General features: G+C 30.1%; 9 protein-coding genes across 14 annotated transcripts in view; 4 read left to right on the top strand and 5 right to left on the bottom strand.

Moving 5' to 3' along the window:
• LOC119611137 (transient receptor potential-gamma protein) overlaps positions 1-8,784 on the bottom strand; it is a 27,564-nt gene extending 18,780 nt beyond the window's left edge. For both annotated transcript variants that reach the window (XM_037966616.1, XM_037966617.1), the window contains exon 1: positions 8,755-8,784. The gene's annotated coding sequence lies outside the window, so the exon portion shown is untranslated. The remainder of the gene's footprint in view (positions 1-8,754) is intronic.
• A 9,685-nt stretch (positions 8,785-18,469) lies between these two features.
• Positions 18,470-18,851, bottom strand: LOC119611138. The gene has a single exon (XM_037966618.1). It carries the CDS (start codon positions 18,849-18,851, stop codon positions 18,495-18,497), a length of 357 nt encoding a protein of 118 aa, XP_037822546.1. The 3' UTR covers positions 18,470-18,494.
• A 5,133-nt stretch (positions 18,852-23,984) lies between these two features.
• LOC119611132 lies at positions 23,985-24,529 on the top strand. Its single transcript, XM_037966611.1, has one exon. The coding sequence runs from the start codon at positions 24,197-24,199 to the stop codon at positions 24,527-24,529; it is 333 nt and encodes a 110-aa protein (XP_037822539.1). The 5' UTR covers positions 23,985-24,196.
• An 84-nt stretch (positions 24,530-24,613) lies between these two features.
• On the bottom strand, positions 24,614-27,471 carry LOC119611136 (WW domain-binding protein 11). The gene is given in 8 exon segments (XM_037966615.1): positions 24,614-24,880; positions 24,946-25,642; positions 25,645-25,777; positions 26,528-26,812; positions 26,877-26,933; positions 26,935-26,975; positions 27,041-27,166; positions 27,252-27,471. Coding segments are annotated over 8 exon segments (1,593 nt in total). The 5' UTR covers positions 27,316-27,471; the 3' UTR covers positions 24,614-24,690.
• Positions 27,472-27,823: 352 nt separating this feature from the next.
• LOC119611130 (M-phase phosphoprotein 6) lies at positions 27,824-28,611 on the top strand. Its single transcript, XM_037966609.1, has one exon. It carries the CDS (start codon positions 27,932-27,934, stop codon positions 28,469-28,471), a length of 540 nt encoding a protein of 179 aa, XP_037822537.1. The 5' UTR covers positions 27,824-27,931; the 3' UTR covers positions 28,472-28,611.
• On the bottom strand, positions 28,565-30,637 carry LOC119611129 (ubiquinone biosynthesis O-methyltransferase, mitochondrial). Of its 3 annotated transcripts, none has more exons than XM_037966607.1 (5): positions 30,479-30,637; positions 30,183-30,416; positions 29,687-30,062; positions 29,441-29,600; positions 28,565-28,776 (listed from the first exon to the last, which is right to left on the bottom strand). In XM_037966607.1, exons 1-5 carry the CDS (start codon positions 30,526-30,528, stop codon positions 28,658-28,660), a joined length of 939 nt encoding a protein of 312 aa, XP_037822535.1. In that variant the 5' UTR covers positions 30,529-30,637; the 3' UTR covers positions 28,565-28,657. The 3 variants fall into 3 exon arrangements, with proteins under 3 accessions (XP_037822535.1, XP_037822534.1, XP_037822536.1); XM_037966606.1 differs by lacking the exon at positions 28,565-28,776 and adding an exon at positions 29,069-29,281; XM_037966608.1 differs by lacking the exon at positions 28,565-28,776 and adding an exon at positions 29,069-29,281 and having other exon boundaries at positions 30,183-30,413; positions 30,479-30,625.
• Positions 30,638-30,694: 57 nt separating this feature from the next.
• Positions 30,695-33,444, top strand: LOC119611128 (nucleolar complex protein 2 homolog). The gene is made up of 2 exons (XM_037966605.1): positions 30,695-31,932; positions 31,996-33,444. Exons 1-2 carry the CDS (start codon positions 30,802-30,804, stop codon positions 33,253-33,255), a joined length of 2,391 nt encoding a protein of 796 aa, XP_037822533.1. The 5' UTR covers positions 30,695-30,801; the 3' UTR covers positions 33,256-33,444.
• Positions 33,445-33,698: 254 nt separating this feature from the next.
• Positions 33,699-34,391, bottom strand: LOC119611131 (NADH dehydrogenase [ubiquinone] 1 alpha subcomplex assembly factor 2). The gene has a single exon (XM_037966610.1). The coding sequence runs from the start codon at positions 34,268-34,270 to the stop codon at positions 33,818-33,820; it is 453 nt and encodes a 150-aa protein (XP_037822538.1). The 5' UTR covers positions 34,271-34,391; the 3' UTR covers positions 33,699-33,817.
• Positions 34,392-35,456: 1,065 nt separating this feature from the next.
• LOC119611134 (phosphatidylinositol 3-kinase regulatory subunit gamma) lies at positions 35,457-54,868 on the top strand. 3 transcript variants are annotated; one of them, XR_005232042.1, is made up of 4 exons: positions 35,457-36,356; positions 36,455-37,394; positions 52,945-53,753; positions 53,806-54,868. XR_005232042.1 is itself a non-coding variant. In XM_037966613.1 (4 exons), coding segments are annotated over exons 2-4 (1,665 nt in total). In that variant the 5' UTR covers positions 35,457-36,000; positions 36,063-36,355; the 3' UTR covers positions 53,669-54,868. The 3 variants fall into 3 exon arrangements, 1 of the variants encoding a protein (XP_037822541.1); XM_037966613.1 differs by having other exon boundaries at positions 35,457-36,000; positions 36,063-36,356; positions 52,945-54,868; XR_005232041.1 differs by having other exon boundaries at positions 35,458-36,356; positions 53,826-54,868.
• The last annotated feature ends 5,132 nt before the right edge of the window (positions 54,869-60,000 follow it).

Here is a 60,000-nt window from a genome sequence, read left to right on the forward strand (position 1 = left end):
AGCGAGAGGCAGCGGGAGCGAGGAGGGAGGAGCTGACGAGCGAGCGAGCAGCTGAGCGATCTAGAGGGAGTCTAGGGCGAGCGAGCGAGCGAGCGAGCGAGCGAGCAGGGCAGGAGCCGACTGGCGACGAGCGAGCGAGCGAGCGAGCGAGCGAGCACAGCTAGCGAGGAGCAGCGAGCGAGCGAGCGGCGAGCGACGCGAGCGAGCGAGCAGCAGAGCGAGCGAGGGCTAGCGAGCGACGAGCGACCAGCGAGCGAGCGAGCAGCTAGCGAGCGACCGAGCGAGCGAGCGAGCGATGCGGAGAGCGACGAGCGATCGAGCACGAGCGAGCAGCGTAGCGAGGAGCATCTAGCGACTATCGACCTACTATCTTTCTATCTATCGATCTATTATCTATCTCATCTATCTATCTATCTACTAGCTATCGAGCTATCTTCTATCTATCGATCTATCTATCTATCTATCTATCTACTATCTATCTATCTATTATCTATTCTATCTATCTATCTATCTATCTATCTATCTATCTATCTATCTATCATCTATCTATCTATCTATCTATCTATCTATCTATCTATCTTTATCATCTAGCTAAGCCACTAAATATGTTGGAATCCCAAAAGTCTGCTGAATGTCGTGTTTGCTGCGTCATTTTAGTTCGATGATTTCCATAAAACTAATTTTTATTAAAAATTTCAATAACAACAATTTCAAAACTTTCAGATTTTAAATCCTTTTAAACAGCTTGCAATATTTCTGTTAACACTTTATAGGCTTCAATTCCCATTATTTTTGTTTTTAATTCCAATTTTCATCATCTCTCCTCGCAATTTGATTATCACTATTGAAAAAGGTTTCATATTTGAAAATTGGTTGGTGTGGTTACTGTAAAAGTTGTTGTGTAGGGGAGTATATATGAAGTCGTTTATATATATGATAAAAAGTCTGGCAGTACTGTTGACTGTTTCCGAAAACTCTGTTAGCTAAACCGAAAGTCGGACTCCTTGACCTTCCAAGTGGATTCTTTTACCTCTAAAATGCTACGGACAAACATTGTACATTATTATGCATCTAGTCAATATTTGGAAATTTCGGATTCCATTTCGGAAAAATGGAATCTATTAATTTTTTATTGTTGATTACCCTTCGAAGTGGGTGAGAATAGTAATCATCCACGAAATGCCGGGCATTTTTATTCTTTATGAGTTTATGTAAATTATCATTTTTAGGTTTTTGTGAACATTTTTGGGTTGGATTATCTGTTTTGAAATTCAAGGATATTATTTGTTTAAAATGTTTGTTTACATGTGTGTCTAGGTAAAGTCGAAGGACTTTCATAATAATATAATAATTAATTTAAAAATATGAAACTTAATAAGTTATAATATACATAAATAAGCACACTATGTTAGTAATGTTTACTAATTACCCTTAAATATGATAACTGTATGTTTTTAGAAACAAACTTAAATATAGAAAAATCATGATACAATATTGCGCATTTTCGAAACTAACAAAACTTATCAAATACTATATTCACAGAAATACATACTTTTGAGGGACTACGAACAATATTCCAATGTATTACAAACAAATCAATGCACTGTCCATCTTTTTAGATGGTATAAAAACACAAACATATTTCAAAAAACCAAAGCAATTACATTTCCGGTGAATGCAATTGCTATTTTGTAAAAACCACTATGAATCAAAAATCATAAAAATTTTAAAACATAAGTCTATTTACATTACTCTATTTATTTTGACCTAGTACGACGACAAGCTAGCAAACAGTCAGTCTCTGCCTTTCGAGTCTATCAGCCAGTTGACCTTTGTTGAAGGTTTCATCCGGTTATATACCCTCAGATTCTCACAACACATCAAAACAACATCTTTTGTAAAAACATCCATCCATCAACCTCATGACATACATTTTCAACACAAATACTAGATGCCACCATAGTCAACCACTTCCACAATGACAATGAACATATTTTTGTATCTTTTTTGGGGTGAATGAAGTACTATAGTGCAGCGCCTGTTTCTTTAATTCACACGTTGAGATCTTGAGCATTTGTTGTTTGTTTGTGTTCTATCAAGGTTATTAAGGTAAATACTTATAGTGGGAATTTATTCAAGCAGGTTTATTTTTTTAAATAAGTTATACAATATTTGTTTTTAAATCTCTGCTCAAAATTCAAAATACTTCAAACAATGTCAAATAACTTGTTAGAAAAGTTTGTTTTTGTTATTTTTAATTCAAAACATTTCTGAAGTCCAGGGGCATCCTTTCAAATTTATTCTTTTTAATTATAGCAAAAAGTGTTTTTTGTAGCTTTAAAAAAAAAAAAACAGAACTCAGTTTATTCTAATTTTTTCAGTATAATATTGGTTTTAAATTCTCCCATGACTTTCGGATTTATTGTCCTAACAACAATAGTTTTAAGCATTCTATTGTTTTATGCATAAAAACACAGCTGGCATCTACAAATGCACCCAACAAGCACTGGAGGTTAGATAGCTAGATAGATAGATAGATAGATAGATAGATAGATAGATAGATAGATAGATAGATAGATAGATAGATAGATAGATAGATAGATAGATAGATAGATAGATAGATAGATAGATAGATAGATAGATAGATAGATAGATAGATAGATAAGATAGATAGATAGATAGATAGATAGATAGATAGATAGATAGATAGATAGATAGATAGATAGATAGATAGATAGATAGATAGATAGATAGATAGATAGATAGATAGATAGATAGATAGATAGATAGATAGATAGATAGATAGATAGATAGATAGATAGATAGATAGATAGATAGATAGATAGATAGATAGATAGATAGATAGATAGATAGATAGATAGATAGATAGATAGATAGATAGATAGATAGATAGATAGATAGATAGATAGATAGATAGATAGATAGATAGATAGATAGATAGATAGTAGATAGATAGATAGATAGATAGATAGATAGATAGATAGATAGATAGATAGATAGATAGATAGATAGATAGATAGATAGATAGATAGATAGATAGATAGAGGGAGATAGTTAAATTTAAGAAAAGATTTGAGTTTTTTTTAAACGTGTGTATTTCTGTTTGTTGGGTTATATCTATCTGCATATGTATGTAAGACAAACACTCACTATAATCTTCTTAAGCATTTTTACTGCGAGTATTTATTTACAAAAAATGATTTTCATTTCTTTTTTTTTTTTGTGTTTTACTTAGAGTATCTTTTTTAAGCTTCTTGATATTTTTTTGCCCACTTTTTGGTAAACGATCTTAGTTAGATTTTGGGTAAGGAAACATGATAAAAGGAATAATAAATTGTGATACACTTGGTTGGATTCTTTTTTATTGGATATTGAATGTGTTATGAGATTGAATTTTAAATTTTAATGCTTAATTTAATTAAGACAATAAGCAATTGATTTCTGTGTTCAATAAAATTCTAATAGAAATTGACAATGAATTGGTATTGTAGTCTAGTCTATAGTCTAGTCTATAGTCTATAGTCTAGTCTATAGTCTAGTCTATAGTCTAGTCTATAGTCTAGTCTAGTCTAGTCTAGTCTAGTCTATAGTCTAGTCTATAGTCTAGTCTATAGTCTAGTCTATAGTCTAGTCTAGTCTATAGTCTAGTCTATAGTCTAGTCTATAGTCTAGTCTATAGTCTAGTCTATAGTCTAGTCTATAGTCTAGTCTATAGTCTAGTCTATAGTCTAGTCTATAGTCTAGTCTAGTAGTCTAGTCTATAGTCTAGTCTATAGTCTCGTCTATAGTCTAGTCTATAGTCTAGTCTATAGTCTAGTCTATAAGTCTAGTCTTTATAGTCTAGTCTATAGTCTAGTCTATAGTCTAGTCTATAGTCTAGTCTATAGTCTAGTCTATAGTCTAGTCTATAGTCTAGTCTATAGTCTAGTCTATAGTCTAGTCTATAGGTCTAGTCTATAGTCTAGTCTATAGTCTAGTCTATAGTCTAGTCTATAGTCTATAGTCTAGTCTATAGTCTAGTCTATAGTCTAGTCTATAGTCTAGTCTATAGTCTAGTCTATAGTCTAGTCTATAGTCTAGTCTATAGTCTAGTCTATAGTCCAGTCTATAGTCTAGTCTATAGTCTAGTCTATAGTCTAGTCTATAGTCTAGTCTATAGTCCAGTCTATAGTCTAGTCTATAGTCTAGTCTATAGTCTAGTCTATAGTCTAGTCTATAGTCTAGTCTATAGTCCAGTCTATAGTCTAGTCTATAGTCTAGTCTATAGTCTAGTCTATAGTCTAGTCTATAGTCTAGTCTATAGTCTAGTCTATAGTCTAGTCTATAGTCTGGTCTATAGTCTAGTCTATAGTCTAGTCTATAGTCTAGTCTATAGTCTAGTCTATAGTCTAGTCTATAGTCTAGTCTATAGTCTAGTCTATAGTCTAGTCTATAGTCTAGTCTATAGTTTAGTCTATAGTCTAGTCTATAGTCTAGTCTATAGTCTAGTCTATAGTCTAGTCTATAGTCTAGTCTATAGTCTAGTCTATAGTCTAGTCTATAGTCTAGTCTATAGTCTAGTCTATAGTCTAGTCTATAGTCTAGTCTATAGTCTAGTCTATAGTCTAGTCTATAGTCTAGTCTATAGTCTAGTCTATAGTCTAGTCTATAGTCTAGTCTATAGTCTAGTCTATAGTCTAGTCTATAGTCTAGTCTATAGTCTAGTCTATAGTCTAGTCTATAGTCTAGTCTATAGTCTAGTCTATAGTCTAGTCTATAGTCTAGTCTATAGTCTAGTCTATAGTCTAGTCTATAGTCTAGTCTATAGTCTAGTCTATAGTCTAGTCTATAGTCTAGTCTATAGTCTAGTCTATAGTCTAGTCTATAGTCTAGTCTATAGTCTAGTCTATAGTCTAGTCTATAGTCTAGTCTATAGTCTAGTCTATAGTCTAGTCTATAGTCTAGTCTATAGTCTAGTCTATAGTCTAGTCTATAGTCTAGTCTATAGTCTAGTCTATAGTCTAGTCTATAGTCTAGTCTATAGTCTAGTCTATAGTCTAGTCTATAGTCTAGTCTATAGTCTAGTATCTAGTCTAGTCTATAGTCTAGTCTATAGTCTAGTCTATAGTCTAGTCTATAGTAGTCTATAGTTAGTCTATAGTCTAGTCTATAGTTAGTCTATAGTCTAGTCTATAGTCTAGTCTATAGTCTAGTCTATAGTCTAGTCTATAGTCTAGTCTATAGTCTAGTCTATAGTCTAGTCTGGTCTTTAATATAGTCTGTAGTCAAGTTATAGTCTAGTCTATAATCTAGTGTATACTTCATCCTATATTCTAGTCTATAGTCTAGTCTAGTCTTAGTCTAGTCTGTAGTCAAGTTTATAGTCAAGTCTTTTAGTCTAGTTATAGTCTAGGGTATAGTTTAGTCTATAGTCTATTGTATAGTTTAGTCTATGGTCTAAGTTATAACCTAGTGTAGTTTCTAGGTTATTACTCTTTTTTGTCATTTTGTTAAAAAAACAAATAAAGCACTTAAAAATTTTTCATTGCAGAACACTTGGCGTATGATTAATATATATTTCTTTATAAATAATCATACGTCTTCGTTGCCCACAACAAGTATAAACTTTTGAATGTATGTATGTACATTAATTTGTACATTCATTGTGATTTTTGCAATTTCATTAACACTGCATACAATTCACACATAAAATGTTACGGAAAAAAGCAGAAAGGAAAACACAAATATGAAAGGAAGCAAAAAGAAAGAAAACAAAACACTTACAGGAACTTGCATTTAAAATCATTTATATTTTCTTAAACAGTTTAAGGTTTAACAATATCCATTTATGTACAATTGTTTGCTTTTTATTATTGTTTTCTATTTTTTTTTTTGTCTCTTGTTTAAGGCCTTTCTTGACATAATGCAATAAGAACAAATAAACGAGAATTGTAACAATAAAAACTTGTTAACCTAGTTTTTCTTTATAAATATATTTTCTTTTTTTATTCTTAAGAAATTGATATTATTGTTGTATTTGTGTCTACATAAATGTGGTTGTGTTAATAAAAGTATGCTCTTTATATGAAAGATATTAATTGTGCTTTACCTTAGACATATAAGGATATTGAAGGGCAAAGCTTACATGCCACGCCCCTTTCTATGCCTTTTTATCGAAAACAACGGTTATGAGAATTTGTGTAACAAAACAAGACAAAAAACGGTATAATTTGGTAAATTATGTTAATTAGTTTTGAACGTTAATGCTGCTTGCAAACTAACCAGAGTTCCGATTTTTTATTGACTAATTTCATGGTTTATATAATCATGCTAGCACCCTTAATTCCCACATAAGCCTCCTTTAATTCAGGTTTCATTCTCACTCATCATTGCATGTTTTTCATTCGTATTTAATACATGAAGCAAAAACAACAATTATAAAATAGAAACGTCACAAGGTAACTTGACAACAACAAATGCAGCAAAAAACACTACACTACGGTAGTAATTTATTTATACATATTGTTGTACAAAAACAAATTACAACAAAAACATATTAAAAACAAGAAGAAATAAATGCATTCAGGCGCGAGTGCAGTGCCCTCATCATAATTACAAGGACATTGTCGTCGCCATTATTATCCTGGTGTAGTGTTTATAGTGAGTACTTGTTTGTGTCAGTGTTTGCATTGTTGTGGAATTTTTTATCACATTACTTGCATGTGTATGTTTTTTTTTTTTTTTTTTTTCATTTGATACTCAGTTTTAAACTTTTGATTGATGTTTTCATGTGATAAGTTGACCTAGACAGATTGCACTTTTGAAAAATATGAGATATTTTGTTATGATATGTTTGTTAAGTCGAAGTATAAGACATTTACATAAAGATATTAATCGTTTATTTTAGGTTTATTACGCTCATTTTTAGCAAACTAAATTCCTACAATAAACCGTCTACAACTTTATTAAGCATTTACGAATATGTGAGTTAATCTGTTCCAAAATTGGTTCTAGTACAGTTCTAGTTTAGTTCTAGTTCAGTTCTAGTTCAGTTCTTGTTCAGTTCTAGTTCAGTTCTAGTTCAGTTCTAGTTCAGTTCTAGTTCAGTTCTAGTTCAGTTCTAGTTCAGTTAGTTCAGTTCTTGTTCAGTTCTAGTTCAGTTCTAGTTCAGTTCTAGTTCAGTTCTAGTTCAGTTCTAGTTCAGTTCTAGTTCAGTTCTAGTTCAGTTCTAGTTCAGTTCTAGTTCAGTTCTAGTTCAGTTCTAGTTCAGTTCTAGTTCAGTTCTAGTTCAGTTCTAGTTCAGTTCTAGTTCAGTTCTAGTTCAGTTCTAGTTCAGTTCTAGTTCAGTTCTAGTTCAGTTCTAGTTCAGTTCTAGTTCAGTTCTAGTTCAGTTCTAGTTCAGTTCTAGTTCAGTTCTAGTTCAGTTCTAGTTCAGTTCTAGTTCAGTTCTAGTTCAGTTCTAGTTCAGTTCTAGTTCAGTTCTAGTTCAGTTCTAGTTCAGTTCTAGTTCAGTTCTAGTTCAGTTCTAGTTCAGTTCTAGTTCAGTTCTAGTTCAGTTCTAGTTCAGTTCTAGTTCAGTTCTAGTTCAGTTCTAGTTCAGTTCTAGTTCAGTTCTAGTTCAGTTCTAGTTCAGTTCTAGTTCAGTTCTAGTTCAGTTCTAGTTCAGTTCTAGTTCAGTTCTAGTTCAGTTCTAGTTCAGTTCTAGTTCAGTTCTAGTTCAGTTCTAGTTCAGTTCTAGTTCAGTTCTAGTTCAGTTCTAGTTCAGTTCTAGTTCAGTTCTAGTTCAGTTCTAGTTCAGTTCTAGTTCAGTTCTAGTTCAGTTCTAGTTCAGTTCTAGTTCAGTTCTAGTTCAGTTCTAGTTCAGTTCTAGTTCAGTTCTAGTTCAGTTCTAGTTCAGTTCTAGTTCAGTTCTAGTTCAGTTCTAGTTCAGTTCTAGTTCAGTTCTAGTTCAGTTCTAGTTCAGTTCTAGTTCAGTTCTAGTTCAGTTCTAGTTCAGTTCTAGTTCAGTTCTAGTTCAGTTCTAGTTCAGTTCTAGTTCAGTTCTAGTTCAGTTCTAGTTCAGTTCTAGTTCAGTTCTAGTTCAGTTCTAGTTCAGTTCTAGTTCAGTTCTAGTTCAGTTCTAGTTCAGTTCTAGTTCAGTTCTAGTTCAGTTCTAGTTCAGTTCTAGTTCAGTTCTAGTTCAGTTCTAGTTCAGTTCTAGTTCAGTTCTAGTTCAGTTCTAGTTCAGTTCTAGTTCAGTTCTAGTTCAGTTCTAGTTCAGTTCTAGTTCAGTTCTAGTTCAGTTCTAGTTCAGTTCTAGTTCATTTCTAGTTCAGTTCTAGTTCAGTTCTAGTTCAGTTCTAGTTCAGTTCTAGTTCAGTTCTAGTTCAGTTCTAGTTCAGTTCTAGTTCAGTTCTAGTTCAGTTCTAGTTCAGTTCTAGTTCAGTTCTAGTTCAGTTCTAGTTCAGTTCTAGTTCAGTTCTAGTTCAGTTCTAGTTCAGTTCTAGTTCAGTTCTAGTTCAGTTCTAGTTCAGTTCTAGTTCAGTTCTAGTTCAGTTCTAGTTCAGTTCTTCAGTTCTAGTTCAGTTCTAGTTTCAGTTCTAGTTAAGTTCTAGTCAGTTCTAGTTCAGTACAGTTCAGTGCTAGTTAAGTTTCTAATTCAGTTCTTCTCAGTTCTAGCTCAGTATTCATTCAGTTCTAGTCAGTTCTAATTCGTGATATTCATATCAGTTGTTCTAATTAAGATCTAATTGTTATTAATAATAAATATATTACCTTGAGTTTTGATTCCTATTAAGAGCAGCAATAGAACGTGTTGTTGTCTTAGAACCTCAGAATGTTTACACATTATTTTTGAAGTTTTATTTTTATAATTCAATTTTATTATAGAATTTATAAAACAAAACACTAATTTTTATTATACAAATAATTCAAAAAACCACACACTTTTAATTTTTTTTATTTATAAAATATATATTTTTTGTTTTATTTTTAAATATGCAAATATTTATTTAGAGAATATACTACATACATGCATATATACATATGTATGTATACACGTTTATAGGTATTTAGTATTATAACTTTTATTAAATGTTTACCGGATCTTTATTAATAAATATATGAAACCATGTCCATAATGATTAGTATTATGAATTTTTAAACAAAAAAGATAAAACACAAAATGAATATTTAACATATGCATGATATATTATAAATTGCGCGCAATAAATAATTATTTGATTTATAAACAACAACAAAAATTTTTGATAGAATTGTATGAAATTTTAAAATTTAAAAGAAAAATATAAATAAAACTATAACATAAGAAAAGGTGAAATAATTTTTAAACGCTTGTTAATTTATGTCGATTTAAACGTCAGACAAATTAAATTAGTATTTAGATAATTAAAAATTTAATTATATTAGTAATTAAAAATTCGAAATTTGTTTTAATACGAAAACTTTATCATTCAGTAAGATGCATAATAGAAGGAAAATTTTTTGAATACTGAATTTTTATTAATTTTGCCATTAGCTCCGTAATTTATGAAACGATTTTTTAATGTCAAAATTCCCGAAAGCATGTATAATAAAAAACTATAATGATTTGGATTCCAAAATTGTTTGAGGTCTTCAGAAAAAAGATTTTAGTACACATACGAACATACAGAATATAGGATCGGATAGAAAGAAGTATTGAAGGTTTGGATTCCAAAGATTTGGATTCTTCTTTCGAAATCAATTATACCGAAAAAAACGGATTCCTGACTTGAATTTTCCAGAAATATTTATAATTTTTAACACTAAAATATGCTATATCCGAAATCCTGAATTTTTCCTCAATATGAGGACTTGGTCTATTTATATGAACGGTTTAATTTAAAATTTCCCAAAGATTTAACTCGAGTTTAACTCAAAATCTCAAACTTTTCAGAAAATGTATAAACGTTAAAATTTTTTTTACTACACAATTAACATAATAAACCTTAAGTTAAAAAAAAAAAAAAAATTATAAAAAAACGGCAAATAGAACACACACGCGACTTTTTAGTTCAGTGTAACGTTAATTTTTAAAGTGTTAATTATTCAACATATATTTAGTTAGTAGTGGTTTTTGTTTGTGTTGTAGTATATGCATATAATTTTCTATATAGTATAATTTTTTTAAACCGTTGGGGTGTTTGACCTATAACTGTATTTAATGGCAATTTTCACGTTCACACACGAACACAAACTTAATAATACATATACATACAAACATACATATGTATGTATGTACATTTAAGAAATGCGGTCAAATTGCAGTTTTCAAGTATACTTAAATTCTTTTTTTTCTAACACTTGAACACTTTTTTTAATTTTTCTATTCTCTAAAAACTTTTAAAATTTCTTTTTATTACAATAAATAGTATAATTTTCTTTATTATATAAAATCAAATTTAAAAAAAACCTTGAACAGTTGTAATTTTATTAATTTTCAATTTCTTATTGTATTTTTTTTAATTTGTCTTAATATTTTATACACATGGTAAGAGTGTGTTGTGTGTTTAGCAATAGTTTTTTCCCGGTTTTAAATTTTTATTCCGTTATTTTCGTGCGTCTTCCTGAACAGAGTAATTGCACTAAACTAAACGTTGTGCGCTGCTGCTCCATCAAATTATTCCTTGGGCCAACATAAATTTAAAATGAAATACCGTTATTTACTCCCTCTCTTTATTTACACACACATACACAAATTTTCGGTTTCAGACAAAGGCTAAAAAACTGCAATGTATATAGGGGTCATCCAAAAACGAGAAGATTTTTGTTCGAAATCTAACTTTCAGGACTCATTCATTATAACGCAATAGAATGAACTACAACTGAACTACACTGAACTAGAACTGACTAGAATGAACTAAACTGAACTAGAACTGAACTAGAACGAACTAGAACTGAACTAGAACTGAACTAGAACTGAACTAGAACTGAACTAGAACTGAACTAGAACTGAACTAGAACTGAACTAGAACTGAACTAGAACTGAACTAGAACTGAACTAGAACTGAAACTAGAACTGAACTAGAACTGAACGAGAACTGAACTAGAAACTGAACTACTGAAATAGAACTGAATAGAACTGAACTAGAACTGAACTAGAACTGAACTAGAACTGAACTAGAACTGAACTAGAACGAAACTGAGAACTAGAACTATGCTGAAACTGAACTGAACTGCTGAACTAGCTGAACTAGAACTGAACTATGCTGAACTAGAACTGAACTAGAACTGAACTAGAACTGAACTAGAACTGAACTAGAACTGAACTAGAACTGAACTAGAACTGAACTAGAACTGAACTAGAACTGAACTAGAACTGAACTAGAATGAACTAGAACTGACTAGAACGGAACTAGAACTGAACTAGAACTGAACTAGAACTGAACTAGAACTGAACTAGAACTGAACTAGAACTGAACTAGAACTGAACTGAACTGAACTAGAACTGAACTAGAACTGAACTAGAACTGAACTAGAACTGAACTAGAACTGAACTAGAACTGAACTAGAACTGAACTAGAACTGAACTAGAACTGAACTAGAACTGAACTAGAACTGAACTAGAACTGAACTAGAACTGAACTAGAAACTGAACTAGAACTGAACTAGAAACTGAACTAGAACTGAACTAGAACTGAACTAGAACTGAACTAGAACTGAACTAGAAACTGAAAGAACTAGAACTGAACTAGAACTGAACTAGAACTGAACTAGAACTGAACTAGAACTGAACTAGAACTGAACTAGAACTGACAGAACTGAACTAGAACTGAACTAACTGAACTAGAACTGAACTAGAACTGAACTGAAATGAACTGAACTGAACTAGAACTGAACTAGACTGAACTAGAACTGAACTAGAACTGAACTAGAACTGAACTAGAAACTGAACTAGAACTGAACTAGAACTGAACTAGAACTGAACTAGAACTGAACTAGACTGAACTAGAACTGAACTAGAACTGAACTAGAACTGAACTAAACTGAACTGGAACTGAACTAGAACTGAACTAGAACTGAACTAGAACTGAACTAGAACTGAACTAGAACTGAACTAGAACTGAACTAGAACTGAACTAGAACTGAACTAGGAACTGAACTAGAACTGAACTAGAACTGAACTAGAACTGAACTAGAACTGAACTAGAACTGAACTAGAACTGAACTAGAACTGAACTAGAACTGAACTAGAACTGAACTAGAACTGAACTAGAACTGAACTAGAACTGAACTAGAACTGAACTAGAACTGAACTAGAACTGAACTAGAACTGAACTAGAACTGAACTAGAACTGAACTCGAACTGAACTAGAACTGAACTAGAACTGAACTAGAACTGAACTAGAACTGAACTAGAACTGAACTAAAACTGAACTAGAACTGAACTAGAAATGAACTAGAACTAAACTAGAGCTGAACTAGAACTGAACTAGAACTGAACTAGAACTGAACTAGAACTGAACTAGAACTGAACTAGAACTGAACTAGAACTGAACTAGACTGAACTAGAACGAACTAGAACTGAACTAGAACTGAACCTGAGAACTGAACTAGAACTGAACTAGAACTGAACTAGAACTGAACTAGAACTGAACTAGAACTAACTGAACTACTAGAACTGAACTAGAACTGAACTAGAACTGAACTAGAAACTGAACTGATAGAACTGAACTAGAACTGAACTAGAACTGAACTAGAACTGAACTAGAACGGACTAGAACTGAACTAGAACTGAACTAGAAACTAGACACTAGAACTGAACTAGAAGAACTAGAACTAGAACCGAACTAGAGCGAACTAGAACTGAACTAGAACTGAACTAGAAATGAACTAGAACTGAAACTAGAACTGAACTAGAACTGAACTAGAACTGAACTAGAACTGAACTAGAACTAAACTAGAACTGAACTAGAACTGAACTAGAACTGAACTAGAACTGAACTAGAACTGAACTAGAACTGAACTACTGTAATAGAACTGAACTAGAACTGAACTAGAACTAAACTAGAACTAAACTAGAACTGAACTAGAACTGAACTAGAAGCTGAACTAGAACTGAACTAGAACTGAACTAGAAATGAACTAGAACTGAACTAGAACTGAACTAGAACTGAACTAGAAATGAACTAGAACTGAACTAGAACTGAACTAGAACTGAACTAGAACTGAACTAGAACTGAACTAGAACTAAACTAGAACTGAACTAGAACTGAACTAGAACTGTAATAGAACTGAACTAGAACTGAAACTAGAACTGAACTGAACTAGAACTAGAACTAAACTAGAACTAAACTAGAACTGAACTAGAACTGAACTAGAACTGAACTAGAACTGAACTAGAACTGAACTAGAACTGAACTAAACTAGAATTGAACTCGAAAGTATCCATCAAAATTAAAAAATTTCTTCAAATATGGGGTTTACCCCTAATCTTCAATACATATTTATATTGAGTGCATTTTTTACACTATAAAACTAGCGAGAAAATCCTTCGTCTTCATTCAAAAGAGAGTTAACAAAATACCTTAAATGAGAGAGAAAGTTTAGTGTAATTTATAGTAGTTGTATTTCGAATAATATATGCATTTTCCTATCTGAATCACGTGTATTTTATTAATGAAAATCTTTTTTACTCGATGTTGTTGTTGGTTTTTGCTATTACTTTATAAAGTGTAAAATGTTTTTTTTTTTTGTTTACGTTTTATCGGATTGTATTTTTTCGGATAAATCATTGTAGTAAAATTAAAATTATTGTGAGTGATTTTGTTGTAACAGAATTTTACTCAAAACATTTTTGGAGTGAATTTTTTATAGAGTAGAGAAAAGGTTAATGACCTTAAATGTTTAGAAGTGTATGTTTGGGTATGTGTTGAAAGGGTACAACTTGCATTTATATGTAAAAGTGCAAGTGTTAAGGGATTTTTGTAGTGCATATTATGTAAATAATATTTTTATTCGGAATTATATTGGATTTGAAGTTTTCAATCATTAATTATTTTACTTTAAAATTAAGTGTTTTTTTGTAAATGGGAAAATATTTATATTTACTTTAACTAAATAAATCAGAAATGAATGATTAAAATTAGATTTTTGAAATGAAAAAGTTTATGTGATTTTAAAATATCACAGTATTATAATATTGCAGAACATACTTGTTTTAAATACATATTTCCTAAGAAAATTTGAATACCCGCCAATCGTATTTGCTCATAATGCGGTAAGAAAGGCCAAACCAGTGTCCCTTCTTAAACTATTTCGAAATTAATATATTTGTACAAGTATCCCAATAAAATTGGGAAATTCCGATTTTAAATTTATTTATTTTGCATTACCAAACTAATATTTGCACAATATACGTACGTGAGACAAGTGCTACAACAGGTAAAATTTTCAATACCTAAAAGGAAAATCCAATTTTAGGCACAGGTGAATCTACCTGTTATACCTGTCAGTGAGCAAAGAAATTCCGTATATAAGAAGGGAAATTTACAAACTCAACATCAGTTTACATTGGTAATCTTTGTAGTCACTACTTAAAAATTTCCAAATTTTAAAAGCGGTTTCATCTCAATTTTTAACTAAACCCAACTACCACAACATGGCCACTGTACAACAATTTTTAGACAATTCTTTTAAACAATAAATCTCAATCGAATTTGGAACAAGCTGCCAACGCTCCCTCCAATATTATACCCTATATGCTGTTTGTGTATCGCGAAGAATTGCGCCGTCTTAACAAGAATGCTCATTCAATGAAACTTTCGAAAAGTAAATTACATTTAACTCAAGAATTGGTCTCCTATTCGGTAGATCGTATTACGGAATACGATATGCAAGAGCTGATGAATATTAACCGCCAAATTTCGTTACACGTAAATTGAAGAGTCACATGGATCATATGAAACAATGCAAAAATACCGCTCAATGCAGGCTCAGGTGGTAAATAGAAGCTAAGAATTGGATGGACGATTATGATCGTGAAAGATTTTTGTGTAAACGTAGCAGGATGTTTAACATCATTAAGTAATTTTAGTATTGTTATTTTGTATTAAGATGATGTAGTATATTAGCATAGAAATAAATAAATTTTAGTGATAAAATATTAAAAATTTCGTGATTTTTTTCTTGTATGGACATATCATGACAGCATTGTCTGATCGAAACTATGTATAAGTGGATCTGATGATCTTGAAATACATAAGTCCTTAAATAGCAAAATTCCTTTTTGTAGCACAATTCCGCTTGCTTTAACGTTATATGAGCGATCATTAAGTAGAGGTTTCCAATGGAATTTATTGACCCTAAAATGAGCTAGAACTTAACTTGACTAGAGCTACATAGAACTCAATAAAAACTAAAATTTTCGTTATTTTTTTCTTTTATGGACGTATCATGACAGCTTTGTCTGATCGAAACTATGTATAAGTGGATCTGATGATCTTGAAATACATATGTTCTTAAATAGCAAAATTCCTTTTTGTAGCACAATTCCGCTTGCTTTAACGTTATATGAGCGATCATTAAATAGAGGTTTCAAATGAAATTTATTGACCCTAAAGTGAGCTAGAACTGAACTTGACTAGAGCTACATAGCACTCAATAAAAACTAAACTAGAACAGAACAATAACTGAACCGGAACTGGTCTAGAACTAAACTATACAATAACTGAACTAGAACTCTACTAGAAATGAACTAGAACTAAACTGGAACAGAACTTGAACTAAACTAAAACTGGTCTAGAATGAACTAGAACTGAACAAAAACTGAACTAGAACTGCTTTAGAACTAAACTTGAACTGAACTAAAGCTGAACTGGAACTGTTCTAGAACTGAACTAGAACTGAACTAGAACTGAACTAGAACTGAACTAGAACTGAACTAGACTGACTAGAACTGAACTAGAACTGAACTAGAACTGAACTAGAACTGAACTAGAACTGAACTAGAACTGAACTAGAACTGAACTAGAACTGAACTAGAAGAAACTGAACTAGAACTGAACTAGAACTGAACTAGAACTGAACTAGAACTAACTAGAACTGAACTAGAATGAACTAGAACTGAACTAGAACTGAACTAGAACTGAACTAGAACTGAACTAGAACTGAACTATAACTGAACTAGAACTGAACTAGAACTGAACTAGAACTGAACTAGAACTGAACTAGAACTGAACTAGAACTGAACTAGAACTGAACTAGAACTGACTAGAACTGAACTAGAACTGAACTAGAACTGAACTAGAACTGAACTAGAACTGAACTAGAACTGAACTAAAGCTGAACTGGAAAGTTCTAGATCTGAACTAGAACTGAACTAGAACTGAACTAGAACTGAACTGAAAAACTAGAACTGAACTAGAACTGAACTAGAAACTGAACTAGAACTGAACTAGAACTGAACTAGAACTGAACTAGAACTGAACTAGAACTGACTAGAACTGAACTAGAACTGAACTAGAACTGAACTGAACTGAACTAGAACTGAACTAGAACTGAACTAGAACTGAACTAGAACTGAACTAGAACTGAACTAGAACTGAACTAGAACTGAACTAGAACTGAACTAGAACTGAACTAGAACTGAACTAGAACTGAACTAGAACTGAACTAGAACTGAACTAGAACTGAACTAGAACTGAACTAGAACTGAACTAGAACTGAACTAGAACTGAACTAGAACTGAACTAGAACTGAACTAGAACTGAACTAGAACTGAACTAGAACTGAACTAGAACTGAACTAGAACTGAACTAGAACTGAACTAGAACGAACTAGAACTGAACTATAACTGAACTAGAACTGAACTAGAACTGACTAGAACTGAACTAGAACTGAACTAGAACTGAACTAGAACTGAACTAGAACTGAACTAGAACTGAACTAGACTGAACTAGAACTGAACTAGAACTGAACTAGAACTGAACTAGAACTGAACTAGAACTGAACTAGAACTGAACTAGAACTGAACTAGAACTGAACTGACTAGAACTGAACTAGAACTGAACTAGAAGCTGAACTAGAACTGAACTAGAACTGAACTAGAACTGAACTAGAACTGAACTAGAACTGAACTAGACGAACTGAACTAGAACTGAACTAGAACTGAACTAGAACTGAACTAGAACTGAACTAGAACTGAACTAGAACGAACTAGAACTGAACTAGAACTGACTAGAACTGAACTAGAACTGAACTAAACTGACTAGAACTGAACTAGAACTGAACTAGAACTGAACTAGACTGAACTATAACTGACTAGAACTGAACTAGAACTGAACTAGAACTGAACTAGAACTGAACTAGAACTGAACTAGAACTGAACTAGAACTGAACTAGAACTGAACTAGAACTGAACTAGAACTGAACTAGAACTGAACTAGAACTGAACTAGAACTGAACTAGAACTGACTAGAACTGAACTAGAACTGAACTACTGAACTAGAACTGAACTAGAACTGAACTAGAACTGAACTAGAACTGAACTAGAACTGAACTAGAACTGAACTAGAACTGAACTAGAACTGAACTAGAAGAACTGAACTAGAACTGAACTAGAACTGAACTAGAACTGAACTAGAACTGAACCAGAACTGAACTAGAACTGAACTAGAACTGAACCAGAACTGAACTAGAACTGAACTAGAACTTTACTCAAATAACTAGGGATAGCCTATGTGATATGTTAAATAACCAGGAAAGAAGAGCTTCCTCAAAAGCAGATTTGTAAGGCATACTGCTACCACATCTCTTGAAAGATTACATGATTTTTTATAAAGGATTCCTCGCTTAGAGGCTCTGCATATGGAATCCAAATACTTATTCACACCTTCGAAATTAACCTGATTTCTTCGAATAGCTATACCAGCTATAGTTTAAGGTTGTATTGCTGGGAGTATTTAGAAAAGATTTGAATAATGTTGTATATCAAAATATTTAAAAACGTTTATAGACTCGTTTGAACAACGCTCATTGGTCCTATATACTTCGAACAAAGTGGAAACTACTGCGATCAACTATTTAAACTTTACGAGGATCGTAGCTTCTTAAGTAGCTGGGTATAACCAGATAACTAGATGTTTTACCATGTGCTTGTTCTAAAAGGAAGGTTACAAAGAAAAAGTTAGATAGCCCCAAGTCCAAAAGAGTTAATATGTAAGGAAACTTTTCGCTTAAATTTTTTGTATACTCTCTAGATTATTTGGAACGGTAAAGTGAAGGGAGCACTAAAGTGACGTCTGAAGAAAGACGGGTTATACTAGCAAATTTGTTTTAAGTTAATGAATTTCCCAATAAAAAAAAGGTTTACATATCTTGTTAATTTTACTTATTCTTACATTTATTTATCTATAATATCATCTTAATAAACTAGTTAACAACACTAAAAATACTTATTAATGATGTTAAACATCCAGAGCTAAAATTAAAATATTTCATATTCCTTTATAAAGTTCATCCAATCCAGTTAAAACTCAAATTCTAGCCAACACCTGAGCCTGCAATGATCGATATCTTTGCATTTGTTTCATATGATCCATGCGATTCTTCAGTTGACGTGTAAAATTGATTTCACGATTAATGTTCATCAACTCCTGCATATCGTATTCCGTTATACGATCCACCGAATACGATACCAATTCCTGGGTCAAATGTAATTTACTTTTCGAAAGTTTTAAAGAGTGTGAATGCTTGTTGAGACGACGCAATTCTTCACGATACACAAACAGCATATAGGGTATAATGTTGGTGGAGGAGTTGGCTGTTTGTTCCATATTAGTTTGGGATTGATTGTTGAAGGAATTGTCTAAATATTGTTGCATTGTGGCCATGTTAATGATTTAAGAGTTTGCAAATATATAGTTAAGTATTGACTATTGAGATTAACACAGTAAACTGATGCTTGACTTTAGAAATTTTCCGCTATTTATACAGGATTTTACTTTTCGCCTAGCGCCAGGTAGGTAAACAGATATGCTGGGGGTTTTTTAAGGTAATTTCGTAATTTTTTAAAATTGTACCTGTTAAATGTTAAAGCATTTTCTGGGCGTAGATTATTGTGCAAAAGTGAGTGTTGAACTTTACTATAGGTAATAATTAATGTGAATTTGGGTAGAATATTTTATGGTAGTAGGTTTTAAGTATTCCGTAAGTTTATGGAATTAAAAGTATGGGTTTAAACGTATGCGCTTAGGAATTTGAGATTAACTACACAAGAACATCTTGACTTTGAAAATTCTTTATAAATTTTCTTTATAAACTGTTAAATATAGCAATAAGAAATAACATTACAAATAGAATCACGTGGAACTAATGATTTCTCCATTACTTCTAGAACGCATTTACTGGAACATTGTTGTAATTCTAAAATATTTCTAAGAAGTAAATCCTTTGTGAAAAACTTTATATATTTGTAACAAAAAATTTTTCACATTATTCCTATGAAAATAATTTTTAAATTGTTTAAAAATCTGCTGTAGTTGCTGAGATATCATCTCTTGAGTTAGACGGACGGACAGGCATACAACATTTGATACATAAAGCGCTGCTCAATCCAAGTATAACATGGTGTCAGGGTTTCGACTTTTAAAAATTTTGTTTGTCTGTGCCACTATTTAACCAATCGATTTTCGGTATGGGTTCCCATTACCCGTCCAAAGTTACTTCTAGGCAATTATTAACAAGACCCACCCAAACAAAATCGATATTTTTTGGGCAACTGTAATGTACCGCTGCTTAAAAAAATAGGAGTGAGACTTCAAAATAATTGTGCAGCTTATTAAAAAAACATTTACGAAAATCCAGTATTTATACCCTACACCACTTTAGTGGGGAGGGTATATTGGGTTTGTGCTGATGTTTGTAACAAACAATAATATTGGTCCTATTATGCCCACCTTAAAGTATACCAGTATAATTTTCTGAGTCGATTTAGCTATGTCCGTCCGTCTGTTCGTCCATGTAAACCTTGTAATTAAACTACAGGTCGCAATTTTGAAGATAATTCAATGAAATTTATTACATGATCTTCTATTGTCACAGGGACGAAGCCTATTTAAAATGGTTAAGATCGGTCCATTATTTCACCTAGACCCATACAACTGAACCTCCGAATAGGGCTTGTAAACCTTGTAATCAAACTACATGTCGCAATTTGAACCCGTCAAATAAGGCTCTGAAGTTCATAATTATGTTTAATATACTCGTATCTCGACAAAAAGCTGCAAAACCAAGTTCTATAATTATAGGGTCTCATTTGGCCATAGCCCCTATACAAAGCCCCCTTCAAAATTTGACTTAGTTAGTTTGAAAGGAGGATGTATATATGTACATCAAATCCGAAGAAATAAACTTAGGCCCCTATCGGGCCTGTTGTGCGCTCCTTAACCAATGCCTCTGGTGGGAATCGAACACACCACCTCCGGTCTACCAGACTAGAACACTAACCACTAAACTACCGGAGGCTTGACTTAAATGTCTTGACAATAATAATGGCAATAATGTTTTTAAATGCAAATGAATTCAGAAAATATATTGGAAGTTGATTTATCGAAAAATAAAGTAGTATAATAGTAGAAGTCGTATAATAGGAATGATTAATGATGGGTCTTGACAAAAAGCGTATGGAATAATAAATTGTCGAATGGAATCGTAAACCAAAAGTTGTAGGTAAACATATTACCCCAAGATATGTTTTCATATTTTCAACAAACAACTCTGATAAAAGTGGCTGCGTAGTCGTATGAAAACATTATTGATTCCATAATGGTGGAAGCTCGTTCCATAGGAAGTAGGCAATGACATTGTTGTCGACTTACTGATTATAGAACAAATCATTTAAAGTCCTTCCGTATAACGTCTTTTAACGGTTTCTGAATAAATTACCGCATATGTGTGGATAATCGACCACGAATTACGTCATCAAGTCCCTCAAAGACGTTGTCGGAAAGACATTAAGTTCTCGAAGCTCAGATTAGCCCAAATTATATACACTAATAAATAATAAGGGGTTTCATCTAAACGTTCAAAACCCTCGTAAACTGTGCAACCTGTGCATGTTTCCATTCTCGCAACTGAATTGTATAGAAATTGATTTGCACAGCCCTTATAAGTTTGAGCGACTATTTAGACTGGCAAACTTGAGCAAACTCATCGTGCATTTAATAAATCCCTTCACTATTGTTTACTTTTGAATTTATGGACTTGAATATTCACATTTTAAACATATTTTGTACAATTTGTTGTTAAAATAATTCATTTTTTATTTTTCGATTTCGTTTGATATTGTTTAAAAATATTTATAAATATTGTAATTGAACAGAATTTGAACAGGTCGAATAAACTTGCGCACTTTCACAAATGCGAAACTTAAACGTTTAAATGAAAACCCTTAGTATTTTAGATAAAAGTATTTTCTTTTTTGTTTTATTTTTAAAATTATTTGAACTTAAATCAAAAATGTCTTAAAAATGTATAATAACGATTACAAAAATTAGAGAACATATGTATTAAAGAAATAAATTAACCGCCTGACTTTATAAAACGAAACTTTCGTTAACGTAAAAAATTTGTATGAAAAATACTGGGATATTTTTGAAAATTTAAATTTTTTCCATAAATTTTTTTTTTAAACGTTTGTCGTTTCGTTTTATAAAATGAGACACTAAAAAAAATTAAAAATCTCAATTTTTCGCTAAAAAAGTTTATTTACCCCCTCATTTTATAAAACGAAACTTTTGTTAACGTAAAAAATTTGTATGAAGAATACTGGGAAATTTTTGAAAATTTGAGTTTTTTCATAAAATTTTTTTGAACGTTTGTCGTTTCGTTTTATAAAATGAGACCATTAAAATTTTCATTCCTATTACAATCGGATTTACCTATCTACCTATCTACCTATCTATCTATCTATCTATCTATCTATCTATCTATCTATCTATCTATCTATCTATCTATCTATCTATCTATCTATCTATCTATCTATCTATCTATCTATCTATCTATCTATATATATATATGTATCTGCCTATCTATCTATCTATCTATCTATCTATCTATCTATCTATCTTATCTATCTATCTATCTATCTATCTATCTATCTATCTATCTATCTATCTATCTATCTATCTATCTATCTATCTATCTATCTATCTATCTATCTATCTATCTATCTATCTATCTATCTATCTATCTATCTATCTATCTATCTATCTATCTATCTATCTATCTATCTATCTATCTATCTATCTATCTATCTATCTATCTATCTATCTATCTATCTATCTATCTATCTATCTATCTATCTATCTATCTATCTATCTATCTATCTATCTATCTATCTATCTATCTATCTATCTATCTATCTATCTATCTATCTATCTATCTATCTATCTATCTATCTATCTATCTATCTATCTATCTATCTATCTATCTATCTATCTATCTATCTATCTATCTATCTATCTATCTATCTATCTATCTATCTATCTATCTATCTATCTATCTATCTATCTATCTATCTATCTATCTATCTATCTATCTATCTATCTATCTATCTATCTATCTATCTATCTATCTATCTATCTATCTATCTATCTATCTATCTATCTATCTATCTATCTATCTATCTATCTATCTATCTATCTATCTATCTATCTATCTATCTATCTATCTATCTATCTGTCTGTCTGTCTGTCTGTCTGTCTGTCTGTCTGTCTGTCTGTCTGTCTGTCTATCTATCTATCTATCTATCTATCTATCTATCTATTTATCTATTTATCTATCTATCTATCTATCTATTTTAAACTAGACAACTTTGCTCATCCTAGTACTTTCACAAATGAATTTCATCTTGTTTCAGCAAGTTCACAATAACCATTATTAATGAAATGTTTGCAAGCTGACAGTACGTCTAAGAATTTAAAAGACTTTTGTTAGACATTATGGCGCCCGCTAATATCACAATTACTTTTCTAAAAAATGTCTTCTTTGCGATATCTCAGCAAAGACATGACATTTTCATCAGTTTGTCGCGAAAAAAAGTTAAAATGTAGTAAATAATTTTGATTTTGTAAATTTGACGATTGTACTATATTTGATATCTTCAAAACCTGATATGATGGAGTGGTACAACCCTAAAAGATAGATAAACTAAAATTCCCAATGAAGAAGTGCCTTTCAAAAGTTCTTATTAAAACCCTCGTAAACATCAAGGAAATGGAAAATTACTAGTATCTTTTCCAATTTCATAAAATGTTTAACCTTTCCAGTAAAATGCAATTTTTTCAGTTCGATTTTAAATTTTTTCTTTTATAAAACCAATTTTTCGTGGAAACTATTAGAGTTCACATCTCTATATTTATAAAACTCTAGTTTCCAAAATATATTTTATGTTTTATTTTTTTTGAACAATCAGAAAATATAATTAATTTTCCTTTTAAAATCTTTAGTTTCGATGGAATTTTATAAAAGTTATAGGCACGTGACCTTTTAAACATTAACTATGCTTTTTTAAACTAAATAGCAATCATTTCACTTATTATGTTTTTTATAAAAATAATGTTTAAAGCAGCAGTAGGGAATTTTTTAAACGAATTGTTTACAAACTGGGTCCTTGGAATTATTAGTACGTTTTTTTCTGGGATATTTCAGCGAAATTTTTTGGGAGAAAAAAACGAAATTTCTTAGAATTATTTTAAAAATTATTGGATATAATATAAACCTAAGGTAAACCTCTGTAAACATGGTAATAAAGTTAGTTTTCTTGAAGCGTGTGTTGTGAAATCGATCATAAATATTATTCAAATTTCATATTGAACACTAAAACCCAAAAAGGATTAAGGCTGGAAATATTTTAAAGTTTATGATCATTTTACGCGTAAATTAGGTAAAAATCAAGCATTTTAATTTTTTTTAATCCCACAATTTCACAGAAACTTAAATATTGACCTGTAAAAAAGAGATTAGCGCTTAGGTCAACTAATTACACGAACTTCTGTTTAAATTTAAAGGTAGAATTCAAGGAATTTATAAAGTTTATTAGAGAAAAGGAAAATTACCTGGATTAAGGCTAAGAGCTATTGAAGATGTACTCGAGGTATAAATAAGCAAACATTGAGGTTATGTAAATCATAAGTAAATTTGTTTCTGAACTACAAACAACAAAGAAATCACACAAATGTCTTCTACACCCGCAAAAAGTCTTAAACGTGAACGCACTGCTTCCATTAACTATTACTCCATACCTTATACAATTTTTATGTATAAAGAAGAATTAAGGAAAAAGGATAATGAATTTATGAGATTGTCCAAAGTGAAGTTATATCTCACCGACAACTTGATCTCCAATACCATACGCAATATCGGCCAATACGATGTAACCGAAGTGATGAATATCAATCAGCAAATGATGTTTAAAAAACGTCTGCATACTAAAATGCACAAGATACGTAAACTGGAGAAATTGGGCGTTAAGAATATCGATCCAAATTATATAAGTGATGAATTGTAAAGTTTATATTAATATTAGTTGTAATTATTAGTTTTAAGTGAACACTTTGTGATAACGAAAATTAATTAGATTAATTAAAATTACATTTATTTTGTAGTATTGAAATTCTATTGTTTTTATTTTTATAATTTTGTATTGTTAGGGGAGGTTTATTTTACAAACTACAGTAAACCTTGCATTTCGTTCATGAATTGTGTGTAGGCATCGTCTTTCGAGGCGGCATGATTCGACTCTTTGGGATGTGTGGGGGTTTCTTGAGCATAAGGTTTTGAACGATTGGGTTTGCGTGCATCATCACGTTTAACTCTTAAAGTGGAGGGTACAAAGCGTGTAACATCAGCGCTTAGATTTCTGTAAGATAAAACGGGAATTTGATTACAAAAATGTATAAAAAGCTTAGATCTAAAAAAGTCTACCTTATTTGTGGTTTAGCGGTAATTGTAGTTACACCCTTACTATCCTTGTTCTGTAGCTGTTGATTTTTGTGATGGGCCATTCGGGGAGGCATACCGGGTGGTGGTCCTGGTATACGTATACCCATGCGTGGCATACCAGGTCTGGGACCAGGTGGTGGTCCTGGTGGCATGCGTATACCGAAGGCATGCATGCCTGGTGGTCGGGGAGGTGGACGAAACATCATGGGTGGTGGTGCCAAACCTCCCATGGGTGGCACTGGTGGCCCTCCAACATGCATATGTGGTTGAGCCGGCATACTGGGTAAATTCATAGGCATGGGCATAGGTGCCGCTGTCAAGGGTGCAGGCTGCACCGGCACGGCCGCTATTTTATTCGTAGCAGAATCTTTCCTCTTTCTTCTAGATGAATCACTATCCTGTTCATCATCTGTATTATCTGAACTGTTAGAATCATCAGTTTTGTCCTCATCATCATTATCACCATCTTCTGCATCTGATGTTTTTGTTTTATTTTCTCCATCTTCTGCTGTATTGGCGGCACTGTCTCCCAATCTACCAGCGGCCACTTTCTTTTTGTGTACATTTTCCATTTCTTTCATAAAATCATCAATATTTTGTCCCGATATGGCCAGCATACGTTGCTGTAGGGAATTGGGTTTGGGCACAACTTTAGACTGTTTTGATTTTGGTACGTATTTTTAAGCACCACCTCATCGTCTTCGGCATCAGAGTCAAGATCGGGAAAATCTATAAGATCTGGTGGTGGTCCTACCGGTACTCCCAAGGTTTCTTTCTTTTTGCTATCATCCGTTTTTTCGGAAAGTTTTGAATACTGGTTGCGGAAAAAAGGAAATGCTTAAATTTTTAGGTTTTTTCTAGTTTTTTGATTTTGTTAAAAACTTTTTTTTTGAAAAAAGCTTTTGAAAATAAATTTAGTGATAGAATTTTTGCGAAAAAGCTTTTTGAGGGATATTATTTGCTTAAAAGCTTTTTGTATATAAAATGCAAATTTTATATAAAAAAATAGTATATATTCATTAAAAGTATTTTATTGGAAATTTTAGAAAAAGATTTTCTTAAAGAAGTTTTTAAAAAAGCTTTTGTGAAAAAACTTTCAAAAAGGTATTTGTAAAGAATATTTTGGTTAAAATTTTATAAAGATGTCTTTCTAGAGAAACTGTTAGTTAAAAAGCATTTTTAACTTTTTAAACAAGCATTTTGAAAAGCTTTTATAAAAAAAACTTAAAAAAAAGCTTTTTTAAAATAAACTTTTTGGAAAAAGCTTTAAATAATCTTTATGAAACTTTTAAAAAAGGCTTTTTGCGAAACCATTAGGAGATCTTTTATTTGAAAAGCTGTTTTGTAATTTTTTTATAAAAAACTTTTAAAAAAGAATTTTTAGGAAAATTTTTCATTCGCTGCAAAAAGTTTTTCATAAAAACTTTTATAAGGATTCTATTTTATGAAAAAGCTTTATGATTCTGTAAATTTAAATGAAAATTTAAAGAACTTCAAAAATACTGAAAAATTGACTTTCTCATGTAAACAACTTTAAAGATCTCATGATCATTATAACACTTACATTGTCATTGGTCTTTTTGAGAGCACCTGGAGGTGCTCCCGGAGCAAAGGGAGGCAAAGATAAAGCTGTGGGTGGTGGTGGTAAACGTTTGGGTGGAAATGAACTCGCAGATGAAGCCGTTGTTGTAGCTGGTGTTTGGGTACTCGAAGGCAAAGGAATCTCATCAATCTGTACACTTTGAGCATGTTTAACACTTTCATAATATTGTTGCTTTTTCAGACGTTTCTTTTCATATTCAACCTCTTTGCGTTTCAGCTCGGACCAGTGTTCAGGATCATCATTATGCTGTAGTAAAGAAAAATAATATGTTTTAAATGTTAACGTAAATAAAAACACACAAGCCACTTACATAAAGTCTCATAACACGATCAAAGGTTTCCTTTAATTTCTTGCGTTTATCTCTTAAAAACCTTTTCATTTAAAGGCGAAGGCTGCAAAACATTGTATTCTATAAGATAGTAAACAAAATAGTTTGATATTCTTTACGAAACGCCATTTGAAAAATCTTCCTACCCATTTCATCGATTTTTTCCATTTCCTCCAATATCTGGCTGGGATCTTTGTTTTTGAGCACAGCCGCTCTCACCATTTGACGCTGCTTTTTGTTCTTTTTCAACTCCTTCTTGCGGGCTTCCTTTCCTGTAAATAACAAACAACGCCATGAATACCTGCAAATGTTTAGTTTCTACTCCCTTAAGGGAAAATTCACTTTTTCTTTACTTACTCGCTTGATCTGTGGGATTCATGTATTTACCACTTTTAGTGGTATTTATAGATCTGCGCCCCATGTTTTGCTTGATTTATTTTCTACTTTTTGCACTTAAATATTTAATTTTTTACATGAAAATTGAAGAATTTGTATAAATTATACCAATTCGGCTAAAAAAAAATAATGTGTCAAATGTCAACTCTGTGTTTTCTTTTATTGTGATGGTATTATTGCGATAACTGAAATGATAATAGTAAACAGCTGTTGTTAGAGATGTGCTTATGAAGTAAGAAACGATTATTCTGCAAGCGCTGCTAAAAGCAAACTTCAAACACTTCAAACAAAAAAGTGTTTGATACAAAAAATACATTCCTGTTTGACAATCCAGAATATGATAGCACGTCAAACATATGTTTTTTTAAATGGTACATCAAACAAAATAAAATCGTTGAAAATTTAATAATTAAACTATTTGAGAACTTAGCCGGCTTAAAGTCGATTTTAAGCCGCCGCCGATAATTTTATTGTTAGCCGCCTTTAATATTTGCCGGCGCAGGGCTCTGACTCTTTCAGAAGAGAACCTTTTTACATTTTTGTTTTTATTCCTACATTCGCTGTTAAATTTCGAGCACGCGTTTAAGTATTAAATTATTTTTTAGATTTTGTAAAATATTTTTGTAAAAATTCTTAGCAAAATGACAACAAAAAACTTTACCAAACCCCGATTGTCCAAGGGCATATTGGAAATGAAGTTTATGCAGCGCACCAAGGCCAAAGTGGACAAAGAAATAGAGGCAGCCGAGGGTAGAGCCATGTACTCCAATGAGATTACGGAAAAAATGTTAAACAGCAATTCAAATTTCATAATTGAACCCAGTTTTGTGCATTGTGAAAATCTCATCGAGGGTCGCTTAAGTTTTCGTGGCATGAATCCCGAAATTGAACGTTTACTTGAGTTGGAACGTGCAGAAAAGGCGGCAGCTAAAAGGCAAGAACAAAGCACTGAGGTTTCCAATGATGATATGGTAAAGTTCTATCAAAACAAGACGGCCGGTGCGGCTCATACCATAGAAAAGAAATTTAACAAATTTAAAAAGATCAATCAAAATAAAAATAATAATAAAAGACACCTAGAGGATGAGCAAGCTGCCATAGCTGGCAGTGCGGGTAAAAAGAAGAAAGCCAAATTTATGAAACCTAAAACTAGTGACGATGAAGAAGAACAAAATAATTGATTTGTTTTTACTCTTAGATGTATAAGTAGTTATTAATTTTGTCTTTAGTTAATAAGAAAGAGAATACTTAACGCCCCCGCATATAATTTTGAAATATTTGTATTTTTTATTTTCTAGAAAATATAATATAATAAACATAATTAACAAGTTTTTAATTACAAAAATTGTGTGTAGGTATTTATTTACTTATATTTCAGTTTTCACTGCCTGCAAAGCATAAAACATATCTGTTGAATTGATCCAACGCCACGTATTACTCCAAAACTCGTAAGTGCTGCCATTGACAATGACTGTATGACATCCCACTAGTTGAAAAAAGAAGAATATTATAAGTAACTTTAAGATTATTTTTCATATTTTAAATTGGAAAGGAAATTCGAACAAATCCTTTAATTCTGCAGATTCTATCGGAATGAAACCACTTTCAATATTTAATATAGAATTGAAATTTGTTGATTTTTAACAAAGTAAATAATAAAAACTAATTTTTTGTTTAAATTTACAAAATCTTAAAAGAGAAAACGTTTGAAGTACTAACTGCGGAATGGCAAGTATTTCATTTGGAATCCAAATTTTGATTATAAAATCTTTAAAAACTTTTGTTTTAAAATTTTAATACTTTATTCTCTAAATTAATAAAAATAAACATAACTAAGCAACAAGTATTTTATCGAAAATCTTTAATATTATCTTATATTTCCGTTTTAACCGCTTGCAGAGCGTAACACATATCGGTTGTGTTTATCCAGCGCCAAGTATTACGCACAAAATCATAAGTACTGCCATTAACAACGACTGTCTGACAGCCCACTATAGAGAAAAAGAAAAATAAAACTTATATTTTTGTTAACAAACAGACATTTTTACACTCTATGGACAACACGAAAAAAATCGAACTATTTCTACTACAAACTCCTAATGATCTATCTGTACAATATGAAAATTTGATTTTTAAACATAAACACTTACTTGTATCCAAAATCCTCTGTACATCTAAAGGACTAATCATTTTATCCCAATGATGTGTGCCAACGGGAGCAATTTTTAAAATATATTCACCCAATAGAACACCACCCAACCACATGGGTATGGTTTTATTTAGAGTTGTAATAAATAAAGAACCTCCAGGCTAAAAATCACAAATATTTAATAAAACCATATACATATGTATGTATGTAGGTACACACATGCATATAAAGAATAATTTTACATTACCTTCAAACTCTGCACACATGACGTCAGTAAAGCAACTTTATCTTCAACATGTTCCAAAACCTCCGATACCACAACAGCATCATAATAATTCATTTTATCTTTAACATGAATATCTAGAGGTTCTATTTTATACTGTATATTATCGCATAATTTTGGATCGGCCACATGGGATAGATGTTCGCGTGCTACACGTATTAACTCATCACTCAAATCTATGCCGGTCATCTGAGCGCCTAAACGAGCTAATTGTTCGGTTAAAATTCCCCCGCCACAGCCTACTTCTAAAATTTGCTGATCCTTTAATACTTGGCAAGTGTTAACCAATTCGGGGGAGATATTGCCACGAGCTACTAGCCCATCACGTATGAAGGGTACTCTAAAAAATAAGGTATTTTCAATAACAAATTTAAACAAAATATTGTGAGCTAGTGTAAACTAGTTTCTGAAGCAATAGGCGTATTTAAAGTTCGGCTTAACAGGCCTATTGCTCCCTTACCTTATGGCATTTAAAGAATGTAAAGCTTTCATTGTCCCATTAAGATTCCACCAATCATTGGCATAATTGCCATGATGTTGCACTTCACGCTGTGTTTCATTATCAAATTTCTGTTGGTTAGATGTTTGTAAGTCGGTTAAAGGTTGTGTCTTTGCAACATGTTGGCCGGCTTCCGAGTGTTGCAATTTTGTTAAATATTGTACATGATTATTAGTACATACCAAAATTTGCCTTCTAGATAAAAAGAAGTTATGTTAAGATATTTTCTTTGTAGCCATATTAATTAATATATTAACCTCTGTTGTTTTATAACACCGGCAATTGTTTTAAAAATTTGTTGCGACATTTTTTCAAATAGAAATTGTAGTGTTATTTTGTTTTTTTTTTCTAGAGAACAGCGCTAGTCAAAATTAATACCGCCGATACATATAAACAGCTGTGTTTTGTTTATATGGGCCGTTGCTACACCAAAACAATAAATATTACAACAATATTAAACACTCCGGCAACTCTTTTTATTTTACATTTGTTTTTAAACGCACGTGTTGGTATTCATTAAAAAAACTTTAATTTTTGTGCAACTATTTTTTAAAAATATCTTAAAATTTATTAAATAAAAATGAAAACTTCCGTGAAGAAAACAATAAAACCTAAAAGCTTGTCTACAATTAAAAAGAAAAAGGTAGAAAATCCTGATATTAAAAGTAAAAAAGTCAAGAAACTTAAAAATGCTGTCGAGGAAAAAGAGGTGCTTGCAGAGCAAATCACAAAAGTGGACAAAAAGCTAAAGAAACACGATAAAGGGGAGAAAAAATTTAAAGCTAAGGAAGGTAAAAAATCAAAAGATATCTCGGATAAAACGTCCAAGAAAAAGAAGGGACACAAGCAGGATTTGGAGGGTTTAAAAGATATTGATCCAGAATTCTATGACTTTTTAAAGAAAAACGATAAACAATTGTTGGAATTTAATCTTTTGGATAGTGATGATGATGACGATGATGAGGCCAAAGAAGAGACAAAAGTAAATAAAAAAGATAAATCTAAAAAGACTAAAAAACAACAGGATTCAGATTCTGAGGAAGAAATGGATATGGATGAAGAAGACGAAGATGGTGATGATGACGATGATAAATATCATAAACCCTCTGGTGATCTTGAGGTGGCCAGTGACGAAAGTGATTACGAGGCAGAAGATGAGCCAAGCGTCGGACCTGATGGTACACAAAAAGTTACTTTGAATCTTTTGCGTCAATGGCAATTGCAATTGGAAAAGAATAATGTACCCATTGATACCGTACGCAAAGTTATACAAGCTTTTAGTTCAGCGTTGCTTAGTATTTCGCCAGATAGCGATCAAAATGTGCCCATGGCCTACAAAGTAGTAGGTTCTGCTGCTTTTAATGGCGTCATACAATTGTGTGTGTTGCATTTGCAGCCTGCTATTTTACGTTATCTCAATGTAACACCACGTTCTTCTATACCTCTGCATAAGACCAAAAAATGGAATAAAGTTAGGGGTTGTTTGCGTTATTATCTAACGGATTTGATACGTTTAGTGGAACAGGTGTCAAGCGCTAATATTTTGTCAGTGCTATTGAAACATCTTCACCAAATGGCTGGTATGGTGGCACCATTTTCTGCTCTGGGTAAGACTATTTTAAAAAGATTAATTGTCTTATGGTCAACGGGAGATGAAACTGTACGCGTTATTTCATTCTTGTGCATTTTGAAAATCACACGCAATCAACAGGTATTTACGTTTAAATATTCAAAGTTATTTTAAATCGTATAGCTGGGTTTATTTTCATTTTAGGCCACCATGTTGAATCATGTTCTGAAAGCCATGTATCTTTCTTACGTACGCAATTCGAAATTTGTTTCACCCAACACTTTACCGGCCATAAACTTTATGAGACGATCTTTGGTGGAAATGTTTGCTTTGGATTTGAATGTTACTTACCAACATGCTTTCTTGTACATTCGTCAATTGGCCATTCATCTGCGTAATGCTGTCATATTGAAGAAGAAAGACAGTTTCCAGGCTTGCTACAATTGGCAATACATCAATTCTTTGCGTTTGTGGTCAGATCTTTTGGGTACCACCTCTGATAAACCACAATTGCAGCCTTTGGTCTATCCCTTGGTTACTATTGCTTTTGGTGTTATACGTCTAATACCCACAGCTCAATATTTCCCCTTAAGATTCCATTGCATACAATCTCTTATCGATTTAGCCAAATCTACTCACACTTTTATACCAGTTTTACCTTTAATCTTGGAAGTATTAAAGAGCAACACATTTAATCGTAAGCATACAACTGTGTCCATGAAACCTATGCAGTTTACTTGCATTTTACGTCTAAACAAGGGTCAATTGGCTGAGAACGGTTTTAGAGATGAAGTTGTGGAACAGGTGTGTGGTTTGACATTGGAATATTTGGCTTACGAATCATCTTCATTGGCTTTCTGTGACTTGGCTGTGCATACTGTGATGGCTTTGAAGGCATATCTTAAGGAATGTCGCAATGCTAACTATTCACGTAAATTAAAGCAATTGGTGGACAAGATACACGAGAACTCTAAATTTATTGAGCAAGAGAGACGTAAAATTACCTTCGGTCTTAAGGACACGGCAGAAATTCAAGCCTGGGAGACAAAGGTTAAAAATAAGGGTACACCCTTGGACATTTACTACAATAGCTGGGTTAAGACGCACGAAACCAAAAAGAGACGTCAAGCCGCTCAAGCTGATGTCATTAATGATGATTATAATTTGCCAACAATTAAGAAATCATCTAAGAAAACTTCAGTTCCAGTTAAAAATGAAAATGGTGAAATTGAATTGTTCCCATCAGATTCGGAAGATGATGAAGTTAAGATTCCCGGAGCTGAGGATAGCGATGAGGAAATGTTAGAAGAGAAACCTAAAAAGAAATCGTCCACAAAGGAAAAGAAATCGAAAAAGAAAGCCAAGGTGACGGAAGAAATCGAATATGATGTGCCTGTTGAAGAACCTGTTGAGGGCGAGGAAGATGTGGATATTGTTAAAGATTTGGATTTAGATGACTGGTAAACAAAATAATCGTCAGTTTACAAAATCTTATTTTTGTAACATTTTTAATACGTAGTTAAGGAATATGAAATAAAATAAATACATATTTTAAAAGTAAATCAAAGCTTTTTTAAAAAAAATTCTTCATTTGAACAATTCTTTCTTACCGTGAACGTGATGATAATTACACAAACACTACAAACTTTTTTATAAAAGCGACAAGAACATTCGTAAATAAATGTGTTGTTTTTGTAAATTTGTATTTAATGTGTGTATTTAATAGACAGTCTAATCCGAGAGTAAGGAATGGATCGTTGAACTATTTATTTATAGAAAGTTTCGATTTTTATTTCAGATATTTAATTATCTAAATAATGCGCAGACATAAAAAGAAAAAATATTTATTTATTCACCATCACAATACAAAGCCTTTAAAACACTTTTAAGTTATTAAAAACATTACGTTTTTTAAATGAAATAAATCCAATATACTTTAAAATTTATTTAATTAAATATAACATTAAACATCTAACAATTTAATTAATATAAATTATCACGCACATTTTTATACTCTAAAAACTTTTTAAAATTTCTTCTCTGGATCCTTACTTGGAATAATTTCATATTCCTTGTATTTAGGAAAAGTTCCTATAGTCTCTTTCTCCGGAGCTACCAACTTGCCTTGATCATCCTTCTTGCCATACTTGGCATCCAATTCAGCGGCATTTCTTTTTTTCATGTCCATAATTTGTAAATTTCTTACCAGCTCTTCTTTAGTGGGAGGGTCATCTCTGCGTCCTCTAAGCCAAGCCTCCCATTCAGCGGTTAGTTCTTGATCAAAGGCTTCCTTATTGGCCGGTTCAAACCATCTAGAAGCTTTACGTTTGCCAATTGATGGATCTGCTGGTATTTCAAAATATTTATTGCCAAAATAATCCTCTCCAATGTAGTTGCCACGAATCTGCCGGGGTCTAAAAGATTTAAAGAAATTTTGGAATATTATCTTGATAATATCACGCTGCGGAGGTTTTGCCATTGCTTTATTTTTTAATATTTTTTAATTTGTGGAATTTTATTAAAATACAAAAATAATAGTGATGCACGTCGTAATATTGGTTATGTTTATGTTATGACATCTACAGCTGTTTACAGTAAACAATTTGTCAATGATGCCGGACTTTTTTGCATAGATAGTACCATTTAAAGATTACCGTTATTTTTCTACTTAAAAAATAATATAATTTCAGTTTGTTGTAGCGATATAATAATAAATAATTTTATGAATATACATATATTTATTAAATTTTTAAAAATACATTGATAACATGTAACACTAAATAAACTACAATTACTTAAATCGGTATTCACAAATCTGCTTTGCTATCTTTGTATCTATCCCTTCCTCATTCGCACGTTGAGAAGCAACAGTAACACACAGCTGCACAAAAACGTACATAAGAAATCTGCGCCAATTCGTTTTAAAAACGACCAAACCTAGCCGTCAAAGGAAATTAAAAACCGGCGTCGAACAGTTTTATTCCCTTCTTTATAAAATTATTAGAATCGTTTCGAAATTATATATAGCTTCTGTACAAATTTATTGTTAATAACTCCCCAAAGAATATATCAGTATTACCACAAATTTCTATATAAATCTACTATCAATAGATATCGTATTACCAACATAGATCGGTCCATAATTGCCCATAGCTCCGAAAATCAACTGTACAAACATAATTCATTAACAAATAACCATATCAGGACAAAATTTAAACACAAATACAGAAAGGAATTTTTCAGTGATATCTTTATCGCACCATAATTGGCCATAGCTTCCATATAAAACCTTCTTCTGGAAATCACTAAATTGAGAATAATTCAACATATCAGGATAAAATTTTATACGAATACGATCTATCGAATCGGTCTGCAATTTATTATTTAAGGTTTCAGTTTTATAAATTTATCAATTGCTCTTTAATAAAAAAAACTGCATAGCCGAATTAAGCACTTTTATTTATTTTTTATATTAAGTAATATTTAATACCGATTTTATAAAATGTTCTTTTAAAATCTCGCTTTTTAATCATTCGTTATTTACTTTTGTCGAAAAATACAAAATTGATAACTTAGCCGCTGTCGAAATTTAATGTGTCAGCCGCCGTCGTCTTATTTTTTGTTGCCGCAGATCTCTGTGCACAGGTTTTCATTTTTTTTTTAGCCGTAGCAGCAGAAAAAAATCACGAAGCCAGTTTTTTTTCTTCTTCAACTACTACTTATTTTACTCCTCCTCAACTTTTTTATAATACGACTGAAAAAATTATCAATTGCTCATAAATTTGACCAGAGCGAACAGGAAAAAAGAAAATTCATACGGAAAATGTTACATACAAATGTAATGCAATAAAAAAAGTAAAAAATCGTAAGAAAAGTATAAATTAATAAATATATTGTGTATAAGGCAAGGTCAGTACGGAAGAAATGGAAAAAACTAAAATGTTTTGTGCAAACTTAAACACGCGTATGGATGGTGGATCAGGGTGTTGCGCTTAGAATGTAAAAAATATAAAATTAATACAAATTAATAATCTTCCCCCGCGAACATACTACTATTTATATTTATTATAACTTATTACTACTTATTGCCTGCCTGCCAGTGCACAATACACATAATATAATTTTTTGTGTTTCTTTTGTTTAATAATTTTTAACGAGCAAAAAATAATATGAAAAAGAATACAACGTTAATGACTACGTGAGTGCAAAGTGAGTCCGGGTATTAAAAAGAAATTACTCTATACAAATTAAAAAAATATCTTTTTTAAAAGTATAAAAAAAGTAAGAAGGGTTAAAAAGGAAAAGAGAAATATAGAAAACGAAGAAGAAGGTGATTTAGAAGAAGAGATGATCAATGAGAAAAGGAGGATTTGATGTCAGAGAATTGTCAACAAGAAAATACAAGAGAAAAAACCACAAGAGTATCGTTAAAAAGGCAACAATAACAACAACAAAACAAATATTAACAGGAAACTTGTAGAGAAATTTTTTAAGTAACTACAACAATAAACAGTTTTCCTGTCAAATCATTTTACACCTACAATTTACATACATATACACAAACAGTAAGTATTTCTTTTCGTTTTGGCAAATTTACTCAAACCAAACACACTTAAAATGTAAAACCAAGCAAAAATCTAATTCAATTCATATTATTTTCTAGTGTATACTTCACCATTTCATTATTCTACTATGAGGCCTCAGCCTCCAGGGAGTGGACCAACCTTAGATGAAAATGCGGAAGAACTACGCAATGTAGAATGGTATTGGGGCAAAATCAGTCGAGAGGATGTTAAAAACATCCTAAGCGGCAAACCAGATGGTAGTTTTTTGGTACGTGATGCCCTGTCCAAAGAAGGAGAATACACTCTTACCCTCATAAAAGATGGCACGGAAAAATTAATAAAAATTTGCCATTTAAATGGAAAATATGGTTTTGTGGATTGCAAATTCAACTCGGTGGTGGAGTTAATCAACTACTATAAAGCGAATTCTTTGAAACTTTACAACAAAACTTTGGATATTACCCTAAGCAATCCCATTATACGTCCCATCGAAGAAGAAGAACTACAGCCCAATGCCGATTTACGCATAATGGCCGAACAGTTTCTGGTCATACACCACCGACTCAATAAACATCAACAGAGTTTGGATCAAAAGTTAAAGGTTTTTAAATCCATTGAAACCGAATTAAATGATAAAAAACTGCACCAGGAAGTATTTCTAAGGGCGGAGAAAATGTTTCAGTCCCAAATTAAACTATTGGAAACATTTATCAATAATCCACCGCAGGTCGGTACAAATACGAACCTCAATTCCTCTTCAACAACGAATACATTGTCATCGTCGTTAAACACTAACTCCTCTTCCGTTGCCGCCTCCGCCACAATAAATTCTCAAACAACCCGCCATTTGGAACAAGAACAGTTGCAGCTTAATGCTGCCGCTATGAAGGCTCATCTCAATGATCTCTGTGCTGAAATGAACAAGCTAAATCGTTATGTTGAAAATAAGAAAGAAGACTACAAAGCATTGGAACGACAAATTAATGCAGCTAAACCGGAACTACAAACTCTTAATATGAGAAAAGAGAAATATATTGAGTGAGTATTTAGTTAAATTATTTAAAAAGAAGGATTTATTGTAAACGTTCTAGTTGAACATTGTGTTATATGTAGTTAGCGTTTTAAGTATGTAATAATTTATTGTTATTGTGGGATAAAGGAGTATATTGAATGTTTTCTTTAGAAATTTCCTTTACAATTTTTAATTATTTTTAAAGGTAAAATGTAAATGCATGTGTTTGCATTTTTCTCAAATATTATTAAACGAAATTAAAAAAAATTGTATCCATTTTTGGCTACATTTTATTTCTATCCAACCAAAATATTGCGGGGGGTCAACAACCTGTTCGTCGCTATAAAAATTATATTTTGATGACGCCGTGTTGTTGCTTACTTTATAAAAAATCAAAAATTGAAATGTTTTAACCATAAAAAAATTAAATTATTTATATATAACCATCATTTCTTTAATTAAAGCCACTTTTTTGTTGCTTCTTTATTAATTTAAAGGCTTAAATACTTTTTATAATTTAAGAGGGATATTATTAAAAATGGAAAAGAGTGCTCATTATAGTAGAACAATATTAATAAAGAATGTTTTGTTCGAATATGCATCCATCTTATGATATTTTATTCGATCCCAAGAATGATTGGAAATTAAACTACTTTTCCAAATACATATCAAAAGTTTCTAATAATTTAGTCCCAAATTTAAAACTTTTATTATTTTTATTTGAACCATTACCATTTAATTTAAAGATACTTAAGCAATATAATGTTTAAATTTAAACGTGTACACTTTTTTTTTCTTAGATATGCTTATTAATTCATAAGTACAAAAAAACTATGCATGTGCAAATATTGATATAAATTTATCACAGCATTAGTTCATTATAAAAGCCACACTTTTTTCACATGTGCGTCATTTGTGTATTTATATATTTCATTAAATCATTAACATTAACATTTAAATACCTGTTAACAGATGTGCTAACAGATTGCAATTTATTTTAAAATGTTTTTTAAGGGCTATACAAAGTTTTCCATCTTTAGGAGAAGTTTTTATGTTTGTTCATGAAGGTGAAATAATCAAACGAGGGCAAAGACAACTAGCTAACAGTGACTATTGCCTAGCACTAACTTTACTTAACCGCTAAGCAATTATTTAAAATAATTCAAACATTCTTAAGCTTTAAAGCATACTTTTCTTAAAACAAAATTATAAAAGAAAACTTAAAATAAATATTTTCTATGAAAAATACGAATTAATAAAAAAAAACTTTCCTTTGAGCTCTTTAAATTTACTATTTAAACAAATCTTATCATATTGTAAATTTTGCAAAACTTTGTATTTAACTCTTGAAATACAATTTAACAAATTAATACTGCACTTTTTCTATTGTTTTAACAACTACAATACATAATTACTAAAAATTGCTGTTGACAGCTGTTTTACGTTTCATTATCTCTAAAATGATAGTGTAGTTAAAGTATGTACCCAGTTATATCATATTGTTTTAAAGATTATGGTAGGTTAGGATTCAAATAATAGAAAACAAAACTAATAATGAAAATCTCACAACTATAAATGTGTATCATTTCAATAGTAATCTATAGCTACAAAATTGTTTACAATATAACATTTGCAATCATATGTTTATGCAGAAAAATGAATGAATTATAAACAATTCCTTTTTTTTGTGGTTTATAGAAATATGCCACCATATGCAAAAATTTTAAATGGAAAAGAATATTTTTTTTATGAAATTTTCCTTTTAAAAATTGTAATAAGAGCTGTTAAACCTTAAGTAAGTCACGTCTTTGTGTGACTTATTTAAAATTTGCTGGATGAAGTTCTTTTTTTTTTTTAATTTCCTTTAATTATGAAATTGTAGTTTTTTATTAATTGTTGTAATCAAATGACTAGTTACGTCAGTCATTGAAGGAATACATACATAAGTAAATGTAGTTGTTGTTATCTTTTATTAGAACTAATAGGGATACGTGCTAATTGGCTGGTTAAAGAGTTCGTAGAGTTCATATGTCATAAAATATTTTACGTATACCTAACTCCTAGCAACTACGTTAGAACGTTAGAATGAAATGACTCATAATAAAGGTGATGATTTGTATGTATTTTTTTCAATCTTTATTAGGGTTATTAATAAGAAATTTACAGAAGTCATGACGTTATAAACCTTTTTGATTGATAGATAGATAGATAGATAGATAGATAGATAGATAGATAGATAGATAGATAGATAGATAGATAGATAGATAGATAGATAGATAGATAGATAGATAGATAGATAGATAGATAGATAGATAGATAGATAGATAGATAGATAGATAGATAGATAGATAGATAGATAGATAGATAGATAGATAGATAGATAGATAGATAGATAGATAGATAGATAGATAGATAGATAGGTGGATAGATAGATAGGTGGATAGATAGGTAGATAAATAGATAGATAGATAGATAGATAGATAGATAGATAGATAGATAGATAGATAGATAGATAGATAGATAGATAGATAGATAGATAGATAGATAGATAGATAGATAGATAGATAGATAGATAGATAGATAGATAGATAGATAGATAGATAGATAGATAGATAGATAGATAGATAGATAGATAGATAGATAGATAGATAGGTAGGTAGGTAGGTAGGTAGGTAGGTAGGTAGGTAGGTAGGTAGGTAGGTAGATAGATAGATAGATAGATAGATAGATAGATAGATAGATAGATAGATAGATAGATAGATAGATATGATAGATTGATAGATTGATAGATTGATAGATTGATAGATTGATAGATTGATAGATAGATAGATAGATAGATAGATAGATAGATAGATAGATAGATAGATAGATAGATAGATAGATAGATAGATAGATAGATAGATAGATAGATAGATAGATAGATAGATAGATAGATAGATAGATAGATAGATAGATAGATAGGTAGATAAATAGATAGTTAGATAGATAGATAGATGGATGGATAGATAGATAGATAGATAGATAGATAGATAGATAGATAGATAGATAGATAGATAGATAGATAGATAGATAGATAGATAGATAGATAGATAGATAGATAGATAGATGGATAGATAGATAGATAGATAGATAGATAGATAGATAGATAGATAGATAGATAGATAGATAGATAGATAGATAGATAGATAGATAGATAGATAGATAGATAGATAGATAGATAGATAGATAGATAGATAGATAGATAGATAGATGATAAATAGACAGATAGATAGATAGATAGATAGATAGATAGATAGATAGATAGATAGATAGATAGATAGATAGATAGATAGATAGATAGATAGATAGATAGATAGATAGATAGATAGATAGATAGATAGACAGATAGATAGATAGATAGATAGATAGATAGATAGATAGATAGATAGATAGATACTTAGATAACTGGTAGGTTGAAAACTACGAATTTTACTCATATGTTGAACAAGTGCAAGTGTTCCTAACTCATAGCAACAAAGTATGTATTTTTAACGTATAAATAAAATGACTCATGATGAAGATGGTTCCTATTTTCACAATCTTAACTAGAATCATAAATATGAAATTTATAGAAGTCATGACGTTATAACAAAAAACAGTACAATCAATCACCTCTTAAAGTAAATGTAACAATATCAAAATAATGAATTAAGAAAGTGTTAAAAATGTTATTTAAGCTTTAATTTTTTTAAATTTGCAATCTTCCCCTGATGTTTTATTTTCTCTTTTCAACTACTCCTCTTCGTATTGTCAATTATCAGCTAATTTTTGAAAATATAAATTGAAGTAAATAAAAAAATTCTTCTTTACTTCGTTTTAAATTACATTTTGCGCATTTATTATTTCAATATGTTATTTTTATAACTTAAACATATACATATGTATAATATTTATGATGGAATATATCAGAATATGTACGGGTAATGTAAAGTTAAGTACTTAAAAAAGTGCATATGAAAAACAAGCTTGTAATGCGAATTGATATAAAATGTTTGACAAAAGAATTCTTTGTGTTTTTACACTTATGGCATTTAAACAATCTTATCAGCAAAATACAATTATTTTTACCACTTTTTTTCTCTAGATGACAGTAAATTCAGTAAATTTTCGTAGAAAAGGTTTTAGGGGACAAAATTTATTAAAATGGCGTTTTTAATGACCAAAAGGAATATATGCAGAATTTCCATAAACTTTCGGGAATTACTAAATAACTTTTGGGAATCGTAATAACTGAAGTTACATTTAAAAAGTTTTAACCTATTCGGCAGATTTTATAAAGCTTATACAAACATGGTAAGAAATTACATTAAAATGCTTAAAAGCTTTTCTTACATTTTTAAATTATGAACATTTGAACATTGAAAAATGTTTAAAATTTATCTCAAATTATCTCAAATAAAGCAGAAATTTTAATTTCAAAAATCCTCAAGATCATTTTAATGGTTTGAAGAAATATTCAAACATATCTTCGACTTTAACTTCAAATTATATTTATTCTTATGAATCCTCACAATCTTCGAAATATCTAACATATTTTTAAAAAGATTGTTTTTAAAAAAACTCTTCTTAAATTTGATTTTTTTCAAAATTTTGCAATGTTTTAAAATAACAAAGAAAAAAAAACCGATTTATATCAAACATACATATGTAGCTACTACACACACGATTTTAAAAACATTTATAAACCTAAAGATTTTTATTTATAAAAATTTTGTATATAGTTATGTACATATTTATATACAAACGTACATACATACATACATACACTCTCATACATAGTATAACTTGTAATACAAATTTATTTTTAACTGCGCAATTATAAATATAGGACACTTTCAATTAAATTAAGATTAGATGTTTGTTTTTGCACATAATTTCTCCGTGCTGCTCTTAGAAACAATATGAGAAATGCGATTAAAATTAAATTATTTACATTTTTTGGGTTTTTTTTATCAGATTTTCATTTAGCTATGTTATGCCGGTTTGCACGTCGTCGTCTGCCAGTATGTCTAATGGGATTCTTATATACAAGATTATAATCATTCGTTCTTTATCAATATACACTTATATATATGATTTAATCATTTTAATGTGATTAAATATTTGTTTTTTGATTAGAAAAGAAAATGAAGCCTTCTCAACTGTTGATGAGTGTAGCTGAGGGGAATTGCATTTTTAACAATGATTTCATAGAAAGTTATCTGTAGGTAGTTTTTTATTCATAGATAAAAAATGAAAGTAGATAAATAGATAGATAGAAAGATAGATAGATAGATAGATAGATAGATAGATAGATAGATAGATAGATAGATAGATAGATAGATAGATAGATAGATAGATAGATAGATAGATAGATAGATAGATAGGTAGATAGATAGATAGATAGATAGATAGATAGATAGATAGATAGATAGATAGATAGATAGATAGATAGATAGATAGATAGATAGATATATAGATAGATAGATAGATAGATAGATAGATAGATAGATAGATAGATAGATGGATAGATAGATACACTATACTAGACTAGACTAGACTAGACTATAGACTAGACTATAGACTAGACTATAGACTAGACTATAGACTAGACTATAGACTAGACTATAGACTAGACTATAGACTAGACTATAGACTAGACTATAGACTAGACTATAGACTAGACTATAGACTAGACTATAGACTAGACTATAGACTAGACTATAGACTAGACTATAGACTAGACTATAGACTAGACTATAGACTAGACTAGACTATAGACTAGACTATAGACTAGACTATAGACTAGACTATAGACTAGACTATAGACTAGACTATAGACTAGACTATAGACTAGACTATAGACTAGACTATAGACTAGACTATAGACTAGACTATAGACTAGACTATAGACTAGACTATAGACTAGACTATAGACTAGACTATAGACTAGACTATAGACTAGACTATAGACTAGACTATAGACTAGACTATAGACTAGACTATAGACTAGACTATAGACTAGACTATAGACTAGACTATAGACTAGACTATAGACTAGACTATAGACTAGACTATAGACTAGACTATAGACTAGACTATAGACTAGACTATAGACTAGACTATAGACTAGACTATAGACTAGACTATAGACTAGACTATAGACTAGACTATAGACTAGACTATAGACTAGACTATAGACTAGACTATAGACTAGACTATAGACTAGACTATAGACTAGACTATAGACTAGACTATAGACTAGACTATAGACTAGACTATAGACTAGACTATAGACTAGACTATAGACTAGACTATAGACTAGACTATAGACTAGAGATAGACTAGACTATAGACTAGACTATAGACTAGACTATAGACTAGACTATAGACTAGACTATAGACTAGACTATAGACTAGACTATAGACTAGACTATAGACTAGACTATAGACTAGACTATAGACTAGACTATAGACTAGACTATAGACTAGACTATAGACTAGACTATAGACTAAACTATAGACTAGACTATAGACTAGACTATAGATTAGACTATAGACTAGACTATAGACTAGACTAGTCTAGTCTATAGTCTAGTCTATAGACTAGACTATAGACTAGACTATAGACTAGACTATAGACTAGTCTATAGTCTAGTCTATAGTATATAGTCTAGTCTATAGACTAGTCTATAGTCTAGTCTATAGTATATAGTCTAGTCTATAGACTAGACTATATAGTCTAGTCTATAGACTAGACTATATAGTCTAGTCTATAGTCTAGTCTATAGTCTAGTCTATAGTCTAGTCTATAGTCTAATCTATAGTCTAGTCTATAGTCTAGTCTATAGTCTTGTCTATAGTCTAGTCTATAGTCTAGTCTATAGTCTAGTCTATAGTCTAGTCTATAGTCTAGTCTATAGTCTAGTCTATAGACTAGACTATATAGTCTAGTCTATAGTCTAGTCTATAGTCTAGTCTATAGTCTAGTCTATAGTCTAGTCTATAGTCTAGTCTATAGTCTAGTCTATAGTCTAGTCTATAGTCTAGTCTATAGTCTAGTCTATAGTCTAGTCTATAGTCTATAGTCTAGTCTATAGTCTAGTCTATAGTCTAGTCTATAGTCTAGTCTATAGTCTAGTCTATAGTCTAGTCTATAGTCTAGTCTATAGTCTAGTCTATAGTCTAGTCTATAGTCTAGTCTATAGTCTAGTCTATAGTCTAGTCTATAGTCTAGTCTATAGTCTAGTCTATAGTCTAGTCTATAGTCTAGTCTATAGTCTAGTCTATAGTCTAGTCTATAGTCTAGTCTATAGTCTAGTCTATAGTCTAGTCTATAGTCTAGTCTATAGTCTAGTCTATAGTCTAGTCTATAGTCTAGTCTATAGTCTAGTCTATAGTCTAGTCTATAGTCTAGTCTATAGTCTAGTCTATAGTCTAGTCTATAGTCTAGTCTATAGTCTAGTCTATAGTCTAGTCTATAGTCTAGTCTATAGTCTAGTCTATAGTCTAGTCTATAGTCTAGTCTATAGTCTAGTCTATAGTCTAGTCTATAGTCTAGTCTATAGTCTAGTCTATAGTCTAGTCTATAGTCTAGTCTATAGTCTAGTCTATAGTCTAGTCTATAGTCTAGTCTATAGTCTAGTCTATAGTCTAGTCTATTAGTCTAGTCTATAGTCTAGTCTATAGTCTAGTCTATAGTCTAGTCTATAGTCTAGTCTATAGTCTAGTCTATAGTCTAGTCTATAGTCTAGTCTATAGTCTAGTCTATAGTCTAGTCTATAGTCTAGTCTATAGTCTAGTCTATAGTCTAGTCTATAGTCTAGTCTATAGTCTAGTCTATAGTCTAGTCTATAGTCTAGTCTATAGTCTAGTCTATAGTCTAGTCTAGTCTAGTCTATAGTCTAGTCTATAGTCTAGTCTATAGTCTAGTCTATAGTCTAGTCTATAGTCTAGTCTATAGTCTAGTCTATAGTCTAGTCTATAGTCTAGTCTAGTCTATAGTCTAGTCTATAGTCTAGTCTATAGTCTAGACTATAGACTAGACTATATACTAGACTATAGACTAGAATATAGACTAGACTATAGACTAGACTATAGACTAGAATATAGACTAGAATATAGATAAGACTATAGACTAGACTATAGACTAGACTATAGACTAGACTGTATACTAGACTATATTCTAAACTATAGACTAGACTATAGACTAGACTGTATACTAGACTATATTCTAGACTATAGACTAGACTATAGACTTGACTGTAGACTAGACTATGGAAAAAAGTACTAAAATACTGCACTAATATTCGTGACATGATTTTAGGGCTAAGAATTGCGGTATTACAAACGGTATGACTAACTTCTATATCACCTAATTACTATGGTAAAAATCAAAGTAACATGTGGGTTACTTGATCACTTAAACATGGCCTTTGTTTGTTCGCACTTATTATTAAAGGCAATGCAAATTTTTATTAAACAATGAAAAATATAAAAATGATTGATTGTTAATGGGAAATTATTTTTTATGCATTTCAGAAGATTTTAAATTTATATTTGTTAAAGAATACTTAATTTCAAAAGTGCTTGATAAATATTTTTAATTTTCTAGAAACTTTTCAATTGATAAATTTACTTTCTTTAAAAAAATGTTTCTTCTTTCCAATGATGAGACATGTCTTATGTGTCTATAAGTTAAACAAACATTAAAATAATTAAATTATATTACTAATATTTTCATTTACATAAATATGCCCCTTTTTTATTTGCAATACCTTGTACTTTTTGTTACTAAGCTGTTTAGTAATCAAAAGCTAATTTATATATTAATAAATACAATAAATAATTAGCATTGAATGTTTAATTTGAAATTCCTAAAAAAATATGAACTTTAATTGACTGCCAATATTTAAAGTGTATTTAAATGTTCATAAATGAACAAATATATTTCAAACTCTATTTTAAATAAATTCAAAGAATAAATATTTTCTTTTAAAAAAATACAGGCTGTTTTAATAATAAGGGTTTTTCTTTTTTTTATTCCAATGCACACGTTTGAATTATCAATTTATTTTGTGGGCTTAATAATTAAGAAATCATTGACTTTTGATATCTTTTTTTGTCAATTATTTTTATCAAACATTAATCCAATAGGTAAAATTCATTTAATAATTATGTATAAAAAAGTATGTCTTTGTATTTTTATTTAATTTTGTTTTTTTCTACCTTTCATCTTCGTGTGAGGGCTACATAAATACATATATTAGCCATTTCGTTTGTAATTTCTATAATATAATATTCTGACCCTATAAAATATATATATTCTGTGACCTTATAGTTAACGTAGTCGATTAAGCCATGGCCCACGGGATCAAAACCTTTAATAACTCTTTCAAACATGCTTTCGAAATGTTTCCTATTTATAATCAACCTCCGAAAATGCGTGTTGTTATGTTATTGTTTTGATATTACCAAACTTATAGATGGAAAATTGTGTGTGAGAAAGTAGGGATGAGAAAAAATTAAAAAAACTTTTACTGGACTTTCTGGTACTTTTTCGTTTTCCAGCAGGCATTTTTAATTAGTTTTCATAAAAGACGTATTGATGAAGAGTATTTAAGAATCGGCACAGCCGAATATAGAACTCTCATTTTTTTCATAATTTTAATATTAAGCTTGTGCAAAATATATTATTGATTATAAATGACATTTTATTGTAATTGTGTAATCTGAACAATTTCCACTTGAGTATTAAATACTTATACTCGTTGTAAAAAAAAAAAACACCGCACACATTTGTCAATAATATATGCGATTTCACAACCAATCACGTTTAAAATATCACAATTATAAGTTATATATGTATGTAAATATATTGAATATTAGACTGATAACTCTGTGCGGTATGTACATATAGGGCAATGATTTCAAAATTTTTTAATGTGACCGATAGTCAAAGAGTACTGTTTGTTTCTTTTATAGACTAAAACCATAGATTATACTAGAAATTTCAGAGATTTTCGTTTGGGAGAAAAACTACAGACTGGACTCGTCTAGTCTATAGTCTAGTCTAGAGTCTAGTCTATAGTCTAGTCTATAGTCTAGTCTATAGTCTAGTCTATAGTCTAGTCTATAGTCTAGTCTATAGTCTAGTCTATAGTCTAGTCTATAGTCTAGTCTATAGTCTAGTCTATAGTCTAGTCTATAGTCTAGTCTATAGTCTAGTCTATAGTCTAGTCTATAGTCTAGTCTATAGTCTAGTCTATAGTCTAGTCTATAGTCTAGTCTATAGTCTAGTCTATAGTCTAGTCTAGTCTATAGTCTAGTCTATAGTCTAGTCTATAGTCTAGTCTATAGTCTAGTCTATAGTCTAGTCTATAGTCTAGTCTATAGTCTAGTCTATAGTCTAGTCTATAGTCTAGTCTATAGTCTAGTCTATAGTCTAGTCTATAGTCTAGTCTATAGTCTAGTCTATAGTCTAGTCTATAGTCTAGTCTATAGTCTAGTCTATAGTCTAGTCTATAGTCTAGTCTATAGTCTAGTCTATAGTCTAGTCTATAGTCTAGTCTATAGTCTAGTCTATAGTCTAGTCTATAGTCTAGTCTAGTCTAGTCTAGTCTATAGTCTAGTCTATAGTCTAGTCTATAGTCTAGTCTATAGTATAGTCTAAAGTCTAGTCTAAAGTCTAGTCTAAAGTCTAGTCTAAAGTCTAGTCTATAGTCTAGTCTATAGTCTAGTCTAAGTCTAGTCTAGTAGTCTATAGTCTAGTCTATAGTCTAGTCTATAGTCTAGTCTAGTCTAGTCTATAGTCTAGTCTATAGTCTAGTCTATAGTCTAGTCTATAGTCTAGTCTATAGTCTAGTCATAGTCTAGTCTATAGTCTAGTCTATAGTCTAGTCTATAGTCTAGTCTATAGTCTAGTCTATAGTCTAGTCTATAGTCTAGTCTATAGTCTAGTCTATAGTCTAGTCTATAGTCTAGTCTATAGTCTAGTCTATAGTCTAGTCTATAGTCTAGTCTATAGTCTAGTCTATAGTCTAGTCTATAGTCTAGTCTATAGTCTAGTCTATAGTCTAGTCTATAGTCTAGTCTATAGTCTAGTCTATAGTCTAGTCTATAGTCTGTCTATAGTCTAGTCTATAGTCTAGTCTATAGTCTAGTCTATAGTCTAGTCTATAGTCTAGTCTATAGTCTAGTCTATAGTCTAGTCTATAGTCTAGTCTATAGTCTAGTCTATAGTCTAGTCTATAGTCTAGTCTATAGTCTAGTCTATAGTCTAGTCTAGTCTAGTCTATAGTCTAGTCTATAGTCTAGTCTATAGTCTAGTCTATAGTCTAGTCTATAGTCTAGTCTATAGTCTAGTCTATAGTCTAGTCTATAGTCTAGTCTATAGTCTAGTCTATAGTCTAGTCTATAGTCTAGTCTATAGTCTAGTCTATAGTCTAGTCTATAGTCTAGTCTATAGTCTAGTCTATAGTCTAGTCTATAGTCTAGTCTATAGTCTATAGTTAGTCTATAGTCTAGTCTATAGTTTAGTCTATAGTCTAGTCTATAGTCTAGTCTATAGTCTAGTCTATAGTCTAGTCTATAGTCTAGTCTATAGTCTAGTCTAGTCTATAGTCTAGTCTATAGTCTAGTCTATAGTCTAGTCTATAGTCTAGTCTATAGTCTAGTCTATAGTAGTCTAGTCTAGCCTATAGTCGAGTCTATAGTCTAGTCTATAGTCTAGTCTATAGTATAGTCTATAGTATAGTCTATAGTATAGTCTATAGTCTAGTCTATAGTCTAGTCTATAGTCTAGTCTATAGTCTAGTCTATAGTCTAGTCTATAGTCTAGTCTATAGTCTAGTCTATACTCTAGTCTATAGTCTAGTGTGTAGTTTTTCTCACAAGAGTAAATGGAAATTTCTGATAAAAAAGTGCACATTTCTGCTTAGATTAAAAATTAAATCAATTGAGTGTGTTCAGTATAAAAAAACACTATAAAGATAATTTAATAACCTAAAATTTATTAATTTGTTTTATTTTATCAAAATGATTATTTCAAATTCGAAAGACCAGTAATTTATTAAACTTTGTGGTCTACCCCCATACCCCTTACACAATTAAAAATGTCAACGTGATGTCATTATCAATTTTCTTTCCCCCTTTAAAATATATAAAGATTTTTTTAACTTATCAAATTATTAACTTAGCGAAAAAAATTAAATAAAACAAATTTATTTTAGCACTAGGTGCTATTTGAAGATGTGTTATTCAAATAAAATATATATATTTTCTAATTTAGGTAGGTTTACAAGGTTAGTTTGCTATGGTCCATTTATGAAAATTCTATGAAATTGTAATTTTTTTAAACTTCGAAACTCATGTCAATACTGAAAGTTTCCTCCACTTGTAAGCAATATATACATATGTACTAAAGGATGTATCATATTATAAGTTACCCATGTTGTAATATTTAAAAACAAGCTGCAGCTAGGAAATTAATTATATAAATAAAAACTACAGAGACAAAATTTGTTTACACCTTCAAACAAAAAAATGCACAAACCTTTAATTAACAATTCTAATTTAAAAACCCTGTTTGCCATTCGTCGATTCATATCGGGGGAAACTTGCATAATATTTTTCATATTGTATGTAATGGAATCTTTTATCGCTAGGTTACAATTATTTATTTATTTCAATTTTTTCTTTTTAATATTTATTTATTATAGACATTTAAAAAAACATTTCTTCATCAGACCACACCACAGCATTACCATCACAACCACATTAGCACCGTCATAACCACCAAAAGCAACCAATAAACCTATGTATACCGCCACCAATATCAAGAGTTTCTTAAAGTGAGACTCTATGTATTGGAAAAAATTAAATCGCTCATATAACAAGTCAGTCAAAATATCAACCAAATAAACATTTTTATTATTGTCGTCGCTCTGTCTAGCTAGATAGAACAGTGTTTTTTTTTTCCTGAATTTCTTACATATAAAAGCAATTAAATTCACTTTTATTCTCGGTCCCTTTCTTACACTCGTGTTTGCTGTTTTTTTTTTTTTTTTCTAATTGAGTTTTGAAGGTGACGGTTTGATGTATTTGTTTGATTTCAATTTTTATTTTATTCGGCTGATATATTCAGCATGTTCTGCTGCTTGCAGTACTTAATTGGTGAGTCACATTTAGCAACTAACAATTAAATATGTGTGTAGAGTATATAATTGTTGGTGCTGCAGTGAAGAAATATATGGTCAGACTTTATATATGACCAAAACTTTACAGTGTTTACCGGATAAGTTTGAACTTTAGGAAATTTTCAGAAAAATGCATTAAACTATGGGAAATATACTGAAGAGATAGGTGGATAGGTGGATGATAGACAGATAGATAGATAGATAGATAGATAGATAGATAGATAGATAGATAGATAGATAGATAGATAGATAGATAGATAGATAGATAGATAGATAGATAGATAGATAGATAGATAGATAGATAGATAGATAGATATATAGATAGATAGATAGATAGATAGATAGATAGATAGATAGATAGATAGATAGATAGATAGATAGATAGATAGATAGATAGATAGATAGATAGATAGATAGATAGATAGATAGATAGATAGATAGATAGATAGATAGATAGATAGATAGATAGATAGATAGATAGATAGATAGATAGATAGATAGATAGATAGATAGATAGATAGATAGATAGATAGATAGATAGATAGATAGATAGATAGATAGATAGATAGATAGATAGATAGATAGATAGAAGATAGATAGATAGATAGATAGATAGATAGATAGATAGATAGATAGATAGATAGATAGATAGATAGATAGATAGATAGATAGATAGATAGATAGATAGATAGATAGCATTCTAAACTCTTTTTCTAAGTCATTTAATATTTGTTAGTTTTATCTGTATTTCACTGTTCACACTTTTTTGCATTTGCTTAAAATCACGTAGCTTTATTGATACATTTTTTTTATTTCAGTTTTAATAATAATTTTACTTTTACATAGAAAAGAAAATACAGTGACTTTTAATAGTAATCTGTCATAACAAATTTTTAATGAGAAAATCAAAGAATATTTATTTAAAACAAAAATAAAAAAGCATAAATTAGTAATTAAATATTGATTTTTATAAACTTTATTGAAATAAACAAATAGTCATTAATTATTCATGAATACAACTAAAAATTCAAAGTAATATTCAAAATTAATTTATATTAAAATTACAGTTTGATATCCTCATTACTTTTGTTAAACACTGTATATGCATGGTATACATATTTATAAAAATAATTTTCAAAGAATTTATATTAAAAAAAATGTTACGTACAAGTTTTTTTGTAAACCATTAAAAAAGAGCAGACTGACGTTTTCTGCTGTTACTGTCTCTCTTTTAAACGCTCTATACAAAAATGACAAGCCTCCTTATATTAAAATGACATAAACAATAGAATTGTTAATAATACAAAATACTCACTGACAAATTGCTACTTAATAAAAACTGAAAAAAAAAACCAATAAATAAATGTTTCTGTCGATCAATTTGAAAACCACAAATTGATCAAAAACGAGTAGAAGTGAAAAAAAACTTTAAGAACAAGAAAACGGTGGAGGGCCAGGAATTACAGAATAGAAATTGCAATTTCGACAGACTATTAGTCGTCGTTGAGTTTTTATACGAATTTGTTTGCTATTTTTTTTTTTCACTGTTTCGGTTGCCTCGCCAATAGCAGTGTTACCAAGTAAAACGCCTGCCTGTCTGCCAGTTGTTTAGTTAGTTGGTATTCTGACCCTTAAATTGTATATTCATCTAGCTGACTGGCTAATTGTCAGTCTTCTAGTTAGTGCAAATACTGCTGCAACATAGTTGGTTTAATTTCTCTAATATTTAAGTTGGCTGCAGCTGACTTTTTGCTGTTTAATTTTCTGTCGCTCTCTATATACTTTATCTTAGAATTAAATAATCATCAGACGATGATTTATTGTTTCTATTTTTAAAGAATATTTTAGAAGAAGAAAAAAAAAAAAAAAACATAAAGGAAAAACTACATCAGCAACATATGGCAGATCAGTTAAGATATTTTTTTTTTTTTTACAAGAAATCACGATTTTCTCAAATTAATCACAATGCAAAACTTTTGTTTGATTTAATTGAAGTTGGTCAACGCTTAAGTACGTATGTATATTAGCTAAAAGAAAAGTGTGTGAGTGTGCGAGTGTTTGGGAAAGTGTTAAAAGGACTTTTATATTAATTAAGAGTCCTTTTCTGATTTCTTAGAAATATTTCTCAATATTTATTATTGTAAGTATTGTAAGAATTTAATTTTATTGTGTAAAAATGTATGACATCATTTAGGAAGTTTTGAAGAAATGTTTAAAATTATTGTGAAATTCTTTGGTCACTAGTTTTAAACTATATTTTGAATAAAGTTATAAAAACGATTTATGAAGCGCAAATTAAAAAAATAAAATTTTTTCAAAACTTTATTAAAATTTGTTTTCTTGTTTATTCTCCCCTTAACAGACGTCTCAAAGAATTCGGCATAACTGACGAAGATATTAAAGAATTGATCGAAATGGGTTTTGAGGCCTGGCAACAACGCTACGAAAGTGTATCGAAACAACCGCACAACGATGAATCCATGTGGTTTCTACAGGATATATCACGACAAGATGCCGAAGAATTACTCTGCGGCGCACCGACTGGTACTTTTTTAATACGCGCCCGTTCTGCTGGTCATTACGCTTTATCGATTGTCTGCAAAAACTGTATAAATCACTGTATTATTTATAAAACCGAAAGTGGTTATGGTTTTGCAGCACCCTACAATATCTATCATACTCTCAAGAAATTAGTGGAACATTATGCCACCAATTCGCTGGAGGAACACAACGATACACTGACCACCACCTTAAGTATACCGGTCATGTATTGGCATCAAAATAAAGAACTGATAACACAACAGTTAAAAGAACAAATGGAATTGGAGCGTCAACAACAGGAAATGGAACAACAATTGCAAGAGGAAATGATAATGCCCACACCACCCATGGCCACCTCGGCACCTATAGCTGTAACGGGGGCATCGTCGTTAATGTCTGTCAATGATATGGCAGCTAGTCAAACGCCGCCTCAAGCACATTCCTATGGCAGTAGTAGTGGTGCTGGCGGTGCAGGTGGCAGTAGTATTGGTGGTGATAGCATTATAGGCGGTGGTGCTAGCAGTTATCCCGGCAGTAATCTGTAGTAGTTTTAACATTCAATTAAAAATTTGATTGAATGATTAATTTGTTTGTTTGATTTTCAAACATTCATACATATTTTTGTAGTGGGTAAGTTTTTGAATGAAATGATTTTTTTTTTTGCAAATGAAAACGTAAACAGTGAAATCAAATTTATATTAGTAAGTGGTGCTTGAGAGAGAAATTACAAATAATCTCTTCTACTAAAGCTACAGCTGGCTGTTGTTTGTACGTATAAATTTATCTCCCTAAAAAAAACCCGTGATTCCCCTTAAAACCCAGTTTATGTTTTTGTTGGTTTTCATTTGTCAAGTAATGTATAATGATAAATCTCTTAAAGAAAAAGATTTATCTTTAAAAAAAAAATGTTGATAACTTAAGTAATATATTTATATATTATGAAAAGTGATTTATAAGAATATATTATTATATCTCTTTTTTTTTGTCATAAAAAATTCTATATTATTTTGCCTCTAAGGTCCATACTTGGACATTTATACATTTACACTTAAATATTTGTAAACAAGGCAAAGTTTAAAAAGAAGAAGAAAAAAGATTTTGTAAAAATCATTGTCGGTGCATTTTGGGTGATATATTAAGTGACCATGAGTAAAACAAAATGAGAAAAATGTTTAGTTAATTTTCAAAAGAAAATATTAATTATTACAGACTTATAAAATATACATATAAAATATTTTTCTCTGGCTTGTTTTAATTTTGATGTTAATTAATATTATTCTTAAATTATTGTATACATAAAAATGTAAATTAGTTATTAGGTTTTTTTTTCTTTCAATCTTGTATTCACTATTTAATATTTTGTTAAAAAAAAAAAACAAGATTTATTAATTTATTTTATTTAAGTTATCGCGGTTTATTTCTCTCAATATATGTCGTTTTATAAATCTAATATTTTTACTATTTACATTTAAGTTACATTTATACGTTTATTTGTTTTGTGCTCTCCCATGTTTGTTTTTTAAGTATTTTCTTTTCTTTTTTTTAAATTTTTATTTTAAGTATTGTTGGTTGTAGTGGAGAAAACAAGATTTAAGGGAAACATGTTTTCTCTTAAAGAATACAAAAGAAACTTGTTTTAATTTTTAAATTTTCGATAAATTTGTCACTTTTATTTTCGAAACTTCTGAAAAATTTACTTTAAATATCTTAAAATGTGAATTTTGCTTAAATTTTTGCTTTGAAATCTAAAAAATTCAATATTCGAAATTTCGAACTTAATTTCGAAATTGAAAATTTGAGTGTTTCTCTTAAAAATATTGAAAATTTTAATAATTTTCCATATTTTTGCCTTAATTTTAAAATTTTTTTAATGTTCGAAATTTCAAACTTAATTTCGAAAATAGAAAATTTTTGCGTTTCTCTTAAAAATATTAAAAATTTGAATAAACTACAATATTTTTGTTTTAATTTATCAAAATTTTCAATGTTCGAAAATTCGAACTTCATTTCGAAATTTGAACATTTATGATTTTTTGAAAATTTGAGTAAATATTAAGAATTTTAAATGATTTTAAGTCATTTTAAGAATATTCTCAATCTTGGATAATTCGAACTTAATTTCGAAATTGAAAATTTTTGTAATTTTCCAAAAAAATATTGAAAATTTTTTTAGAATTTATCAAAAATATAAAGATTTTTTGTAATTTTCCTAAAAATATTGAAAATTTTGCGTTACTTAAAAAAAATCAATGTTCGAAATTTCGAACTTAATTTAAAAAAAAGAAAATTTTTGTGTTTCTCTTAAAAATATTGAAAATTTTAATAAATAATATTTTTGCTTTAATTTATCAAAGTTTTCAATGTTCGAAAATTCGAATTTCATTTCGAAATTAGAAAACTTATGATTTTTTGAAAATTTGAGTAAATATTAAGAATTTTAAATGATTTTGTGTCAATTTAAGAAAATTTTCAATCTTGGATAAATCGAACTTAATTTTGAAATTGAACATTTTTGTAATTTTCTCAAAAATATTGAAAATCATTGCAGATTTTTGTGATTCTCTCATAAATATTGCAAATTGTAATAAATTTCAATATTTTTCATTGTTCGAAAATTCGAACTTAATATCAAAATTTAAAAATTCTTCAACTTTCTCAAAAAATGTAAACATTTTAATAATTTTAAGTTATTTTGAGTTAATTTATAAAAATTCGAACATAATTTCGAAATTAAAATTTTTTGGCCAATTTCTAAACATTTTTCAAAACTTCGAATTTTCTGAAAAAATCCATTAAATCTTTTAATAATTTTCAATATTTTTGAATTAATTTATAAAAATTTTCAATGTTCGAAAACTGAAACTTATTTTCGAAAATGAAAATTTTTGAAAATTCGAACTAAATTTTGAAAATAGTGTAACTTTCGCAAAGAAATATTAAATTTTTTAATAATTTTCAATGTTTTTGAGTTAATTTATGAAATTTTTTCGTTTCGAAAATGAAGAATTTTGAGATTTTCTCAAAAATATTGAAAATTTTAATACATTTCAATATTTTTTGCTTTAATTTATAACAATTTTCAGTGTTCGAAAATTCGAACTTAATTTTGAAAATTATAATTTGCTATAATTTATAAAACTTTGAACATATTTTCGAAATTGATAAATTTTGAGATTTTCTCAAAAATATGGAAAATTTTAATTAAACTCAATATTTTTTCTTTAAATTATGAAATTTTTCAATGTTCGAAAATTCGAACTTAATTTCGATATATGAAAATTTTGTAGCTAATGTTCGAAATTTCGTAATTAATTATGGAATTTGAAAATTTTGTCAAAAATATTTGAAATTTGAAAATTTTGTAATTTTCTTAGAAATTTTCGAAAATTTTTCTACTTTCGAAACTGAATGGTTTACGGTTTGAAACTTTCGTTTCAAAATTTGATTATATTTTCACTTTCAACAGTTTCCCTTAAAGCATTTTTTCCGACCACAACCAACTTTACTAAATACTTATAGAACATTTGAAAATCTTGTAAATATTTTGTTTAAAAATTTATTTATATTTTTTAAGATTTCCTTTTTTTTATTTTTATAAATTGTTTCTATTTGCTGTTATATATAAAAACTAAACAACAAAATTAATTTAAGGCACATACAACAAAAACATAAAAACAAATTGTAATAATTTCAAATAACGTGCAATTAGTTATTAAGTTAAAATATTTTTTTATGCAAAGTTAAAAGAAATAACAAAATACGAAGCAAACAAACAACCTGTGTAATAGAAATAAAATTAAAAACATTTTTATTTAGACATAAACATATAAATATATTTTTTTAAAAAACCAACACGAAACGAAACGAATAACAAATTCAATACAATTTTGAACAATATACAAAACTGAAATAGAAAAAGTCTACCAATTAAAATAATAATAAACTTTAAAATACAATAAAAACAATTTTAAATAGTTTTCAGTTTATTATTAAATAATTTTCTATTAAAATCAAATAAAATATTTTTGTTAATATAAATTTTATAATTAAAACAAAAAATTTCCTTTTTACATCTAAAAATATAAAACAAAATTCTTCACTTTTTTTGTTTTACAACTGGAAATTGAAAACTTTTTTGTAATATTTAAGTAAAAAAAAAAAAACAAAATTTAAATGATTACGCAGACTAAATCTTTACGGTTTAGGATAATGTTTATTATTTTTTTAAAGGAGTTGTATTTATTAAATTTTGTTTTTTCTTTGATCTCTTTAAAAATTTTGTTATAGATTTTTGTGTTATAAAATTATTAAAAATGATTTTAATTTAATATGAAATACTGAAATTCTCATTATATATTAATAATAAAATTTGATTTTTTTGTTGTAACAATTAATGATCTCTTGTCAAAATAATTTTTTTAACTTTTCTTTTCTTTTTGTTTTTATTTCAATTATTAAAAAAAATGGTTTATTAACAAATTTCTCATGATATTAAATGGTAAATAATGTAAATTTTTAAATAAGTTATAGTTCAGTTCTAGTTTAGATCTAGTTCAGTTCTAGTTTAGATCTAGTTCAGTTCTAGTTTAGATCTAGTTCAGTTCTAGTTTAGATCTAGTTCAGTTCTAGTTCAGTTCTAGTTTAGTTCTAGTTCAGTTCTAGTTCAGTTCTAGTTCAGTTCTAGTTCAGTTCTAGTTCAGTTCTAGTTCAGTTCTAGTTCAGTTCTAGTTCAGTTCTAGTTCAGTTCTAGTTCAGTTCTAGTCAGTTCTAGTCAGTTCTAGTTCAGTTCTAGTTCAGTTCTAGTCAGTTCTAGTTCAGTTCTAGTTCAGTTCTAGTTCAGTTCTAGTCAGTTCTAGTTCAGTTCTAGTTCAGTTCTAGTTCGTTCTAGTTCAGTTCTAGTTCAGTTCTAGTTCAGTTCTAGTTCAGTTTCTAGTTCAGTTCTAGTTCAGTTCTAGTTCAGTTCTAGTTCTAGTTCATTTCTAGTTCAGTTCTAGTTCTTTCTAGTTCAGTTCTAGTTCAGTTCTAGTTCAGTTCTAGTTCAGTTCTAGTTCAGTTCTAGTTCAGTTCTAGTTCAGTTCTAGTTCAGTTCTAGTCAGTTCTAGTTCAGTTCTAGTTCAGTTCTAGTTCAGTTCTAGTTCAGTTCTAGTTCAGTTCTAGTTCAGTTCTAGTTCAGTTCTAGTTCAGTTCTAGTTCAGTTCTAGTTCAGTTCTAGTTCAGTTCTAGTTCAGTTTCTAGTTCAGTTCTAGTTCAGTTCTAGTTCAGTTCTAGTTCGTTATAGTTCAGTTATAGTTCAGTTCTAGTTCAGTTCTAGTTCTAGTTCAGTTCTAGTTCAGTTCTAGTTCAGTTCTAGTTCAAATCTAGAACTGTTCCAGTTCAGCTTTAGTTCAGTTCTAGTTCAGTTCTAGTTCAGTTCTAGTTCAGTTCTAGTTCTAGTTTAGTTCTAGTTCAGTTCTAGTTCAGTTCTAGTTCAGTTCTAGTTCAGTTCTAGTTCAGTTCTAGTTCAGTTCTAGTTCAGTTCTAGTTCAGTTCTAGTTCAGTTCTAGTTCAGTTCTAGTTCAGTTCTAGTTCAGTTCTAGTTCAGTTCTAGTTCAGTTCTAGTTCAGTTCTAGTTCAGTTCTAGTTCAGTTCTAGTTCAGTTCTAGTTCAGTTTTAGTTCAGTTCTAGTTCAGTTTTAGTTCAGTTCTAGTTCAGTTCTAGTTCTAGTTCGGTTCTAGTTCAGTTCTAGTTCAGTTCTAGTTCAGTTCTAGTACAGTTCTAGTTCAGTTCTAGTTCAGTTCTAGTTCAGTTCTAGTTCAGTTCTAGTTCAGTTCTAGTTCAGTTCTAGTTCAGTTCTAGTTCAGTTCTAGTTCAGTTCTAGTTCAGTTCTAGTTCAGTTCTAGTTCAGTTCTAGTTCAGTTCTAGTTCTAGTTCAGTTCTAGTTCAGTTCTAGTTCAGTTCTAGTTCAGTTATAGTTCAGTTATAGTTCAGTTATAGTTCAGTTCTAGTTCAGTTCTAGTTCAGTTTAGTTCTAGTCAGTTCTAGTTCAAATCTAGAACTGTTCCAGTTCAGCTTTAGTTCAGTTCTAGTTCAGTTCTAGTTTAGTTCTAGTTCAGTTCTAGTTCAGTTCTAGTTCAGTTCTAGTTCTGTTCTAGTTCAGTTCTAGTTCAGTTCTAGTTCAGTTCTAGTTCAGTTCTAGTTCAGTTCTAGTTCAGTTCTAGTTCAGTTCTAGTTCAGTTCTAGTTCAGTTCTAGTTCAGTTCTAGTTCAGTTCTAGTTCAGTTCTAGTTCAGTTCTAGTTCAGTTCTAGTTCAGTTCTAGTTCAGTTCTAGTTCAGTTCTAGTTCAGTTCTAGTACAGTTCTAGTTCAGTTCTAGTTCAGTTCTAGTTCAGTTCTAGTTCAGTTCTAGTTCAGTTCTAGTTTAGTTCTAGTTCAGTTCTAGTTCAGTTCTAGTTCAGTTCTAGTTCAGTTCTAGTTCAGTTCTAGTACAGTTCTAGTTCAGTTTTAGTTCAGTTCTAGTTCAGTTCTAGTTCAGTACTAGTTCAGTTCTAGTTCACTTCTAGTTCAATTCTAGTTCTGTTTAGTTCAGTTCTAGCCAGTTTAATTTGCCGAATCAGAGCGTAAAGTAAATTTTATTTTAATTTTTTATTAATTTTATTTCTAAAACCCTTCAAATACAACTCCTTTAAATGAAACATTTTCAATATTTCACTTGAAAATTGAACTCTCTCGATATTGAAACTTTAATAGGAAATAATAAGAGTTTCTTACCGATATTCTTACAAAATTTGCAAAACAATTTTAAAACTACTATCTACTATTAAGATAAACTTACAAAATTTTATATTTTTATAATTTCACTCTCTGGAAGAAATCAAGACGTAATAAAGACAAAGTCTTAT

Source organism: Lucilia sericata, unplaced genomic scaffold (assembly GCF_015586225.1).
Source record: "Lucilia sericata isolate MDLA Ls3-8-SP2 unplaced genomic scaffold, ASM1558622v1 Contig001371F_arrow, whole genome shotgun sequence".
Lineage (NCBI taxonomy): Eukaryota > Metazoa > Arthropoda > Insecta > Diptera > Calliphoridae > Lucilia > Lucilia sericata.

Bases quoted from the DNA above. Each gene is read 5' to 3' on its own strand.
- LOC119611138 (XM_037966618.1), bottom strand. From the start codon at position 18,851: ATGGCCACAATGCAACAATATTTAGACAATTCCTTCAACAATCAATCC.
- LOC119611132 (XM_037966611.1), top strand. From the start codon at position 24,197: ATGTCTTCTACACCCGCAAAAAGTCTTAAACGTGAACGCACTGCTTCC.
- LOC119611130 (XM_037966609.1), top strand. From the start codon at position 27,932: ATGACAACAAAAAACTTTACCAAACCCCGATTGTCCAAGGGCATATTG.
- LOC119611129 (XM_037966607.1), bottom strand. From the start codon at position 30,528: ATGTCGCAACAAATTTTTAAAACAATTGCCGGTGTTATAAAACAACAG. The intron at 30,063-30,182 runs GTAAGGGAGCAA...CTTATTTTTTAG, and splicing joins CATTCTTTAAATGCCATAAG to AGTACCCTTCATACGTGATG. The intron at 28,777-29,440 runs GTAAGTGTTTAT...TTTTTCAACTAG, and splicing joins ACAGAGGATTTTGGATACAA to TGGGATGTCATACAGTCATT.
- LOC119611128 (XM_037966605.1), top strand. From the start codon at position 30,802: ATGAAAACTTCCGTGAAGAAAACAATAAAACCTAAAAGCTTGTCTACA. The intron at 31,933-31,995 runs GTATTTACGTTT...TTTTCATTTTAG, and splicing joins AAATCACACGCAATCAACAG to GCCACCATGTTGAATCATGT.
- LOC119611131 (XM_037966610.1), bottom strand. From the start codon at position 34,270: ATGGCAAAACCTCCGCAGCGTGATATTATCAAGATAATATTCCAAAAT.
- LOC119611134 (XM_037966613.1), top strand. The intron at 37,395-52,944 runs GTGAGTATTTAG...TCCCCTTAACAG, and splicing joins AGAAAAGAGAAATATATTGA to ACGTCTCAAAGAATTCGGCA.